At 39.5% G+C, this 66455-nt stretch overlaps 1 protein-coding gene across 2 annotated transcripts; it reads right to left on the reverse strand.

The window, feature by feature from the left end:
- Nucleotides 1-6208: 6208 nt before the first annotated feature.
- Nucleotides 6209-60725, reverse strand: NLRP3 (NLR family pyrin domain containing 3). 2 transcript variants are annotated; one of them, XM_049648345.1, is made up of 11 exons: nt 60077-60725; nt 58272-58333; nt 57565-57893; nt 52569-52667; nt 50096-51857; nt 47302-47472; nt 45169-45339; nt 39570-39740; nt 11267-11437; nt 10388-10558; nt 6209-6886 (listed from the first exon to the last, which is right to left on the reverse strand). In XM_049648345.1, exons 3-11 carry the CDS (start codon nt 57845-57847, stop codon nt 6787-6789), a joined length of 3099 nt encoding a protein of 1032 aa, XP_049504302.1. In that variant the 5' UTR covers nt 57848-57893; nt 58272-58333; nt 60077-60725; the 3' UTR covers nt 6209-6786. The 2 variants fall into 2 exon arrangements, with proteins under 2 accessions (XP_049504302.1, XP_049504301.1); XM_049648344.1 differs by lacking the exon at nt 60077-60725 and having other exon boundaries at nt 58272-60025.
- Nucleotides 60726-66455: the final 5730 nt, after the last annotated feature.

Raw genomic sequence — 66455 nt, forward strand, 5'->3', positions numbered from 1 at the left:
CCACACACAAAAATAAAACTGGATGAAAGACCTAAATGTGAGACAGGAAACCACCAAAACCCTAGAGAAGAAAGCAGGAAAAAATCTCTCTGACCTCAGCCGCAGCAATTTCTTACTTGACACATATCCAAAGGCAAGGGAATTAAAAGCAAAAATGAACTATTGGGACCTCATCAAGATAAAAATCTGCTGCATTGCAAAGGAAACAGTCAACAAACCTAAAAGGCAACCGACAGAATGGCAAAAGATATTTGCAAATGACATATCAGACAAAGGGCTAGTATCCAAAATCTATAAAGAACTCACCGAACTGCACACCCAAAAAACAATCCAGTGAAGAAATGGGCAGAAGACATGAATAGACACTTCTCTGAAGACATCCAGATGGCCAACAGGCACATGAAAAGATGCTCAATGTCACTCCTCATCAGGGAAATACAAATCAAAACCACACTCAACACCTCACACCAGTCAGAGTGGCTAAAATGAACAAATCAGGAAACCAGCAATGTTGGCGAGGATGTGGAGAAACATGAATCCTCTTGCACTGTTGGTGGGAATGCAAACTGGGGAAGCCGCTCTGGAAAACAGTGCGGAGGTTCCTCAAAAAATTAAAAATAGACCTACCCTATGACCCAGCAGTAGCACTGCTAGGAATTCACCCAAGGGATACAGGAGTGCTGATGCATAGGGGCACTTGTACCCCAATGTTTATAGTAGCACTTTCAACAATAGTCAAATTATGGAAAAAGCCTACATGTCCATCAACTGAGAATGGATAAAGAAGACGTGGTTTGTATATACAATGGAATACTACTTGCCAATGGGAAATAATGAAATCTGGCCTTTTGCAGCAACGTGGATGGAACTGGAGTGTATTATGCTAAGTGAAATAAGTCAGTCAGAGGAAGACAGATATCATGTGTTTTCACTCATATGAGTATCTTGAGAAACTTAACAGAACACCATGGGGGAAGGGAAGGGGGAAAAAAGTTACAGGGAGGGAGTGAGGCAAACCCTAAGAGACTCTTAAATACAGAGAACAAACTGAGGGTTGATGGGGAGTGGGGGAAGAAGGGAAAATGAGTGATGGGCATTGAGGAAGGCACCTGTTGGGATGAGCACTTGGTGTTGTACATAAGCTATGAACCACAGGAATCTATCCCAAAAATCAGAGGCACACTTTACACACTTTATGTTAGCTAATTTGATACTAAATTACATTAAATAATAATAATAAAATAAATAATGCCAAAGAAGTTAAGAACACTTTCGTCTTATTTTGAAACAGTAAATGTCACTATGAAATACTGACTTGTTTATTAATAATAATAAACCCAGTAGTAGTCTAGGACCTAGAGTCCCAATTGTAACCACTATGCTAAGAAGCCAAGAATTTGTAAAAGAAGCCAAGAATTTTACTGTAAAAGAAGCCAAGAATTATGAATCTTAGATTGATTCCCATTAAACCTTGGAGCATGACAAAGAATTCACAACCACTCCCAGTAGCAAAAACTATGTAATGAACAAACTAAGGAGAAAAATAAGTTGTAAAAGAATGAGAAAGATTCAGAACTGTTATTAGAAGGGGTTACCTTATATAGAAAATAAGCAGATCCACTAGGTGGAGCCACTAGGCAAAGTACTGAAACATTAAGACCTCTTAATCCAATTGTTTGGCACTAGATAAACAGTAAATATTTAAACCATACCTTGCTTAAATAGCAGTTTATTTATATTTATAAATAGCTATACATATAATTTTCACATTCCAGCAATGACATTACCAAATCAACCTTCTTAGCTGAAGCCAGGAATAGAGGTATGGTATATGGAAAGATCTATGAAAGACCTACTTCTCTGATGGTTTGGATCCCTGTGAATTGCACAGACCAACAACATTTTTGTGAATGTTTTATCCACAGAAACACGACAGCTTGGAAGCTTAAGGCGACAGATACAGAATGAAATGAGGGAACGCTGTCATGTAAGATCCTACAGGCAGGAAAAGGGCCAACAAAGCTATGTATCTGGAAATATACATTAACCTTCAAGAAAAGGAAAGAATAATCCCAAAGCTGGTTCAGAGTTGGACAAGGCTGCCATGGCCATCAGGCCCAGAAGGTACAGGCCCAGGGGTAGGATTGTGTCTTCCTCAGTTCCAGGGGCCAGACAAGGAGGGCAGAGCATAACCACAGAGGATTATTCTCAAGCCTTGAAATCTAATGAAATGTGTCCTGTCAGGTCACATACTTGCTTGGGACCAATGACTCCTATTTCCCTCCTGATTCTTCTCCCTTGGAATGGGGACATCTATCCTACATCTTCCCCACCACTGTATTTGGGAAGCACATGGTATGATGTCTGATTTTACACATTCAAGGCTGGAAAGGATGTATCTTCCCTCAAATCTCACCCAAATCTGATTTAGATGATATTTACCTGAAATTAGATGCTGGAATGAGTTAGGACTCTAGGGAACATTGAGAGACAGTGAATATATTTTACACGTGAAAAGAACATGAATTTGGGGAGAGAGTAGATTTATGAGTTGAATTGTGTTTCCCAGAATTCATATATTGAAACTCTAATGCCTCGCACCTCAGAATATGACCTTATTCGAAAAAGCATAATTGCAGTTGTAATTAAATAAGATGAGGACATACATAGGGTGGACCTCCTTCATTTCCACAAGCATTTCTTCAAAGTCTGGTCACTGGGAAGGGTCCACTGAATGCCAGTGATAGCCTCAATTCTGAGAGTGAATGGTGCTATTTTAACCTGACTATACATTTTGCTGTTATAGGCTATATTCATTTACTAGAGCTGCCACAGACTGTGGTTTAAATGATACAAATGTATCACCTCACAGTTGCGGAGGTTAGAAATATGCCAGCAGAGGTGGTTCCTTCAAAGGGCAATGAGGAAAAATCCATTCCATGCCTGTCTCCTAGCTTCTGGTTGTCTCCTGGAAATCCTTGGCATCACACAGCTTGTAGATCTCTGCCTTCACATGGTGTTTTCCCCATATGCATATCTGTGTCCAAATTCCACTCCTTTATATCAGGTCACATTAGTTATAAATTAGGACTCATCCTACTCCACTATATTTCTACCTTTACTAATTACATCTGCAATGGCCCTATTTCCAAATAAGGTCACACTCTGAGGTACTGGGGGTTAGGATTTTGACATGTGAATTGGAGTGGCCTGGGTGGGGTGAGGCAACACAGTAGGACCCATAGCAAAAGGAAAGCGAATGCCAGGGAAGCCTAATAAATTGGCCCCTACAACTAAATCCAGGGACTCAAACCCACCAAGGTCTTCAGAAGGGCTTGTAGAATGTTATCTCAGAAAGGAAGTAGGGGTCTTCATCATGGCCCCCACCCAGATGATCAAAGTCAGCTCCACAGGTCATTAGCTTTGTTGTCCTGGCAGATTGAGCCTGGGGCACGTCTGCAAGTGCCCTATGCACTGTCACAGAAGCTGCCAGGATGAAAGGCAGAGAGATAAGCAATCCACTGATGGGATATGCTGTCTGTCACATTGTATCCATGTGCAGCTGGTGAGCACAATGATGGCTGGAGTAAAACGTGGACCCCAGCCCGGCACAGGAGGGCTTAAGATAGGGCTAAAATTCTAACTTTGCAACAATACTCAAAAATTTTACTTTTTAAAATAATTTAACTTACCAACCTTTGTCATTTTAAGTCTATTTCAAGAAACATATTAAGCTTATATCTTACATATTTTGCTCTATTTTCTTCTAACTGGTTTATACACTTATTTTTCTCCCCAAAAGAAACAATATGCTTTTATTATAATTTCATTCTGTTAGTTTGTTGATCTGTGTCTATATGCTTGCGTGTCATGCAATGCAATTTGTTGTTTTCTTATCCAAATTTATTTATTTACATATATATAATAGTGTATAATGTGATGTTTTGAAATGAGTATACATTGTGAAATAATTACCACAATCAAGCTACTTAACATGTCCATCATTTCACATAGTCACCCTTTTACATTTTTGTGTATGTTCATGTGTGATGAGAACACTTAAGATCCACCTTCTTAGCAAATTTCAAGAATACGATATGGTATTGTTAACTATAGTCACATTACTGTACATTTAGCTCTACTTTTAAAATGTATCTTTACAGGAAACCATTAAAATCCTAGAGGAGAAAACCGGCAACAACCTCTTTGAGGCTGCAGCAACTTCTTACTTGACATGTCTCTGCAGGAAAAGGAAATAAAAGCAAAATGAATCATTGAGACCTCATCAAGATTAAAAAAAAAAAAAATCTGCACAGTGAAGGAAACAACCAACAAAACTAAAGTCAGCCTACAGAATGGGAGGAGATATTTGCAAATAACATATCAGATAAAGGGTTAGTACCCAAAATCTATTAAAAAACGTACTAAACTCAACACCCCCCCCCAAAAAAAAAAAAAAAAACAGAACCTAAAACTAAAACTAAAACAAATAATCTAGTTAAGAAATGAGCACCAAGACATGAATAGACATTTTTCCAATGAAGACATCCAGATGGCTAACAGACACGTGAAGAGACATTCAACATCACTCATCATCAGGGAAATGCAAATCTAAACCACAGTGAAGGGAAGACTGGGTTATTCAGTCAGCTGAGTGATTTCAGGTCAGGTCATGATCCCAGGGTCATGGGGTGAAGACCCACATTGAGCTCCATGGTCAGCGTGGAGCCTATTTGAGATTCTCTCTCTCTCCCTCTGCCTCTCCTCCCCCACTCACTGCCTTAAAAATAACAATAAATAATAATAATAATAATAATGATAGAACTCTCCTTTTTTAATAGAACTTCCTCATTTGGAGTTGATCTGGTGTTTCCTGATAATTAGATTCTGGGTATGCATTCTCAGCCATAATTACACACAAGTGACAATATTTCCTTCTCAAGTTATCTCACCCAAAAGCAGACATCCATTTGTACCCATCGATCTTTTTTTTAGGTGGTCAGGGTACTATCTAGTTCCTGTTCTTTATAAAGTTACTATTCTTCTTTCGCAATTGATTAGCCAACTGAGGAGAGATAACTCTCAGACTACAGAAATATCCTGCTCTGATTTAAACTTCTCTTTAGATTTTAGTATGCATTGCTGCTTCATACCTGATCCAATCTTTACTATGATGGTTGAGAATGATTTTTTTTTTTCCAATCGCAAGCTGTTGATGTTTATAGATTGATCTTCTATCCAGCAACTTTACTTATTTTTTAGTTCTGCTGGTGTGGAAAGCCTCATGGATATTTCCAAATTAATAGTCCTATTGTGGAATGTGTATTAATTCAGATCTTCCTCTGGGTCATTGAGGGGTAAATTCCTAACTCAGTTTTAAGTTCCTCGTGCCCATTTTTTTTCCTCTTTCAAGCTTAACTGTGCTTTAATTACATTTTACCCTGTGTGTCAAGACGTCTCTAGCAGGGAGACAGTCTGTAATAGTTCACTTCACCCAGATGCAAAAAACAAAAATCTAGACCAAAGTTACTAAAAAGGGCTGGTCTTAGGCAAAAAAAAAAAAAAAAAAAAAGAAAAAAGAAAAGAAAAAAAAGTTTCTAACAGAATATAAATCATATACTTCTTTCTTTATTGAGACAGTCTTACCAAGAAAAAAAAGTCACCTTATCTAAAAAGCATACTTAGGAATGAGATTGATTTACATTCTTGCGTAAGCTCCTTATATCAACAGTCCATAGGCCATAGTTTGAGTAGCAAAGTCTGGATAGTTCATTTGACAGATGAAGCAATGTTTCCATCCTGAACAATTCCGTGTGGTTCAAGAGTTACCCCATGTGTAGAGAAGCAATTAGTCAATATTTATTAATGATTTAATGCTATGCAAAGAGTGACAGATGAACTGCTCCTGAGATAAATCCAAGATAAGCTCTTATAATTGAAGGCAAAATGTATTTTCTACACAATACTTCTATTTAGGAGTACAGGCCCCATCTACTCTAATACTGTCCTGTATATGATTTTCAACTTCCTGTCCTACCAGAGCTGAAATTTCAACCATCAGAATGAGAGCAAGGTGATTTTTTTCCCCCATGCATTACAACTGAACCATTTGGTAAAGAGATTTTTTAAATCCATAAAGCAATTTAACTTATCTTTAAAGTAGAGAGATTTCTAGGTACCTTTAATTAAGGAAAAGAGAGCGTTTAAATCAATAAATACAAAAGGTTTTATATTTTTTGAAATTTCACCAGGTAAAATAAACATGAATTATTTTATTAGAAAATATACCTGTTACAAAAATTTTAAATAAATAAGTTGCTGCCACAAAATTGCAACATAATACATAGTTTACTTTTTCTGTTACCCTCAGTAAAGGGAAATAATGTAAGAGTGATGATATGGGTAAAAGTAAACAGAGCAAAGAGGAGTGAAAAAAGATATGAGGGAAAGGAGATTTAGAGAGAGTAAAAAGAGAAAAAGTGCTTTCTTAAATGAGTTAGTCATATGAGGTCACCAAGAGGAATATCTTCTTCGACTGAGTTTCTACAATAAGAACCACATCATTTGGATGATTTCATCGTCTTGGTGTCTTCAAGCCAGGGGTACAGGAGATGCTCATATTCTCGACACAAAGGCACCATCAGCAAGGTTTCGCTGTCCCACACTGGACCAGAAGAATCGTGGAGTGATGGTCTTAACCCTGGATGGAGGAGTGCTCCCTCCCACTTGTCTACACCAGGACAGCAGGGAGCCAAAACGCTGGCATCTGGCGGCCAGCTTCAACTGCTACCAAGAAGGCTCAAAGACAATGGTCAACTCAGGCTTTTCTTCTTGAAGTATTTCTAATGCACATTTTGTATCATAATTGAAATACATTCCACACAACCTGTAAAAAGCAAAAAAGAGCCTTGGGTTCTACTCTTCAAAGAACACTCTCAGAGTTGTTTTGTTTTGGTTTTTTTTTTTTGTTTGTTTGTTTGTTTTTGCCTAATAAATCTCATCTCCTTACTCCCCTTAACCTAACACACTTCTAAGGTCTCTGATGCTACACCTCATGCCAAATGTTGTTTCTGTTATATTTTTAACCTTCAAGTTTGGAAATGTTTCAACATATGTAAATTTAGAGAAAATAGTATAAGGAATCCCCATATGCTTATTACCCAGATTTGACAATTAATAACTCATGGCCAATCTTGTTTTATCTATTGCCCCCCTACTCCTCACATCAATGGATATTACAAACACAGCATTTCATACATCTATAAATATTTAACTATGTGACACTAAATGAAGCCTTTTTAAAACACAACCACAATGCCATTTTCACACTGTAAAAAGTTAACAATTGGGTGTCTCAGTGGGTTAAGCACCCAACTCTTGATTTTGGCTCAGGTCAGGATCTCACAGTTCATGAGTTTGAGCCCCGTGTCAGGCTCTGTGTTGACAGTGTGGAGCCTGCTTGGGATTCTCTCCCTCTCTCTGCCCCTCCCCTGCTCAAGCTCTCTCTTTCTCTCTCAAAATAAATAAACTTAAAAAAAAAATTTTTTACATTAACAATAATTTCTTATTATCAACATATGTCCAATCAGTGTTTAAATTTCCTCAACTGACTGATACACTTTTATATTATGTTTATTGAATCAGGAGCCATATGAAGCTCACACATTGCAGCCTCTAAAGTGTTCTTTGATACATTCTTCCCCCTTTTTATTTTTGTAAGTTTCCCTTGCAACTTAGCTAAGAAATCATACCATTTGTCCTGCATCATTTCTAACAACCTTGATTTGGTTGTGTTATGAACTGAATGTTTGTATTCTCCAAAATTCATACACAGAAGCCTTAATTCTCAATGTGATGGTATTTGGAAATAGGGCCATTGGGATATAATTAGGGTTAGATGAGGTCATGGGAGTGGGCCCTCATGATGGTATCACTGCCTTTATGATAAGAGATGCCCACACTCTGTTTCCCTGTTCCTGTCTTGCTCTCTTTCTGCCATATAGGGACACAGGAAGAAGGCAGCCCTCTGTAAGCCTGGAAGAAAGCTCTCACTAGAAGTGGAATTACTTGGCACTGTGATCTTAGATTTTCTGTATTCTAAAACTGTGAGAAATAAATGCCTGTTTGTTTAAGGCAGCCTGAGCTAATGAGATAGGTTGATTGGATCCATGGGCTTTTCAGCCTATTTGAAGCTTGTCCCTTACCTCCAGAGTGTCCTTCTGGGGTGGGTCAGGACTCCACATACAGTAATGTCCCTGGCTTCATCCTGACATATCCTACACTTTGTCCCTCTATTTATCTTAGCTCTGAGAATGTTGGCTTTCCTGCAGTAAACATGCTCCACTGTGTCTGCATAAGGATGCAATGCTGATCCAAACTTCTGTTTATTCAAACTTACATTCCAGTTGGTCCTTAGCCTTGAGGTCATGAACAAGAACAGAAGTCCTTGTTATAATATAATTTATATTACTTGGTAAGATATAGATAATAAATGAAAAAGAAAATGATATAGCATGTAAGTATTCTGCTGAAATGATATAGCGTGTATGTATGCTGCTGATTAATACTACAGAGGAAAATAAGAAAAAAAGGCAAAAACAAGAAGGATATGCTGATCTGTTCTTTTCATTAGGATGGTCAGAGACAGACACGTAGAAGACCTTTAGGCAGAGAATTTAAGGATACATGGAAACAAGACATGTGGATATCAAAGGGGAGAGAGTTCTAGGCAGAAGAAACAGCACATGAAAAGGTGACAGTATTTTTGCAAAACTGCAAAGATATCAGTGGAGCACAAAGAACAAGTATTAGGAGAAGATGAATTTGCAGAAGCAACAGGAGCCAGATCACATGAGGCCTTACACAATACTATGAGTTTGTGGATCTTGAAATGTGATAGGAAGTCACTAGACCATGTTGGTAGGAATGATATGATCACTGATTCATTTTTTTAATGTTTGTTTGTTTAGAGACAGAGAAAGAGAGCAAGCAAGCAGGGGAGGTGCAGAGAGAGGGAGGGGGAGAGAATCCCAAGCAGGTTCCACACTGTCAGCACAGAGCCTGAGGTGGGGCTTGATCAGAGCCTGAGGTGGGGCTTGATCCCACAAACCATGAGATCATGACCTGGGCCAAAATCAAGAGTCAGATGCTTAACTGACTGAGCCACCCAGGTGCCCCTGACTCATGTTTTAGTTGCACCCTCCATCTGCCATGGTAAGAATACTACATGCAGAGGAGCCTGGCAGAATGCCACCAGAACAATCCAGATAAGAGGAGACAATGGCTTGAACCAGGGTACAAGTCATGAAGTTGGCAAGAAGAGATCAACAAGCAGGTATGTTATGAAAGAAGAGCTATTAGGACATGCCAACATGTTGGACATGTGCATAAGAAAAAGGTGTCAAAGGTGACACAGGATTTCTTTTTTGGCCTGAGCAATTCACAATGAGTAAGCATTGGTGGAGATGGGGAAGAAGCAGGTGTTAGATGGGGTGGGGGGTATAATGCAGGTTTGAATTTGGACATGTAAAGTTTAGGTTTATTAGACAAATGGAAAGTCAGACTAGCATTTGGACATGGAATTCATACAGGTATAAATTGGGTGACACAGGACATATATGATAAAGCCAGAAGACTAGATGATGCAAACACAAGATAGAGTTTAGAGAAGAAAAATTAGCTCAATGATTGCATCCTGGGGATGCAGCATGTGCAGGTCAGGTTGATAAAGAGAATCCACAAAGGAGACTGAGCAGAAACAGCTCATGAAGTAGAAGAAAGTCCAGGGTGTTGCCTCTAAAGCAAAGTGAGGGAAATGTCTTCAGTGGAGACTGTGATTGTCCTGACTGACCAAGGTAGGAGACTCACTAGGGAGTTCTTACTCAAGAGGTAATGAGTGATATTACTAATAAGGAAACCCAACACAATGCAGATGAACTGATGTCTGTGGCATTTCTAATCTTGCTGATTCTGAAACTCTCTTTCCATTTGGAAGTCCTCAGAAACAAGACCTACAACACCCCACTGTGCAAAGACCTTGGCAATTACAGTGAACCATGGACTCCTCCAGTTCTGCAAAGTCCAGTCCCTTGCATAGCCATGTAATTCTATTTGGCAACTTTCATTGGGGCTTGGGTTTCTTTCAGGAAAATGAATGGAAACTCTTTTCACGCTGAACTGAAACTTGATTTTCAAAGTTAATGTCTGCATAAAGTCTGGATGAAGTTAAATATGTGGTTCATGACTCACATGACTTATAAAAAAAAAAAAAAACAAAAACAAAAAACTCAGTCTGAGTACAAATGAAGCCCTCCCAGGTTTTGATAACTGGTCAACCTGTCCTTTGTACTCTGAACCTCACCACGTGAATTCTGAAGAGCACACTTACTTCAGGCGTTTCAGGAGGCAGCCCTGCTGCCTCAGCACCTCACAGAGTAGCATGACCCCCAGATCACCAAGGTCATTGTTGCCTAGGCTAAGGTCCCGCAGGCTCTGGTTGGAGGTCAGAAGTGTGGAAAGGTCCCAGCAACAGTGTGAGGTGAGACTACAGTTGTCCAATCTGCAAGAAACAGGGTGATTTAAAGAAAATGTCCCCTTAGCCATCCCAGCAGGTGCCCCAGATCTCAGCCTGAAATGTTTCAAATGCACAAAAAACACAGGATTAACAAACTTAGAATAATCCTCTGTGCCTGTGGTTATTCTTCTTTCCTTTTCAGATGATAGTATTTTTTTTCCAGTCTACTGGATTGTGCAGATCAAATTAGGAATAGTAGTTTGTGAATTGAGTTTTCCCCAATTCTATGCCTCTTCCTAAATTTCCCACACAAGTGTCATATCTTTCTATTCTTTTGTGGTGAAATCCACAAATCCAAATCCAGTATTTACCTTTACAGCACTGAGAAGTAGAATTCTTCCCAGGTGCATGATCCTGTAACAAGCCAAACCTTAGGAGAACATCATTACTTCTCAGGTACAAATCATTCTATCATTACCCCCACACACACATACACACCTTAGCCACCATGCATCCACATCATTGTAATAAGCTAAGGGACTGGGGCACCTGGGTGGCTCAGTTGTTTAAGCTGCTCTTTGTTTCAGCTCAGGTCATGATCTCACAGTGTGTGAGTTCAAGTCCCACGTGGGGAGTTCAAGCTGCACTGGCAGTGCAAAGCCTGCTTGTGATCCTTTCTCTCCCTCTCTTTCTGCTTTTCTCTCACTCAAAAATAAATAAGCAAAAATTAAAAAAAAAAGCTAAGGGACTTACTCCAATATCTGAAGCTTGCAGCTGGGGTGCAAGAGGCCCTCACAGAGTAGCTTCACCCCCGTGTCTCCAAGAGCATTGCCCCTTAGGTAAAGGTGTGTGAGTTTCTGGTTAGTGCTGAGCACTGAAGACAGAGCTGGACAGCAACCTGATGTAAGTCCAGAATTCATCAACCTGGAGAAGGAAGAAGGAAAAGAGTCATCAGTGTTCAGACTTCCTTGAACATTGCACAGCTCTCTCACCAGAGGAATCTCTTCTTATCTAAAAAGCTACATCCTTCAACTTCAAGATGAGGAGTCAGCATCTTGGATACAATCTGAGGAGCACATGACTCCTTGTCTCTGGCCACATAAAAGAGACAAATAATAGTCTCAGCAGATGCTTGGCTGGGATCAGTAGAAGAGACAGAGCAAAAGCAAAGTAATCCAGATTCCTTCCACATCCTTCTTCCTTCTTATGCATATTCCCTCTGCCATGCATGCTCCCTACCACCACATCTTCAAGAAATGCATCCCAGGTTGTATGTCACTGATAATTCCTACCACATTGCACAGACTTGCTTTATTTGACTCTCACATTAACTGAGCAAGTTAGCAGTGCCTCAATAACTATTATGTATCTGTTACAGATCAGAAATCTTAGGTTTATCAAAGCATATGTTTCTGTTAAGGTCAAAGAGCAAGCGTTCAGTGGATGGGAGACCTGGACTTAAGCCTTCTAGTGCCATCTCACCTCTGTTGCCCCTTCTATCCATATTCTTCTTGCTTCTGCCTTGGAAGGAGTCTCTCAGAGAATAAAGCTCTAAATTTGCATTACACTTTGTGGGATTAAGATTTTTGGTGTACTACACTTGGGTCAAGTTGAACATATTCTATCACCAACAGAAGCATGAGGGCTTTGAAGTAGAGAGCTACATCACTCCAGCATAGAAGCTCAGAGGGTGGTATACAGTATACAGAAAGCCACATATGCTAGGGCCTCAACAAAACCTTGACTTAAGAACATCTCATGCAATCATATTCTCTCCTTCCACAATCCTTAACAATGACATGCCTTTAAGCTCCAAGATGTCTTAGAATCAGGAAAAATAGAAACATATAAAAGTAGCATGAGCAGGTGATCAAAAGAAAACAGAAGTACTTGTTTTCCCAGTCAAGGAAGAATCATAATTTAAAAAATAGAATAAGCAAGACAAAGAAGGGAATGAAGCCCAAAATGGAGGAGTAAAAACAAAACAAAACAAAACAAACAAACAAAAGGCAAGTTCTGAGGGGCTTCTAGTGAGTTAAGAATGGCCAGTTAAGAATAATTTTATCAGATGGACTCTATTTAACATGTACAAGGGATTTGCAGGATTATTGGCTGTTCTGAACTGAATGTTTGTGTCCTCTCAGAATCATATGTTGAAATCTTAATCCTCAATGTGATAGTATTAGAAAGTATGGCCTTTAAGGGGTAAATAGGTCTTGAGGGTATAGTCTTCATGATGGGATTAGCACCTTTGTAAAACAGACCCCAGAGAGTTCCCATGCCTCTACTGCCATGTGAGGACACACCAGGAAGGTGGCTGTCTGAAAGCCAGGAAGATAGCTCTTACCAGAAATCAGATGATCTACAAGCACCTTGATCTTGGGCTTCCAGCATCCAGAATTTGAACATAAATGTTTGTTGTTTGAGTCACCCAGAAAATGGTATTTTTGTTACAGTAGCCTGAACAGACTAAGACACTGGAAAAGATGAACAACATTCCAGAAGACTGAAGATAGTCATCCAAAAAGAAAGGAAAGACCATTTGAAAGTTACAAAATGGCAAGCTTTGCCATCTTCCCCAGAAAAGGATTAGAAAAGATTATGAAACAGATGTTTGAGGAGCAGTGCACCATGAAGTGACAACAGTTACAAGCACAGGATGATTTTGTTGAGAATGAGTCACATATGAATTGTCAAAATATTGATAATATTAATAACATTGAGACTGAGTGATGGGTACATGGAGTGCATAAAAAAATGTTTAGTCAATTGAACACCCAATTCTACCAACCAATCCACTTGATTCAACAGATGTAACCAACATTGTACATCTTGGTATCAAGCAATCCATTCAACTAAGTTCTACATTCACTGAGCACAGATATTTTGCCATGTACTATATTGTTAAATTATTGGGTTTTTTTTTAATTTTTTTAAAAACATTTATTTATTTTTCACAGAAAGAGAGAGAGACAAAGTGTAAGTGGGAGAAGTGCAGAGATGGAGACACAGAATCCAAAGTAAGCTCCAGGCTCTGAGCTGTCAGCACAGAGCCTGATTCAGGGCTCAAACCCACAAACTATGAGATCATGACCTGAGCCGAAGTCTGACACTCAACCAACTGAGCCACCCAGGTGCTCCTGTCTTTTTTTTTTTAATTTACTAATGATATGCCTTAGGTTATAAATATGTGTTCCAAAAAATATTGAAGTAAATTTAACATTTATTGAGGGTTTACTATATGTTTTGCCAAGACAATGACTTTAAATAGGATTATCACATTGAATTACTACAAAACCAAGATGCAGGTATTGTTTTTATCCTTATTTTTAAATGGAAAAGCTGAGTAACAGGGAAATTACTTGAAGAATAAGAAGAAGCTTCTTAGATGGACTGTGAGGGTGGGAGGGTATTTTGCATACAGGCAAAAGGAAGGCAGTAAGCAAGAGGAGGAAGGGTGAAAGAGGCCAGGTTCCTAAAACTAAAAACGAATTCAATATGACTCAAAATGGAGTGAAGGGTGTGTTAGGTGAAAGGGCAGAAACAGTGATCTAGAGCTGGTCACAGATAGTTTCATGTACCATGCAAAGAAACACAAACTTTGGAGGTTTTTGTTTTTGTTTTTGTTTTAAATAAATGACTCAATATTATCAAATCTGTATTTTAGAAAACTCCTCCGGTGTTTGTAAAAAGAAAAAAGAAGGTAGAAGGAACTGAAAGTAAAGAAAATCGAGGATTTTCCTGTGTTTATTGGCTGATCAGCCTCTGGAAAGTGCCACTGTTCAACAAGGCAGTAAAGAAAGGACAGGCAGGCAACAAAGGGATGAGGGTGGGGAGTAAGTTATAAAAATTAAAGAATTTTGCAAATGCTTACCTTGTGGCAGTTGTGTAATATTGGGAGTAGGGGGTGCAAAATGCAACAAGAGATAAAGTTCTAAAGTTCAAGATATTTGGCTATGCCTAACAAAATATAAAATGCCTACAAGTGTTCCCTCATTAATTACACTTATAGGTATCCATCGCAAAAGAAATATCTACACATACATGAAGTTATATAAACAAGTATTTTTTTCTGGGTGGCTAAGTCAGTGAAGCGTCCGACTTTGGCTCAGGTCATGTCTCACAGTTTGTGTGTTTGTGTGTTTGGGCCCCGTGGGGGCCTCTATGCTGACAGCTCAGAGCTTGGAGCCTGCTTAAGATTATGTGTCTCCCTCTCTCTCTGCCCCTCCCCTGCTCATGCTCTGTCTCTCTCTCTCTCAAAAATAAATTGAAAACATATTTTTAAAAATTTTTAAAAACAAATATGTTTTTCATAGTTACTTGTAATAGTAAAAAGGGACAAATTCATCCAAAAGTTCACTATTCAATAAGAACTTAAATAAATCACTATAATGAATATTATGTAATATTATGCCCAAATTTATAGATCTGTATATACCAGCATGGCAATAAATCCCTGATAAATTTAAGAAGAAATAATAAGAAAGCATTCATATTATGATTCTGGTTTTGACAGATAGTATTATGGGTTGAATTATGTTCCCCAAAACCTCATATGCTGGAGTCTGAACCCCCAGTACCTCAGAATGTGACCTTATTTTAAAGTAAGGTCATTGAAGATGCAATTGGTTAAGAAGAAGTCAAGAAAGTGAGCCCTATTTCAACCTGACTGGTACCTTCTATATCTATAACAGGGAAATTTGGATACAAAGACACACACCAACACAGAGACAATACCATGTAGAGATGAAAGCTAAGAGGTGATGCATTTGTAAGCCCAGGATGTGGAACATTGCCAGCAAACCAGCAGAAACTGAAAGAGATGTATGAAACTGATTCTTCATCACAGCCCTAGGAGGAACAAACTCTGCCAACATTGGGATCTTGGACTAGTAGCCTACACTGTTGGAAGACAATAGATTGTGGTTGGATCATTCACACCAACTACAGCAGAATACACATTCTTTTCACATGTACACAGAGCATTTTCTAAAATAGATCATATGTTAGGCCACAAAACAAGTCTTAACAAATTCAAAAAGACTGAAATAATGCCAAGTATCTTTTCTGACCACAATGGTATGAAAGTACAAATCAATAACAGGAGAACAACTGAAAATCCAAGAATACATGGAAATCAAATAACACTCTCCTGAACAGCCAACAGGTTTAAAAAATTTGCTGGAGAAATTAAAAAAAAACAAAAAAGAAAGAAAAACAAAAATGGAAACACAACATACCAAAACTTATAAAATATGGCAAAATCTGTTCTATTTCAAAAGTTTTTAGCTATAAATGAATATATCAAGAAAATTGAGTGATCCTAAAAAAATCTAACTTCACATATCAAGGAACTAGAATAAGAACAAACTAAACCCAAAGTTACAAAGAGGTGGGGCACCTGGGTGGCTCAGTTGGTTAGGCGACAGACTTCGGCTCAGGTCATGATCTCACAGTTTGTGAGTTCAAGCCCCGTGTTGGGCTCTGTGCTGACAGCTCAGAGTCTGGAGCCTGCTTCAGATTCTGTGTGTCTTCCCTTCTCTCTACCCCTCCTCTGCTCATGCTCTGTGTCTCAATAATAAATAAATGTTAAAAAAAATTTAAAAAAATTAAACTTCAAAGTTACCAAGAGGTATAAAATAAAAAGATTAGAGAGAAATAAAAAAAAATAGAAAACAGGAAAACAATAAAAAAAGATGAACAAAACAAGAGTTGGTCCTTTGAAAAGATAAACAAAATTGATAAACCTTTAGTTAGACAAACCAAGAAAAAATGAGAGAACCCAAATCAACAGCATTATAATTGAAAGAAGAGACATTACAACTGACACCACAGAAATATAAAGGAGCATTAGAGGCTACTATAAAAAAACTACACCCAATAAACTGGACAACTTAGAAGAAATGGAAAAATTCTTGAAACATCCAACTTACCAAAACTGAACCAAGAAGAAATAGAAAATCTGAACAGATCAGCTACTACTAAGGAGATTGAAATAGTAATCAAAAAACTCCCAACAAAAAAAGGCTTAGGACCAGATAGCAGCATTGATGAATTTTATCATCATTTAAAGAATTAGCAGCAATCCTTCTCAAACTTTCCCAATCAGAGAAACTCATTTTTGACGCTAGTATTACCCTGATACCAAACTACATAGGATACTACAAGAAAACCACAAGCCAATATTCTTCATGAATTTAGATGCAAAAATTCTCAACAAAATAAGAGTAAACTGAATTCAGCAGCACATTTAAAGGATTATTCACCATGTCAAGTGGAATTTATCCCTGGGATGACAGGATGGTTTCACATATGTAAATCAATAAATGTGATAAATTAGAGCAATAAAATGAGAGACAATTTGATTTTCTCAATAGAAGAAAAAACATTTAACAAAATTCAACATCCATTCAAGATTAAAAAAACTTTTGCCAAATTAGGCATATAAGAAATGTATCACAACATAATAAAGGCTATATATAACAAGCCCATAGCTAACAATATAGTCAATGGTGAAAAATTGAAACCCTTTCCACTGTGATCAGGGATAAGAAAAGAGTGCCCACTCTTTGCATTCTTATTCAACCTAATACTCAAAATCCTAGTCAGAACAAGCAGGCAACAAAAATAAATAGAAGGCATCAGAATTAGAAAGGAAAAGGTAGATTTTACTCTAGTTACATATGATGTGATTTTATATATATATATAAAACAAAAGATTCAACCAAAAAAAAAAAAATTAGACCTAATCAAAGTTGCAGGGTAGAAAATTTACATACAGAAAAAATAACCCAGAGGCCCGGGAAGATGGTGATGTAGGAGGATGCTGGGCTCACCACGTCCTGCTGATCACTGACTGAGATTCCACCCACATCTGCCGAATTTACCCAGAAAATCACCAGAAGACTAGCAGAACAGACTCTCTGGAGCCAAGCTTAGATGGGAGGCCCATGGAAGAGGGGCTCCTCCAGAAGCAGACCACCAACGGCAAAGCGAGCTGAGGCTGCCCCTCCCACCACTGTGCCCCTTGCAGATCCACCCCAGCTAATACGCCAGATCCCAGCTAAGCAGCACCACAAGACTGGCAGTGTGCAAGTAGCCCAGACAGAGGCCACACCACCCCACAGTGAGTCCTTCCCCTGGGAGAGTGGAAGATAAGGTACACACCAGTCTGACGGTGACCCTAGCGGTGAGCTGGGGGCAGACATCAGGTCTGACTATTGCCCCACCCACCAACCAACACAAGTTACTCCAGACAGCATGGGGGAAGAGCCCTGCAGTTCCTGCCACTCCAGGGACTATCCAAAAAGACGAAATGGAAGACTACTCCTCAAAAGAAATTCCAGGAACTAGCGACAGCTAACGAACTGATCAAAAACGATTTAAGCAATATAACAGAAAATGAGTTTAAAATAATAGTCATAAAATTAATCGCTGGGCTTGAAAAAAGTATAGAGAACAGCAGAGAATCTATTACTACAGAGATCAAGAGACTAAGAAACAGTCAGGAAGAGCTAAAAAATGCTATAAATGAGCTGCAAAATAAAACGGAGGTGACCACAGCTCGGATTGAAGAGGCAGAGGAGAGAATAGGTGAATTAGAAGATAAAACTATGGAAAAAGAAGAAGCTGAGAAAAAAGAGATAAAAAAATCCAGGAGTATGAGGGGAAAATTAGAGAACTAAGTAACATAATTAAACGAAATAATATATGCATAATTGAGATTCCAGCGGAGGAAAAGAGAGGGAAAGGTGTTGATGGTGTACTTGAAGAAATCATAGCTGAGAACTTCCCTGATCTGGGGAAGGAAAAAGGCATTGAAATCCAAGAGGCACAGAAAACTCCCTTCAGACATAACTTGAACTGAGCTTCTGCACGACATATGATAGTGAAACTGGCAAAATACAAGCATAAAGAGAGAATTCTGAAAGCAGCTAGGGATAAACATGCTCTAACATATAAAGGGAGACTGATAACACTCATGACGGATCTGTCTACTGAAATGTGGCAGGCCAGAAAAGAATGGCAGGAAATCTTCAATGTGATGAACAGAAAAAAATATGCAGCCAAGAATCCTTTATCCAGCAAGTCTGTCATTCAGAATAGAAGGACAGATAAAGGTCTTCCCAAACAAACAAAAACTGAAGGAATTCATCACCACTAAACCAGCCTTACAAGAGATCCTAAGGGGGATCCTGTGAGACAAAGTACCAGAGACATCACTGCACGCATGAAACCTGCAGACATCACAATGACTCTAAACCCATATCTTTCAATAATAACACTGAATGTAAATGGACTAAATGCGCCAACCAAAAGACATAGGGTATCAGAATGGATAAAAAAACAAGACCCATCTATTTGCTGTTCTACAAGAGACTCATTTTAGACCTGAGGACACCTTCAGATTCAAAGTGTGGGGATGGAGAACTATCTATCATGCTACTAAAAGTCAGAAGAAAGCTGGAGTGGCCATACTTATATCAGACAAACTAGACTTTAAATTAAAGGCTGTAACAAGAGATGAAGAAGGGCATTATAGAATAATTACAGGGTCTATCCATCAGGAAGAGCGAACAATTATAAATGTCTATGCACCGAATACAGGAGCCCCCAAATATATAAAACAATTGCTCATAAACATAAGCAACCTTATTGATAAGAATGTGGTCATTGCAGGCGATTTTGCTACTCCAATTACAACATTGAATAGACCATCTAGACAGAGGATCAATTAAGAAACAAGGGCCCTGAATGATACATTGGATCAGAAGGACATGTTAGATATATTTAGAGCTTTGCATCCCAAAGCAACAGAATATACTTTCTTCTCCCGTGCACATGGAACATTCTCCAGGATAGATCACATACTGGGTCACAAAACAGCCCTTCATAAGCATACAAGAATTGAGATCATACCATGCATACTTTCAGACCACAATGCTATGAAGCTTGAAATCAACCACAGGAAAAAGTCTGGAAAACCTCCAAAAGCATGGAGGTTAAAGAACACCCTACAAAAGAATGAGTGGGTCAACCAGGCAATTAGAGAAGAAATTAAGAAATATATGCAAACAAATGAAAATGAAAATACAACAATCCAAATACTTTGGGATGCAGTGAAGGCAGTCCTGAGAGGAAACTACATTGCAATCCAAGCCTATCTCCAGAAACAAGAAAAATCCCAAATACAAAATCTAACAGCATACCTACAAGAAATAGAAGCAGAACAACAAAGACACCCCAAACCCAGCAGAAGAAGAGAAATAATAAAGATTAGACCAGAAACAATGTAGAATTAAAAAAAAAAAAACTGTAGAGCAGATCAATGAAACCAAGAGTTGGTTTTTTGAAAAAATAAACAAATTTGATAAACTTCTAGCCAGACTTCTCAGAAAGAAAAGGGAGATGACCCAAATAGATAAAATCATGAATGAAAATGGAATTATTACAACCAATCCCTCAGAAATACAAGCAATTATCAGGGAATACTATGAAAAGTTATATACCAACAAACTGGACAACCTGTAAGAAATGGACAAATTCCTAAACACCCACACACTTCCAAAACTCAAACAGGAAGAAATAGAAACTTGAACAGACCCATAACCAGCAAAGAAATGGAATCAGTTATGAAAAATGTCCCAACAAATAAAAGTCTGGGACCAGATGGCTTCCCAGGGGAATTATACCAGACATTTAGAGCAGAGATAATACCTATCCTTCTCAAGCTATTCCAAAAAAATAGAAAGGGAAGGAAACCTTCCAGACTCATTCTATGAAGCCAGCATTACTTTGATTCCTAAACCAGACAGACACCCAGTAACAAAAGAGAACTACAGCCCAATATCCCTGATGAATATGAATGCAAAAATTCTCCATAAGATACTAGCAAATCGAATTCACAGCATATAAAAGGAATTATTCACCATGATCAAGTGGGATTCATTCCTGGGATGCAGGGCTGCCTTAACATTTGCAAATCAATCATTGTGATACATCACATTAATAACAGAAAAGATAAGAAACATATGATCCTGTCAATCAATGCAGAAAAAGCATTTGACAAAATTCAGCATCCTTTCTTAATAAAAACTCTCGAGAAAGTTGGGATAAAAGGAAAATACTTAAACATCATAAAAGCCATTTATGAAAATCCCACAGCTAATATGATCCTCCATGGGGAATAACTGAGAGGTTTCCCCCTGAGATCAGGAACATGACAGAGGTGTTTACTCTCACAGCTGTTGTTTAGCATAGTGTTGGAAGTTCTAGCATAAGTAGTCAGACAACAGAATTAAATCAAAGGCATCAAAATCAACAAAGATGAAGTCAAGCTTTCACTTTTTAGAGATGACATGATAGTATACATGGAAAACCTGATAGACTCCACGAAAAGTCTGCTAGAACTGATACATGAATTCAGCAAAGTCGCAGGATACAAAATCAATGTACAGAAATCAGTTGCATTCTTATACACTAATAATGAAGCAAGAGAAAGACAAATAAAGAAACTGATCCCATTCACAATTGCACCAAGAAGCATAAAATACCTAGGAATAAATCTAACCAAAGATGTAAAAGATCTGTATGCTGAAAACTATAGGAAGCGTAGGAAGGAAATTGAAGAAGACACAAAGAAATGGAAAAACATTCCCTGTTCATGGATTGGAAGAATAAATATTGTCAAGATGTCAATACTACCCAAAGCTATCTACACATTCAATGCAATCCCAATCAAAATTGCACCAGCATTCTTCTCGAAACTAGAACAAGCAATCCTAAAATTCATATGGAACCACAAAAGGCCCCGAATAGCCAAAGTAATTTTGAAGAAGAAGACCAAAGCAAGAGGCATCACAATCCCAGACTTGAGCCTCTACTACAAAGCTGTCATCATCAAGACAGCATGGTATTGGCACAAAAACAGACACATAGACCAATGGAATAGAATAGAAACCCCAGAACTAGACCCACACAAGTATTGCCAACTAATCTTTGACAAAGCAGGAAAGAATATCCAATGGAAAAAAGACAGTCTCTTTAACAAATGGTGCTGGGAGAAGTGGACAGCAACATGCAGAAGGATGAAACTAGACCACTTTCTTACACCATTCACACAAACAAACTCAAAATGGATGAAGGACCTGAATGTGAGACAGGAAACCATCAAAACCCTAGAGGGGAAAGCAGGAAAAAACCTCTCTGACCTCAGCCGCAGCAATTTCTTACTTGACACATCTCCAAAGGCAAGGGAATTAAAAGCAAAAATGAACTATTGGGACCTCATCAAGATAAAACCTTCTGCACTGCAAAGGAAACAACCAACAAACTAAAATGTGGAATGGGAAAAGATTTTTGCAAATGACATATCAGACAAAGTGCTAGAATCCAAAATCTATAAAGAGCTCACCAAACTCCACACCCGAAAAACAAATAATCCAGTGAAGAAATGGGCAGAAGACATGAATAGGCATTTCTCTAAAGAAGACATCCGGATGGCCAACAGGCACATGAAAAGATGCTCAACGTCACTCCTCATCACGGTAATACAAATCAAAAGCACACTCAGATATCACCTCACACAAGTCAGAGTGGCTAAAATGAACAAAACAGGAGACTATAGATGCTGGCGAGGATGTGGAAAAAGGGGAACCCTCTTGCACTGTTGGTGGGAATGCAAACTGGTGCAGCCAGTCTGGAAATCAGTGTTGCATTTCCTCAAAAAAATAAAAATAGATCTACCCTATGACCCAGCAGTAGCACTGATAGGAATTTACCCAAGCGATACAGAAGTACTGATGCATAGGGGCACTTGTACCCCAATGTTTATAACAGCACTCTCAACAATAGCTAAATTATGGAAAAAGCCTAAATGTCCATCAACTGAAGAATGGATAAAGAAATTGTGATTTATATACACAATGGAATACTACATGGCAATGAGAAAGAATGAAGTATGGCCTTTTGTAGCAACATGGGTGGAACTGGAGAGTGTTATGCTAAGTGATATGAGTCATACAGAGAAGGACAGATTCCATGTTTTCACTCCTATGTGGATCCTGAGAAATTTAACAGAAGACCACGGGGGAGGGGAAGGAAAAAAATGGTTAGAGAGGAAGGGAGCCAAAGAATAAGAGACTCTTAAAAACTGAGAACTGAAGGTTTATGGGGAGTGGGAGGGAGGGGTGGGTGGGTGATGGGTATTGAGGAGGGCACCTTTTGGGATGAGCACTGGGTGTTGTATGGAAACCAATTTGACAGTAAATTTCATAATTAAAAAAAAAGAAACTAAAAACAAAACAAAACAAAAGCCAAACAACAATAAAACAATAGAACAGATCAATGAAACCAGGAGCTGTTTCTCTGAAAACATTATTAAAACTGATAAAGCTATAGCCATACCTACCTTAAAAAAGGAAAAAAAAAAGAGAAAATACCCCTATAAATAAAATCACAAATGCAAGAGGAGAAATAGCAACACCACTGGAATAGAAACAATCATAAGAGAATATTATGAAAAACTATATGCCAACAAATTGGACAACCTGGAAGAATGTTTAAATTCCTACAAAAATATAAATTACCAAAGTTGAAACAAGAAATAGAAAACTTGAACAGACCCATAACCAGCAAAGAAAATCTATCAGTTGCCAAAAATCCCCCAACAAACGAAAGTCCTGAGTCAAGTGGCATCACAGAGGAATTCTACCAAACACTTAAAGACTTGATACCTATTCTTGACAAACTATTCCAAAAAATAGAAAAGGAAGACGAAACTCATTCTATAAGGCCAGCATTACCCTGATACCAACATCAGACAAAGGCTCACTAAAAAAGGCAATTATAGGTCAATATCCTTGATGAACATGGATGCAAAACTTCTCAATCAAATACTAGCAAACAGTATATAACAGTATATTTAAAAAATCATTTCAGGGAGTAGTTAAGTAGGGGGACTGTGATTCTCTTCCCTCAAACACAGCTATATTGAGGTCTGATTACTTAGAACACCCAGGAAATCAATCTGCAAAGGGGCAGAAGGATCTCTACAGTTGGTGGGAGACAGCATGGCAGGTGCAAGGATGTGATTTAGGGGAGAGAAAAATGGCAGTGCCACAGAGAGGATGGAAACTTCCATGGAGAGATGAAAGAAGAAAAAGAGAAAGGGGTGGAGAAAGTGCAGTATCGAGTTAGCACAAGAGGAAAACTTCTCTGGACCACAGACTGGGGATCAAAAAGTATTGAGTTCTCCAGTTCTTTTTTGAAAATAGCATTTGGAGCTCAAATCCTGAGGTTTTGGAAGTCCATGACTTTTTCTGGAATGGAGCTGAGGCTCGTGCTCCTGGGGTGGAAGAAGCTGGCCCCAGAGTGCATAGTGTGGTGTAGAGAACTCTGGGATGAACTGGGTGAGAAAAGTCCTCTTCCTTGACTACTTTTGGAAAAGAGTTTATTGCCTCCACAAGGACAAAAGACCCTTCAGATTCCAGCCAAAGGCCTTTCATCAGCAGGATGGAGCGACTGGAGTGGATCCGTGCTGTGTCAGGTCCTTTAAGACTTTAGGTTTTGAATCCCAGCTGCATACCCAAGAATAAAAGCAAGAGAGCTTTGGCACAGGGCAAGCTGACTTCCCTTGCTCTTCTATGATGGCTGTCTGGACAGTGGGGGTTGAGATCCCCACTCCAAGGTCAAGAGATTGGGGTGGTGCCACTTTCCCCCCAACACCAAAATAGTGGGGCTTCAGAGAGCAACACATGGACCGCCAATGGAAGCAGGACCTGCTTACACCAACCCTGCCCCTCTTTGCCTGGAAACTGCTTATTTACTGGGCAGGACTGATTCTGAGCCAACATGGCCAGCCTCTCCTCCAGACCAGCACAGCTGGCCACTATCCCCCACTCCCCAGGAACCAACAGACAACTCTTTGTTCTTTTTTCCTCCCTGTTCTCTTTTTCTTTTAGAATCAGGCTCATAGTTCCCTTTTTTCCCCACTTCCTTTTTTTTTTTTTTCTTTTTCTTTGATCAGGCTTTTTTATTCTTTTCTTTTTTATTCTGTTTTCTTTTCTCCTGCTTTTTTCTATTTTTTTTCATTTCTCTTCCTTTGAAATCAGTCTTTTGGTTGTTTGATTCTCTGTTGGGTTTCTTTTGTTTCTTTTCCTTTTCTCTATTTTTGGAATAAACCTTTCCCTCTTGCTTTTTACTCCCAGGGTTATTTTAACAAACAAATCAAAGCACACTTAGGTAAAGGACTTAACACTTCACCACTGCAAGCAAGGAAGAGATCTTCAGAGGACCTGCCAGTGGGATAGACCAGCCAAAACACAATAGCAGAGTGCACACAGCATACACCAGCAACAATTCCTGGAGTTCCAAGCCCTGGACAGTGTATAACCCATTTTTATATAGTAGTAATCTCAGGAGCAGGACACATAACATGCTTTTAAAACATGCAAAAAACAGAAATTTAGCCAAAATGACAAGACAGAGGAATTCTTCCCAAAGAAAGGTCAAGAAGAAATCACATCCAGCTTGTATCTTGCTCAAAACAGATATAAGCAATATAGATGAACAAGATTTAGAACAACAGTCATAAGGGGAGCCTGGGTGGCTCCGTTGATTAGGTGTCTGACTTCAGCTCAGGTCATGATCTCACAGTTCATGAGTTCAAGCCCACATCAAGCTCTGTGCTGACAGCTCAGAGCCTGGAACCTGCTTCAGATTCTGTTTCTCCCTCTTTCTCTGCCTTTCCCCTGCTCACACTCTGTCTCTTTCACTCTCTTTCAAAAATAAATAAAAATTAAAAAAAAAAAGAACAACAGTCATAAGATTCATACCTGGGCATAGAAGACACCAGAGAAATCCTTGATACAGAAATCGAAGGTCTAAGAATTAGTCAGGATGAATTTAAAAATGCTACAGCTGAGATGCAAAATAAACTAGATACAGTGACAGTGAGGATTAAAGAAGCAGAGGAGACAATAAGTGAAATAGAAGTTAAAATTAGGAAAAAATAATGAAGCTGGAAAAAAGAGGGAAAAGAAATTATTAGATCATGAGGGGAAAATTAGAGAACTAAGTGATTCTATGAAATGAAACAATACCTGTATCATAGGAGTCCCAGAAGAAGAATGAGAAAAGGGGTCAGAAGGTTTATTTGAACAAATAATAGCTGAGAACTTCCCTAATCTGGGGAAGGGAACAGGCATCCAAGTCCAAGAGGCACAGAGAACTTCCTTCAAAACCAACAAAAACAGGCCAACACCATGACATATCATAGTGAAAATTGCAAAATATAAGGATAAAGAGAGAATTCTGAAAGCAGGTAAGGATAATAAGTCCATAACCTACAAGGACAGACACATAAAGTTCGTAGCAGACCTGTCCACTGAAATTTGGCAGGCCAAAGGGGAATGGCAGGAAATATTCAATGTGCTGACTGGAAATTATGCTGCCAAGAATACTTTATCCAGTAAAGCTGTCATTCAGAATATAAGGATAGATAGCAACTTTCTGAGACAAAAACTAAAGGAGCTCCTGACAACTAAACCAGCCCTGCAGGAAATCCTAAGGGGGACTCTGAGAGAGGAAAAGAAAAAAACCAAAGCAGCAAATACTTCAAAGGACCAGAGACCATCACCAGAAACACCACAACTACAGATAATGCAATGGCACTAAATTCATATCTTTCAGTAATCACTCTGAATGTAAATATACTAAATTCTCCAATCAAAAGATATAGGTTATCAGAATGGGTTAAAAAAATATCCATCTTATGCTGCCCACAAGAGACTCATTTTAGACCTATAGTCACCTGCAGATTCAAAGTGAGGGAATGGAGAACCATCTAGTATGCTAATGGAGGTCAAAAGAAAGGGAGAGCAGCTACATTAATATCAGCCAAGCTACATTTTAAAAGAAAGACTGTAATGAGAGATGAAGAAGGACATTATATCATAATTAAGGGGTCTATCCATTAAGAAGAATAACATTTGTCAATATTTATGCCCCCAATGTGAAAGACAAATATATAAATCAATTAATCGCATACATAATAATACCCCAGTTACAACAATGGACAGATTATCTAAGCAGAAAATCAACAAGAAAATAATGACTTTGAATGACACACTGGACTGGATGGACTTCACAGATATATTCAGAAAATTTCATCCTAAGCAGCAGAATACACATTCTTTTCGAGTAAACATGGAACATTCTCCAGAATGCATCATACACTGGGTCACAAATCAGCCCTCAACAGGTACAAAAAGATTGAGATCATAGCATGCATATTTTCAGATCACAATGCTATGAAACTTGAAATCAACCCACAAGAAAAAGTGTTGGAAATACCTCAAATACATGGAGGAGGTTAAAGAACATCCTTAAAGAATGAATGGGTTAACCAGGAAATTAAAGAAGAAATTTAAAAAATACATGGAAGCAAGTGAAAATGAAACACAGTCCAAACACTTTGGGATGCAGCAAAGGCAAGTCCTAAGAGGAAAATACATTGCAATCTAGATACATCTCAAGAAACAAGAAAGCTCCCAAATACACAACCTAAACTTACACCTAAAGTAGCTAGAAAAGGAGCAATAAAGCCCAAAGCCAGCAGAAGAAGGGAAATAATAAAGATCAGAACAGAAATAAACAATATAGAGAAACAAACACACAAACAAAAAAAAAAAAACACAGTAGACTAGATCAATGGAACTAAAACTTGTTTTTTGTATTTGAAAGAATAAACAAAACCGATAACCCCCTAGCCAGACTTCTCAAAAAGAAAGAGTGGACCCAAATAGATAAAATCACGAATGAAAGAAGAGAGATTATGGGGCGCCTAGGTAGCTCAGTCAGTGAAGCATCCAACTTCAGCTCAAGTCATGATCTCAGAGTTCGTGGGTTCGAGCCCCATGTCAGGCTCTGTGCTGAAAGCTGGGAGTCTGGAGCCTGCTTCATATTCTGTGTCTCCCTCTCTCTCTGCCCTTCCCTCACTCATGCTTTGTATCTCTCAAAGATAAAGAAACATTTAAAAATAAAAAAAAAAAGAAAGAAAGAGAAGGGATCACAACCAACATCACAGAAAGACAATTATAAGAGAATACTATAAAAAATTATATGTCAAAAAACTGGACAATTGGGAAGAAATGTACAAGTTCCTAGACATTCACACACTACAAAACTCAACCAGGAAACAGAAAATTTGAACAGACCCATAACCAGCAAAGAAATTGAATTAGGTATCAAAAATCTCCCAGTAAATAAAAATCCTGGGCCACATGGTTTCCCAGGGGAATTTTACCAGACATTTAGAGTTATTACCTATTCCTCTCAAGATGTTCCAAAAAATAGAAATGGAAGAAAAGCTTTCAAACCCATTCTATTAAGCCAGAATTACCCTTATTCCAAAACCAAAGACCCCATTAAAAAGGAAAATTAAGGCCAATATCCCTGATGGACATGAATGCCAAAATTCTGAACAAGATAATAGCAAATCAAACTCAAGAGTACATTAAAAGAATTATTCATCATGATCAGACAGGATTTATTCCTGGGCAGCAGTGATGGTTTAATATGCACAAATCAATCAATGTGATATACCAAATAAATAAAAGAAAGGCTAAGAACCATATGATCTTTTCAATATATGTAGAAAAAGCATTTAACAAAATGTAACATCCATTCATAATAAAATTACTTAACAAAATAGGTTTGGAAGGAACATACTGCAACATAGTAAAGGCTATATATGAAAAACCCACAGCTAATATCATTCTCTATGGGGACACAGTGAGAACTTTTCCTCTACAGATGTGACAAAACAAGCATATCCACTCTCATCACTGTCATTTAACGTAGTACTGGAAATCCAGTACTATGCCAATTGTCTCAGCAATCAGACAACACAAAGAAATAAAAGGTATCCAAACCAGCAAGAAAGAAGTAAAACTGTCACTATTTGCAGATAACATGATATTCTATAAGAAACCTGAAAGACTCCACCAAAAAGTTGCTATAACTGATATATAAATTCAAAAAAGTCACATGATACAAGAAAAACGCACAGAATTTTTTTGAATTTCTATACACCAATAATGAATCAGCAGAAAAAGAAATTAAGCAATCGGCCCACTTACAATAGCACAAAAATAAATAAATAAATAAATAAATAAATAAATAAATAAATAAAACAATAAGATACCTAGGAATAAACCTAATCAAAGAGGTGAAAGACCTGTATTCTGAAAGTTATAAAACACTGATGAAATAAATTGAAGAGGATGAAAGAAATGGAAAGACATTCCATGCTCATGGATTGGAAGAGCAAATATAATTAAAATGTCTGTGCTACCCAAAGCAATTGACACATTTAACACAATCCCTATCAAAATACCACCAGATTTTTTCACAGAGCCAAAACAATCCTGAAGTTTGTATGGAACCACACACACACACACACACACACACACACACACAAATGCCAAAGCAAACTTGAAAAGAAAAGGAAAGCTATAGGCATCACAATACCAGATTTCAAGTTACATTACAAAGTTGTAGTGATCAAAACCATTTGGTACTAGCACAAAAAAGATAGATACATAAATCAATAGAACAGAATGGAAAACCTAGAAATGAGCCCACCACTATATGGTCAATTAATCTTTAAGAAAGCAGGAAAGAATATCCAAAGGGAAAAAGTCTCTTCAACAAACAGTGTTGGGAAAACTGGACAATAACATGCAAAAGAACACTGGTCCACTTCTTACTCCACACACAAAAACAAATTCAAAATGGATTAAAGACCTAAATATGAGACCTGAAATCATACAAATCCTAGAGAAGAGCATAGACACTAAATTCTTTGACATTGGCTGTAGCAACTTCTTTCTAGTTATGTCTTCTGAGTCAAGGTAAACAAAAGCAAAAATAAGCTATTGGGATTTCATCAAAATAAAAAGCTTTTGTACAGCAAAGGAAACAACCAACAAAATTAAAAGGCAACCTATGGAATAGGAGAAGATATTTGTAAATGACATATGTGTTTAAAGGATGAGTATCCAAAATACATTTAAAAACTTATAAAACTCAACACCCAATAAACAAAGAATCCAGTTAAGAAAAAGGCAGAAGACATGAATAGACATTTTACAAATAAGGCATATAGAAGGCTAACAGGCATGTGAAAAGATGGTCAACATCTATCATCATCAGGGCAATATAAAACCACGATGAGATACCACCTCACACCTGTCAGAATGGCTAAAAATAATAATTCAGGGAACAAGGGGTGTTAGCGAAGATGCAGAGAAAGGGGAACACTCCTGCATTGCTGGTGGGAATGCAAACTGTGAAGCCACTCTGAAAAACAGTATGGAGTTTTCTCAAAAAGTTAAAAATAGAACCACCCTATGATCCAGAAATTGCACTACTAGGTATTTTCCCATGAAATACAATATTGCTAATTCAAAGGCATACATGCATCCCAATGTTTATAGCAGCATTATCTACAATAACCAAATGATGGAAACAGTCTCTAAGTGTCTATTAGCTGATGAATGGGTAAAGAAGTGATATATATATAATGAAATACCATTCACCTGTCAAAAAGAATGAAATCTTGCCATTTGCAATGACCTGGATGGAGCTAAAGAGTATTATACTAAGTGAAATAAGTCAGTTAGAGAAAGACAAATACCACATGATTTCACTCATATGTGGAATTTAAGAACAAAACTAATAAGCAAAGGAAGAGAGAGAGAGAGAAAGAGAGAGAGAGAGTTAAACAAACCAAGAATCTGACTCCTAACTATAGAGAATAAACTGATGGATACCAGAGGGGAGGTGGGTAGGGGATGGGCTAAATATGTGATGGGTATTATGGAGTACATTTGTTGTGATGAGCACTGGGTGTTGTACGTAAGTGCCAAATCACTATATTGTACACCTGACACTAATATTATAGTGTATGTTAACTAACTGGAATTGAAATAAAACCTTTATTTATTTATTTATTTATTTATTTATTTAGAGGGAGGGACAGAGACAGAAGGAGATAGAGGAATCCCAAATAGGCTCCACACTGTCAGCACAGAGCCCAACACAAGGCTTGAACTCGCAAACTGTGAGATCATGACCTGAGCTGAAATCAAGAGTCCGACACTTAACTGACAGAACCACCCAGGCACCCCTAAATAAAATCGTTTTAAAAAGGTGATGGAGTAGGACGATCCTGAATTCATCTTGTCCCACAGACACAGCAACAGCTTCATCTATCACCCAAAACTCTGAAAACTGGCAGAAAAGACATTCCACAGAGAGGAGGCCACATGGAAATGGATAGCAGACATGGAGGCCTAGTTAAGAAGGAAATTCCTGGAAAATCTAACTACAAGTGAGAGGGATACTACAAACATGGAAAAAGAAGAGAAGCAGACTTCACACCAGTCACCCCAAGCATGGAAGACCCACACTGGGAAAACAAGTCACCACAAACTCTGGCTTTGAAAGTCAGTGTGACTTAACTCTGGGTATATTAAAAATCAGTTGACCAGAGGGCAAGGGTAAATTTAATCCATACCTTAGAATAGACAGAATAATAGGGGTGCTTGGCTGGCTCAGTTGAAAGAATGTGTGACTGTTGATCTCAGGTTTGTTAGTTCAAGCCCCACATTGGGTGTAGAGATTACTAAAAAAAAAATAAACTTAAATTAAAAAAAAATAGCCAGCATAATAAATAATTTTGCCCAAGCACAAAAGCAGCAGTTGAAAAGTGTCTTGGGAATACGTGACAGAAATTTATTTACTAATCTCAAAACATGTGTTGGAGGTGCAGGGGTCTTCAGAAGATTTCTCTGAGAACAAAAGTGCTAGTAGGCACCATTTCTCTTTTTTTTCCCAAGCCTAGATAGCTGGAAACGTGCAAGAGTCAGCATTAACATTATGGTGGATAGTATCCACCTATCTTGGTAATACTTCATGCCCTGCTGTGTTCTTCTGCAGACTCACCACATCCAAATCACCCACCTCAGTAAGTGTCCATCCAAAGTGGCTCCTGCCCCACCACAAACAGCAAGCAGCCCCAGCAAGTAGTCCCACTACTCCAAGGTGACTCCTGCCCTGGGAAGATAGGGAAATAACCCACACACACCAGCATGACCACAGTTTTAGCAACTAAACCTTTTAGCTGACTACACAGGAAGAATGCCCTGCCACTTCATAAACGTACATTTGTCGCAGAGAGGCTAAGTACAAACAGCTAATCTGACTGCAGACCTCACCTACCTATGAGACTATGGCAGCCTCAGAAGGCCCTTCAACAGAGCAAGAACCAAACTCTGCTCACTTCACCCACAGCAGCCACAAGATGGTGTGTGCAGCCCACGTAGGAGAACATCCCTGGAATGCCTGGTTCTGTTGACCAGGAACATTGCATCATAGGGAACCACAGGATCTCTTCTACACAAGGTCACTGCTTTCAAGACCAGGAGATATAGCCGACCTCCTTAATACATAGAAACAAACACAAAGAGTCAGACAAAATGAGGAGGAAGAGGAATATGTTCCAAATGAAAGAACAAGACAAAGTTACAGCAAAAGAGCTAAGTAAAACATAGATAAGCAATATGCCTGATAAAGAATTCAAAGTAATGGTCATAAAGATACTTACTGGACTTAAGAGTGGATGAACCTCAACAGAAAGATAGAAAATATAAAAAAGAACCAGCCAGGATAAAGAATCCAATACAATCCAATACAAATACAATAGATCCAATCCACTAAAAGATACACTAGAGGGAATCAACAGCAGATTTAAGGATATAGGGGAATGGATCAACCATCTAAAAGATAACGTAACAGAAAGCAAGCAAGCTGAACAGCAAGAAGAAAAAAGAATAAAATATTACAATAGGTTAAGAAAACTCAGTGACATTGTCAAGCATAACATTCACATCCTAGGGATCCCAGAAGGAGAAGAGACAGAACATATTTGAAGAAATAATAGTTGAAAAATTCCCTAATCTGGGGAAGGAAATAGATCCAGGTCCAGGAAGCCCAGAGAGTTCCTAACAAGATAAACCTAAAGAGGTTCACACAAGGACACATAATAATTTAAATGACAACAAAGTAATGATCAAAAGAATTCTAAAAATTTTCAGCAAAAGTATTGCAGGCCAGAAGGGACTGGTATGACATATTCAAAATGCTGGAAAGAAAAACTCTGCAACCAAGAATATTCTATCCAGCAAGATCATCATTCAGAATAGAGAGATACAATATTTCCCATATGAACAAAAGTTAAAGGAGTTCATCACTACTATACCAGCTTTACAAGAAATGTTAAAGGGGATGTCTTCAGTGGAAAGAAAACACATAATTAGCAGTAAGAACATTATAAAAGGAAAAAAATTCACCGGTGAAAGCAAACATTCAGTAATGGTAGTAGATTAATCATTTACAAAGCCAGTATGAAGGTTAAAACACAAAAGTAGTAAAATCAATTATATCTACAAACCTCAGTCAAGAGATACACAAAATTTAAAATAAGATATAAAATATGGCATCATGTACATACAACATGGGAGGGGAGTAAAAATGTAGTGCTTTTAGAATGTGTTCAAGCAACCATCAACTTAACATAGACTGTTATACCCATAAGATGCTATATATGAACCTCATGGTAACCACAAATCAAAAACCAAAATAAATACACACACACACATACACAAAAAGAAAAGAATCAAAGCACAACACTAAAGAATGCCATCAAACCACAAAGGAAGAGAGCAAGAGGACAAGAAAGGAACTACAAAAACTACCAGAATACAATTAACAAAATGGAAATAAATAATGCTTATCAATAATTACTTTAAATATAAATAGGCTATGTATTCCAATCAAACATATAGGCTGACTGAATGGATAAAAAAAAATAGACCCATCTATATGCTGCCTGAAACAACTCACTTCTGACCTAAAGACACACACAGACTGAAAGTGAAAAGATGAACATATACCATGCAAGTAGAAAAAGAAGAGAAAAAAAAAAAAACAGGGCTGCAATACTTATATCTGAAAAAACAAACTTGAAAACAAAGACTGTAACAAGAGACAAAGAAAGGCACTATGTAATGATAAAGGGAACAATTGAAAAGGAGGATATAACAATTATAAATATCTATGCACCGAACATAGGAACACCTAAAACATAAAGCAGTTATTAACAGACACAGAGGGAGAACATGACAGTAATACAATAATAAGGGATTTTAACACCCCAATTACATCAGTGGATAGATCATCCAGACAGAAAATCAAAAAGAAAATAGTGGCTTTGAACAACACATTGGCCAGATGACCTAACAGATATACATAGAACATTCCAATGAGAAATAGGAAAATACACATTCTTTTCAAGTGCATATAAAACGTTCTCCAGGAAAGATCACGTTAGGCCACAAGACAATTGTCAGTAACTTTAAGAAGTTTAAAGTGATATCAAGCATCTTTTCTGACCTCAACAATATAAAATTAGAAATCAATTACAAGAAAAAATCTGGAAAGATCACCAATACATGGAGGTTAAACAACATGCTACTAAACGATGAATGGCTCAACCAAGAAATCAAGGAGGAAGTTTAAAAAAAAAAACATGGAGACATATGGAAATGAAAATACAACAATCCAAAATTTTCGGGATGCAGCAAAAGCTTTTCTAAGAGAAAACTTAGTAGCAATAGAGGTCTACCTCAAGAAACAAGGAAAATTTCAAATAAACAACCTAACCTAACACGGGAAAGAGAAAAATAAAAAAGATGAACTAACAAAACCAAAAGCTAGTAGAAATAAGGAAATAATAAAGATTAGAGCATAGATGAATGAAATAGAGATTAAAGAAACAATGAAAAAGATCAATGAAATCAAGAGCTGGTTCTTTGAATTTACAAACAAAATTGATAAACCTTTAGCCAGACTCATCAAGAAAGAAAGAGGACTCAGAAAAGTAAAATAAGAAATGAATGAGGATAAATAACAACCAACCTCACAGAAGTACAAATGAGTATAAAAGAATATTATTTAAATGTATATGCCAACAAACTGGACATCTTAGGAAAAAAAATAGATAAATTACTAGAAACATAATTTTCCAAAACTGGATCAGGAAAAGATAGAAAATTTGAAGAGACCAATTAAAGAAATTGTATTGATAATCAAAAAACTACAGACAAACAAAATTCCAGGACCAGATGGCTTCACATAAATTCTACCAAACATTTAAAGAAAAGTAATACCTATCCCTCTCAACTATTCCCAATAGAAGAGGAAGGAAAATTTCCAAATTTATTCCATGAAGCCAGCATTACACTGATACCAAAACCAGTCAAAGACACAACAAAAAGAAAACTACAGGACAATATCCCTGATGAAAACAGATGAAAAAATTCTCAACAAAATATTCAACAATACTTAAAAAGTCATTCATCATGATCAAGGAGGATTTATTCCAGGGATGCAAAAGTAGCTCAATATTTGTAAACCAATGTGTAAATCACACAAACCAATTTGTAAATCAATGACCAATTGATTGGTTTGTAAATCACAAACCAATTTGTAAATCAATGTGATACATCACTTTAACAAGAGAAAGGATAAAAACCATATGACCATCTCAATACATGCAGAAAAATTATTTGACAAAATACAGCATCCATTCATAATAAAAACTCTTAACAAAGTGGCTTTAGAGGGAACATACCTCAACATAATAAAGGCCATTTGTGAATAAGCCACAACTAACATTATATTCAATGGTTAAAAACTGAGAAGTTTTCCTCTAAGATCAGGAACATGACAGGATGTCAACTCTCACCACTTTTATTCAACATAGCACTGGAAGTCCTAGCTGCAGCAATCAGATGACAACAACAACAAAAGGAACCCAGAGTAGTAAGGAAGAAGGAAACTCACTATTTGCCAATCACATGGTACTATATATAGAAAACCCTAAAGAATCCACCACAAAAACTATTAGAACTGATAAATGAATTCAGTAAAGTTGCAGGATACAAAATTAATATACAGAAATCTGTTGCATTTCTACATACTAATAATGAAGTAGAAGAAAAAAAACTAAGAAAACTATCCCATTTACAAATACCATATATTTCATTTATATGTGGAATCTAAAAAACAAAACAAATGAACAAGCCAACAACAACAACAACAGCAACAACAACAACAAAACAGAATCAAAAATACAAAAGAACAAAGTGGTGGTTCCCAGAGGGTAGGGGAGTGAGTGAAATAGGTAAAGGGGATTAAGAGGTACAAACTTCCAGTTATAAAATAAATTAGTTATGAAGATGAAAAGTACAGTATACGGAATATAGTCAATCAGATTGTAATAACGTTGTATGGTGACAGAGGGTAACTACACTTATCTTGGTGAGCATAGCATAATGTATAGAATTGCCAAATCTGTTTGTTGCACACCTAAAATTAATATAACATTGTATGTTTACTTCAATTAAAAAGCAAAAACAGTGGTTGCTAGGGATGAGCAAAAAGGAAGGATGAATAGGGCAAACACAGAGGATATGGGGGCAGTGAAACCACTTTCTGTGATACTATAGTAGTAGACACATGTCATTATACACTTGTCCAAACTCATATAATGTACATAACTAGGAGTGAATTCTGATGTAAACTGTGGACTTTGGGTGATTATGATGTGTCAGCCATTAGTTATAACAAATGTATCACTCTAATTATGTTGATAATAGGGGACACTATGTATGGTGGGGACAGAAGGTATGTGGGAAGTCTCAGTACCTTCCTTCAAACCCTGCTGTGAATCTAAAAGTGCTCTAAGATATAAAAATCTATTTTTAAAGGCTAATAAGCAATAAAGCAATATATAAGTTTAAGACCTGTTTTTCTGATCCATCTCTATACATGTTGTTTTTGAAACTAAGGGGCATATGAAAGTTCCCAGTGAGTGTAAAAACATCAGTAAAAAAACGAAAAAGAAAACTAGTGGTGAAATCCCCAGACCACAGGAAGCAAAGTCAATGCAGGACCCAAAGAAGAGGAAGCTATAAAATTAGCAGGAAAGACTGAGTAGCACCCCAAAAACAAGAGATAAGAGTTTCAGGAAGAAGATGAGTGGAATTAAAGGCAACAGATGTTAACTAAAATAAAAACTGGGAAAGATGTACAAGTTACAGCCAGGACCGCAGAGGGCCACCAGAGAGTCTATGCTCTGGGCCTCTTCCCTTCTGTTCTTTTCCTGGAGTATTTCTTCTCCCCTGGCTTCTGCATGGCTCACACTTTCACTTCATGTAGTACCTGATCCAATGGCACCTGATCTGAAGGTGGGCAAGAAAGTAGCCCTCATCGTGATTGCAGTTTTTATTATACTATTTACGTGTGTTGTATATTGTCTGACTGTCTAGAGTCTAGTGTCTGTAGCCCCCATAAGAATGTCTGTAAAAACAGACTCTTTATCTCTTACTCACTGCCACTGTCAGCACCTACAAGTGACCAGAAACAAAGTAGCCAAAAGATATCTGTTGAACAAACCAAGAGCAGCAGAAGCCAAATTGCTGAGGTAGACTAATAAGGAGAGGATATGGAGGCATTCAATAAAGGCCTCTTCAAGGAAAGAGATACGGTGATATGTGAGGTTGGGCTGATGTGACAGGTAGGAGACATCAGAGTGTTATGAACATATAGAGGTTTTAATTATGGATTAATGGATTATTCCTCAGTAAAGAACCTTCTTGCTCTATTTTGCCTTGGTGCTGATCTGATTGGTATTTACATCAGTAATGTGAATGAAGACATTTACAATTCGCTTGTTGTAGGTAGAGGTAACATGGACAGAATCACAATTCAAAGATGCCTAAACAATCAGTCAAAACAAAGACAAGATGGAATTTAGCAGAGGTAAATGTGAGGTCCACACAGGTCAGAGAGAGCAGGATGTAGAAGCCCTCTAGAAAGTGCAGCAGCAACACATCATGAGACAGTGTTTACTGGAGTTAAGGGAGCAGACAGTGGGTTCCACAGCCATCCAGCTGGGTGTCCCAAGGCAAAGGTCCTAAGCACTCTTAGTCTCACTTTCTCCTATTTAAATTGGAGACACTGATACCTACCTACTTGGCATAATTTTTATGAGGCCGCTGAGATAACCTATGTTAAGATCATGGAAGAGCAATGATACATGTTTAAGTACGTGATTATCAGTAAATATTTTTTGTGCCATTATAAGAAATATGTTTGGTCTTTGTCCCCATTTCCTGGCACAGAGCTTCTAAAACTCTTGAAATATCCTAAATGTGTTTTTTTTAATCCCCCTAAGTGGAAATTAAAGAATTTCCTATCTGTCTATTTTGCTATTCAAAGAAACCCCTTTTTAAAAATTTTTATTTGTTGTTTTGAGAGAGAGAGAGAGAGAGAGAGAGCAGGGACTGGGGAGGGGCAGACAGAGAGGGAGAGAGAGAATCCCAAGAAGGCTTCCCACTGTCAGTGCAAAACCCAACACAGGGCTTGAACTCACAAACTGTGAGATCATGACCTAGCCAAAATCAAGAGTTGGAGGCTTAAGTGACTGAGCCACCCAGGCAACCCTCAGAGAAGCCCTTTTTGATCACATCTGAGTTTATACTAATGAGACGACTAAAGGGAGGCCATAGGTGGCCTTAGGATGGGGTGGGTCACCAGAATGACAAAGTGATTAGAGAATTGGAACTTTCAGCCCTACCCACCAACCTCAAGGAAGGAGAAAGGAGGAAGGCTGGAGATTAAACTCTATAAAATGTCTTGGAAAATAAGATTTAGAGCCTTCTGGGCTGGTGAATGCATCCATGTACCAGGAGGGTAGACTGTCCCAACCACATGGGGACAGAAGTTCCTGTGTTCCAGACCCTTCTGGACCTCACCATATGTGACTCTTCGTCTGGCTGTTTATTTGTATTTTTCATAATATCTTTCATCATTAATGTAAATGTAAGTTTTGTTTCTCTGGCTTCTGTGAACTATTCTAGAAAATTTTCAAACCTGAGGAGGGGATCATGGAAACCACCAATTCATAGCTGAGTCAGAAGGAAGTGCAAGTAACCTGTGCCCACTACTTGCAATCGGTATCTAGCATTGCCAGTGTGTGGAACATGTATGACTGAGCCCTGAAGGGGTGGGGGTCTGCACTAACTCTGAGTATATAGTGTCAAAATGGAATTGACTTATAAGACACCCAGTTGGTGTCTGCAGATATTTGGTTACCAGAATTTCACATTATTATTTACACATGTGAACTTGTGATCTGATATGACTGCCAAAAACAAGGAAATAACAAGTTCCCCCTGAGACAGTACAGTACCCTGCCATGGGAGGTGAAAATTCCACCATACATCATTAAGAGTATCAGGTTCGGATCTGGGCAATGTACTTCAAATAGAAACAATAACAGAACAGCTCTTACCTAGGACAGCATGACTACATAGGTAAAGATGTGAAGCCACATCCTACCTGAGCATTTAGAGTCATCCAGGCAAGAGATGAGAAGACCTAGAGTGTGAGTATTGTCTCTGGGGAATTGAGATCCGCATCTCTCAGCAGAACCCAGTGGAGTTGCGGGGGGGAGGGGGGGAGGTGGTGCAGAACAGGGAACAATGCACAGAAACCAAAGAAGGTGCTGCATAGAAATAAGAACTCTCTGCTCTGCAGTGGCCACATTGTGCAGCAATGACTGGTGTGCTTGGAAGTGTTCACACACAAAACCGGTGACTATCCATGTGAATGTCTTAGAAAAAAGTGTTTCACTCGGTGGAGAATTGGGCTGCACAATCCCTAAGGTTTCTTTCAACTCTAAGAATTTCCAATTCTGTAGTCATAAATACCTTACTAGCAGAAGGTAGTATCTAGTCTGTCTCCTCCATTCTCTACCCTCAACTCCATCGTATAGTCTTTTATACCGCAACCCCCATCCACATTTTACAAACATACATCCATGGAGAGAACATGCTTTTCTGCTGAGATACCCATGAAGACTTACCCCAGTTTCTGCAGCTTACATTGTGGATGCTTTGCTTTTTCACATAGAATTCCAACTCCTGAGTCTCCCAGCGCATTTTCCCCCAAGTAGAGTCTGGTCAGGGACTGGCTGGTGCTCAAGACGGATGCCAGGTCCTCACAACATGCTGATGTGAGACAGCAACTGACCAACCTTCCATAAAGATGGCAGAATGTCATAAACCTTCTCTTACCTCTGTGAGCAAGGATGCACGTGATCTGATGCTACCTCTACTCCCATCCATACATGGGAAAAGTGGGCCTAAACTCTATGCTAACTTTTTATTTCATTTTATTTGGTGTAATAGAAAGTACCATCCAAGCCCATGCCAACTCCACATCTTTTCAGCTCCCTATACTTACTTTTATTGTGTTAAAATATACATGCGACATAAAATTTACTCTCTTTAAGTGCACAATTCAGTAGCATTTAAGTACATGCACATTGTTGTGTGACCATGACCACCATCCATCTCCAGAAGTTTTTCATCTTTCCAAACAGAAACTTGGTATCCACTAAACACAAATTCCCTGTTCCTCCCTCCCCCAGCCCCTGGGACCCACTATTTGTATTCCTGCCTCTATGAATCTGACTATTTTAGGTACTTCCTATAAGCCAGATCATATATATTTGCACTTTTTAATCTGGATCATTTTAATGAGTATAATGTCCTCAAGATTCATTTAAATTCCTTTTAAGGCTGTATGCATGCATATACCACATTCCTCCACCCCAAATGCCACCCCAACCCCACCCTATACCACATTTTTTAATCCATTCATCCATGGGTATTGAGATGTTTCCACCTTCCAGCTATTGTGAATAATGCTGCTATAGACACATGTGTACTGATACATGTTTGGGTGCCTGATTTCAGCTCTTTCCTATATATAGCCAGAAGTGAAAATGCTGGATCATATAGTGATTCTATGTCCAATTTTTTGAGGAACTGACGTACTGTTTTCCAAACCAGCTGTACCAGTTTACATTCCCATCAGCAATGTGTGATGGTTCCTAATTCCCCATATCCTCACCAACACCTGTTTTTCGTTTTGTTTTATTTTTTTAATTGTATTTTAGAGAGAGAGAGAGAGAAAGCAGGAGTGGAGACGAAAAGAGAGGGAGAGAGAGAGAGAATCTTAAGCAGGTTCCATACTCAGCGTGGAACCGACCCAGGGCTCCATCCCATGGCCCTGGAATCCTGAATGGAGCTGAAATCAAGAGGTGGACATTCAATGGACTGAGCCACCCAGGCTCATGCTCATTACTTTTTTTTTTTTTTTTTGCCATTAAAATGGGTATAACTTGGCCTTACCATTTTGAAGTGTTTTCTCTTCTTCAAAATTCAAGTCTCCCAGAATCATTTAGTGAGAGCTGCATAAAATATCAAGTGTCTGCCACTCTTGTGTTAGCACCTCTTTTCCTATTTAGTGTGGAGACTAAGGGCTTGTCATAAAGTCCCAAAACCCTTCTGGAACAATGCATTATGGGGGTTTTATTTTCTCAGCTAGACTATAAATACCTTAAAGGCAAGCATGATATATTTGATTATTTAACTTCCTTTCTAAGGTTTGGTATGTGGCTCTTCCCACAGGAAACACTAACTGACTGAATTATTGATAAACACTGGGAAATCTTCTGAGCAGTGAAGGTCATTCTCATGCTAAAATCTCCCATCTCTGGGTTGCAGAGTTCTAAATTCTGCATCCCAAAGCAGGAGAATATACTTTCTTCTCAAGTGCACATGGAACCTTCTCCAAGATAGATCACATACTGGGTCACATTTTATAAATAAGTATAAAAGAATTGAGACCATACCATGCATACTTTCAGACCACAATGCTATGAAGCTTGAAATCAACCACAGGAAAAAGTCTCAAAAACCTCCAAAGGCATGGAGGTTGAAGAACACCCTACTAAAGAATGAGTGGGTCAACCAGGCAATTAGAGAAGAAATTTAAAAATACATGGAAACAAATGAAAATAAAAATACAACAATCCAAATGCTTTGGAATGCAGCGAAGGCAGTCCTGAGAGGAAAATACATTGCAATCCAGGCCTATCTCAAGAAACAAGAAAAATCCCAAATACAAAATCTAACAGCACACCTAAAGGAAATAGAAGCAGAACAGCAAAGACACCCCAAATCCAGCAGAAGAAGAGAAATAATAAATATCAGAACAGAAATAAACAATATAGAATCTTAAAAAACTATTGAGCAGATCAATGAAAGCAAGAGTTGTTTTTTTGAAAAAATAAACAAAATTGATAAATCTCTAGCCAGGCTTCTCAGAAAGAAAAGGGATATGACCCAAATAGATAAAATCATGAATGAAAAGGAAATTATTACACCCAATCCCTCAGAAATACAAGCAATTATCAGGGAATACTATGAAAAGTTATATGCTAACAAACTGGACAACCTGGAGGAAATGAACAAATTCCTAAGCACACACACATTTCCAAAACTCAAACAGGAAGAAATAGAAACTTGAACAGACACATAACCAGTGAAGAAATGGAATCAGTTATCAAAAATGTCCCAACAAATAAGAGTCCAGGACCAGATGGCTTCCCAGGGGAATTCTACCACACATTTAAAGCAGAGATAATACCTATCCTTCTCAAGCTGTTCCAAAAAAATAGAAAGGGAAGGAAAACTTCCAGACTCATTCTATGAAGCCAGCATTACTTTGATTCCTAAACCAGATAGAGACCCAGAAAAAAAAAGACAACTACAGCCCAATATCCCTGATGAATATGGATGCAAAAATTCTCCATAAGATACTAGCAAATCGAATTCAACAGCATATAAAAAGAATTATACACCATGATCAAATGAGATTCATTCCTGGGATGCAGGGCTAGTGCAACATTTGCAAATCAATCAATGTGATACATCACATTAATAAAAGAAAAGATAAGAACCATATGATCCTGTCAATCGATGCAGAAAAAGCTTTTGACAAAATTCAGCATCTTTCTTAATCAAAACCCTTGAGATAGTCGGGATAGAAGGAACGTACTTAAACATCATAAAAGTCATTTATGAAAAGCCCACAGCTAATATCATCCTCCATGGGGAAAAACTGAGAGCTTTTTCCCTGAGATCAGGAACACGACAGGGATGCCCACTCTCACTGCTGTTGTTTAACATAGTGTTGGAAGTTCTAGCATCAGCAATCAGACAACAAAAGGAAATCAAAGGCATCCACATTGGCAAAGATGAAGTCAAGCTTTCACTTTTTGCAGATGACATGATAGTATACATGGAAAACCCGATAGACTCCACCAAAAATCTGCTAGAACTGATACATGAATTTAGCAAAGTCGCAGGATACAAAATCAATGTACAGAAATCAGTTGCATTCTTATACACTAATAATGAAGCAACAGAAAGACAAATAAAGAAACTGATCCCATTCACAATTGCACCAAGAAGCATAAAATACCTAGGAATAAACCTAACCAAAGATGTAAAAGATCTGTATGCTGAAAACTATAGAAAACTTAGGAAGGAAATTGAAGAAGATACAAAGAAAAGGAAAAACATCCCGTGCTCATGGATTGGAAGAATAAATAATGTCAAAATGTCAATACTACCCAAAGCTATTTACACATTTAATGCAATCCCAATCAAAATTGCACCAGCATTTTTCTCGAAGCTAGAACAAGGAATCCTACAATTTGCATGGAACCACAAAAGGCCCTGAATAGCCACAGTAATTTTGAAGAAGAAGACCAAAGCAGAAGGCATCACAATCCCAGACTTTAGCCTCTACTACAAAGCTGTAATCATCAAGACAGCATGGTATTGGCACAAAAACAGACACATAGACCAATGGAATAGAATAGAGACCCCAGAATTGGACCCACACAAGTATGGTCAACTAATCTTTGACAAAGCAGGAAAGAATATCCAACAGAAAAAAACAGTCTCTTTAAACTTTTTTTTTTAATTTTTTCAACGTTTTTTATTTATTTTTGGGACAGAGAGAGACAGAGCATGAATGGGGGAGGGGCAGAGAGAGAGGGAGACACAGAATCGGAAACAGGCTCCAGGCTCCGAGCCATCAGCCCAGAGCCTGACGCGGGGCTCGAACTCACGGACCGCGAGATCGTGACCTGGCTGAAGTCGGACGCTTAACCGACTGCGCCACCCAGGCGCCCCAAAAACAGTCTCTTTAACAAATGGTGCTGGGAGAAGTGGACAGCAACATGCAGAAGGATGAAACTAGACCACTTTCTTACACCATACACAAAAATAAACTCAAAATGGATGAAGGACCTGAATGTGAGACAGGAAACCATCAAAACCTTAGAGGAGAAAGCAGGAAAAAAACCTCTCTGACCTCAGCTGCAGCAATTCTTACTTGACACATCTCCAAAGGCAAGGGAATTAAAAGCAAAAATGAACTATTGGGACCTCATGAAGGTAAAAACCTTCTGCACTGCAAAGGAAACAATCAACAAAACTAAAAGGCAACCAATGGAATGGGAAAAGATATTTGCAAATGACATATTGGACAAAGGGCTAGCATCCAAAATCTATAAAGAGCTCACCGAACTCCACACCCAAAAAACAAATAATCCAATGAAGAAATGGGCAGAAAACATGAATAGACACTTCTCTGAAGAAGACATCCAGATGGCCAACAGGCACATGAAAAGATGCTCAATGTCACTCCTCATCAGGGAAATACAAATCAAAACCACACTCAGATATCACCTGACGCTAGTCAAAGTGGCTAAAATAACAAAACAGGAGACTATAGATGCTGGCGAGGATGTGGAGAAATGGGAACCTTCTTGCACTGTTGGTGGGAATGCAAACTGGTGCAGTTGCTCTGGAAAACAGTGTGGAGGTTCCTCAGAAAATTAAAAATAGACCTACCCTATGACCCAGCAGTAGCACTGCTAGGAATTCACCCAAGGGATACAGGAGTGCTGATGCCTAGGGGGACTTGTACCCCAATGTTTATAGCAGCACTCTCAACAATAGCCAAATTATGGAAAGAGCCTAAATGTCCATCAACTGATGAATGGATAAAGAAATTGTGGTTTATATACACAATGGAATACTATGTGGCAATGAGAAATAATGAAATATGGCCTTTTGTAACGACGTGGATGGAACTGGAGAGTGTTATGCTAAGTGAAATAAGTCATACAGAGAAAGATAGATACCAAATGTTTTCACTCTTATGTGGATCCTGAGAAACTTAACAGATGACCATGGGGGAGGCAAAGGAAAAAAAAAAAAGAGGTTAGAGAGGGAGGGAGCCAAACCATAAGAGACTTTTAAAATCTGAGAACAAACTGAGGGATTGATGGGGGTGGGAGGGAGGGGAGGGTGGGTGATGGATATTGAGTAGGGCACCTGTTGGGATGAGCACTGGGTGTTGTATGGAAACCAATTTGACAATAAATTTCATATTTAAAAAAATAATAAAATAAAATAAAATAAATAAAATAAAATAAAATAAAATAAAATAAAATAAAATAAAATAAAATCGCCCATCTTGGCTCATTGAAGCCACAGCTCCTGCTTTCCTCACGAAGGAAAATATCTCAGACTCACCAGAGCTTCTTCAGATTGCAGAATACATGCCTCAGTCCCACACAAAGAAGTCTGATTCCAAAATCTCCCAAGCTGTTGTGGCTCAGATCCAATTCTACCAGCTTCTGATTGCTGCTTAGGACCGAGGAGATGTTGAAGCAGCACTGATAGGAAAGGCAACACCGCCCCAACCTTCATGCCAAGTACAGAAGCAGAAAGCATCAGAACACAGGCTGCTTATCTCGTCACTGCCTTCCAGTCTAAGCTTGTTTTCAGCACCAAACAGGGGCACTTGTGGTCTCATGTCACAAAGGGAAAATCTTAACCAAACTTATGTAAAGTGTCATCCTATCAGAACTCCTGCACACAGCCTGAGACTTACTGTGAAAATCCCTCACGTGGGCACTACTCTAGGGCTTTACCCATCTACTTCTCTTTGCTAATCTTGTCCCCATTGTTCTGTTTGATGATTAAATCCCAGCCTTCCACCTACACTGAAATAGCAGGAAGCTCTAATTCTTGACTTGTTTTACAACCACACACACACACACACACACACACACACACACACACACACCGCTATCACCATCACCACCGACAACAACTATGTGTCCCTGTCAGAGGAGCAAGAATAACATTCTCCTTTCCAGGACAGTAGTTCATCATCCTAGAACCTGCTAATCTTCCTTTCTGCCCCCATTTCCACACCAACTAGAAGTAAATGTATGACTAAATCACTGTGGTAAAATAAATCATTATCACCCATGTCTCCTGGTTTGTGTCTCACTCTCTGGAATCACACAGGGACACCCACCAGGGAGGTGGGGAGAATGGCGTGGGATAGATATAGAGAGACAGGTAAAGAGCCAAAAACAGACCTTGAAGGCAAGAAGGGGATTTGTAATTTATCAAAATAGCAGAGAGAAGCAAAAGAATGGCATGATCAAAGTAGAATTTTCTAAATAACCCTCTGACTTCTATATAGAGACTAGAATTGTAGGTGGTGAAAGTGAATGTGGGGAGACCAGTCAATATTCATTAAGTATGTATTTTTGAGCACTAATGTTTGCTGAGACACTTATCCTGACATTTCAGGGACAATGGAAAGATAAACATGAATCCTGACCCATGAAGCTGATGGTCTTGGAGGCCATTACAAAATCCAGGCAAGTAATCATGGTTGCTGGACCTGGGCTAGTGGTTTGTATAGGAGGTAAAATTGATAAGTTTGGTGTTGGGGTGGGTATGGTGATCAAGAGAGGGATTTATGAAAATACCCTGGAGTGGTAGACTCTAACGCTGGCTGTGTAGCCCATCCAAAATGCAGATGTGTTATGGAAGAGAGTTTGGGTGATGGCTCAGACACCTGTGTGCTCCTCTTGAGGCATGTAAGTCTGACTCACAGTTTGGGCTCAGAGCAACCACTCTTTATTAAGAAAGCTAAAGGAGAGTCCCTGTGACATTTCAATGTATACAAAATGTTTTGATGGGGTCCAGCCTAGGTAGCCGTTATACATGATGAAATTCTCTGATTCTCATCTAAGAGGATGGCTGGTGAGAAAATGGAAGACCTTGAAGGTCAGGCACTTTTTGCCACATCACCAACAAATGACTTAATTTCATTTCTCCTTCATTCTTCCCCATTTGAAACTTCCTGAACAACTGGCCTCCAATTCATTCTGCCTTCCCACCTCTTATAGGCTGAATTGTGTCCACCATTCCTTCCAAAAATTATACGTGAAGTCTTAATCCTAGGATTTCAGAATTGTGACTCTATTTGGTGATCAGGCTTTAAAGAGTTAAAAGTGGTCATTAAATTGACCCCCATCCAATGCAACTGGTGTCTTTGAGGATATCAGACATGAATACAGGGACCGTGTGAAGACACAGGGAGAAGACCACCATCTGTAAGCCAATGAGGGAAGCCTCAGAAGAAACCAGCCCTGCTGACATCTTCATCTTGGACTTCTGGTACTGTGAAAAAATGAATTTCTGTTGTTTAAGCCTCTGGGTTTGTGTTACTTTGTTATAGCAGCCCTAGAAAACTAATAAACCACTTATCTGGACCCTGAGGTCTTCCTCCAGTTCTCCCTAAATCTCATTCACACACACACACACACACACACACACACACACACACATGCAGGTTCTTACCACAATCTCTGAACATTACAGCCAGGACGCTGGAGCATCTCACATAACACCATCATCCCTGGGTCCCCCAGAGCATTGTCACTGAGGTTCAGTTCCGTGAGGTTCCAGCTAGTGCTTAGGACTGAGAAGAGACCCTGCCAAAGGCTAACAGTGAGATGGCAGTTCACCAACCTAGAAATTGTAAGGAAGGAAGAAAGAGAGAAAGGAAAATCAGGAGTGGCTTGGCACCAGACCAAGACTTCCCAAGCATTATAAAATGACTTACAGAGGTTGCCTGGATGGCTCAGTCAGTTAAGCATCTGACTCTTGATTTCAGCTAAAGTTATGATCTCATAGTTCATGGGATTGAGCCCTGAATATAGCTCTGTGCTGACAGTGTGGAGCCTACTTGGGATTCTCTTTCCCTCCTTCTGTCTCTGCCCCTCCCCTGCTCTCTCTCTCTCAAAATAAATAAATAAACTTAGAGAAAAAAAAAAGAAATGACTCACAGAAACAAAGATTGCATACTGAGGAATAACAAAGGCTAGGGGGCCCTGGTACGACTGTCCTACACACCTTATTATGGAAATGGCTTGAGCCTGTGACTGGCTGCCTTTGTGCACCCCCTATCCCCTCTGTCAGATGTCCTTCTCCTCCCCTCTCATTGGTCAGCTGTCCTGCCCAAGGCCATGGACACTCTGGAAGTGATTCAGAGCCTAGTTCTGACACTGGTTACATAACAGCATCTGTGATGCTCTCAAAAACCCCTAGGCCAGGCCTCTCCATAGGAATAAGTCAGAATCTCTGAGATGGGACCAAGCATATCAATGTTTTTAAGACTTCCAGTGCTTCCAATGTGTAGCTCATGTTGAAATGCAGATTCTGACTTTGTGGGTCTAGGACTGGGCTTGCAATTCTGCACTTCTAACAAGCATGAGGTGGATGCCCATGCTGCTGGCTTCAGAAGGTTCCAGAACTCACAAAGCAAGCTCCTACCTTCTGAAGAACATAACTGTCATCTAGCAAGATGGGTGTCAGGCTTTTTATCAGGACTTTTAGTCTAAGTCTCTGCAAGCCTTCTCCATGGCTGTGTAAGCATGGTCAGATCTCTTCTCAGACTGGTTTTTAGGGCCCTAATGAGCAGGTATGCCTCCTTTCCTCACTTCCTGTCTCTTTCTCCCTCCCTCCCACCCCCCTGCAGCTATTCTGAACTATTTCCCACCATAGAGACATATCCTGCTTCCCCAACTCCTGCCTTATGAACCCACTATCCCCTCTGTTTGAGCTGCCTTTGCCCATGCTTGGCTCCTCATGATCCATCCTTCAGAGTCCAGCTGCTCAAGGGCTCCCCACGGTGGGCTTCTGGTGCATCCTGCAGGTGTTCTTGCCATAGCTGATTCCTCCCTATAGTCCATTCTTGTGTCCCAACTGTCCCCACAACCAAACCTTACATCACTGTGAGCAGGGCCTGGGTCTCAGTGACACTGAAGCCCCAGTGGGTGGTCCTTGATGACCAAATGATAAATAAATATCATCCTGGAAGTGCTGCCAAGAGGGACAGAGGGAGATGAAAATTCATTGCTCCTAGTAGAAGGGCCAGCCCCCTATCTCTTTAATTTTGTCTCATGTCGAGTGTTTTTTTGGGGGGGGGATTGTTTTTTTTGTTTGTTTTTGTTTTGTTTTGTTTTGTTTTTGCAGGTTAAACTCAAGCACATGCAGAGCATCTACCTTCCCACCGTAGCTGTGGCGCTGTCCAAGCAGGGATTTCAGAGGTCAGGGAACTGAACTGCTTTGCTGTACAGACACAGAAACTGGCTTCCAATCCCCTACAAAGTCGGTGAACAGACCTTGAAGAGGGTGCTCTTGAAGAGGAAGACCTTGGTGACTTCCTTGTTATAAACACAGTGTGAAAGCTTAAAAATACCTTCTCCTTTCCAGCCCTATTTCCTTCAGTTTCTCTCATTATATTTGTTCCAATGAAGTCATGTCAGTCCCCCATAGTCTCCTACATACACTGCTCCTCAGACCATATTTATACTTTGTTACACAGACACCACTGCCAAAATCCCTTTACCTTCTCCTACACTCACTCACATCCTACAGATCATTCATGGCAAGCTCCAACCTCACTCCTCTGAGAAACTTCTCCCTCCAGCACCGAAGGCCCTCTAACCTCTCTGTTCCTGGGACAGTCACTGTGATTGTTTTGCTGCTTGGGAATTGACTGGATACTATGCACTAGAGCCCCAAGTAGATTACAAGCAATTTGAGTTCACAACACTTGCATTCAACTCTCTTCCCCACGTAATACCTTGCACTGAGTTCACATCCACCAAACGTTTATTTTGTTGTTGGTGGTGGTGGTGTTGGCTTTTTTCTCATCCGTTTGTCCACTTACCTTTCCTCTACTAGTCAATCTCTGCCGCTGAAGGAGTCTGGTAGAAATGGGTGGTGGTGGCATTATTATGTAGCTGTTGCAACCACATTTTTTAAATGCTTATTTACTTATTTTGAGAGAGCACGCACACTAGCAGGGGAGGGTCAGAGAGAGAGGAAGAGACAGAATCCCAACCAGGATCCATGCTGTCAGTGCAGAGCCCGATGTGGGGCTCGATCTCATGAACTATGTCATCATGACCCGAGCTAAAATCAAGAGGCTGATGCTTAACTGACTGACCCACCCAGGTGCCTCTGTTGCAACCACATTTTAAAGACAATTGAGAAGTGGGAAGAGAGAAAGTGCCCAGAGAAAGGTGACTAGAAAGTGAAGGCAACACTACCATTCTACCACCTGCCTGAAGCCAAATTGTCTTACCGGTGAGTATAGGCAGCATGATGATCTAGGAGGACACAGTGGTCCACCTCACAGTGTTGCACTTCCTCCTCCTCTTCCTCCTCCTCTTCCTTTGGAGAGTTATGAAGCAACCTCAGGGAAAGTGATTCCACACCTTGACAGTTCTCAATACAAAAAGAAGAAACTACATGGTCCATTCTGGTAGAGAGATTGATGTCAATTTGGGGGAAATGGCCCATGGCCTTTTGCACAAAGTCCTCCTCTTGCATCTCATATAGACAGTAGAACAACTCCAACTGGCTGGGCTGGATCTGCAGATTCTTGGCCTTGGCTTTCTTTTCAATCCATTTTAGCAGCTCCAGCCTGATTTGCTGAGAGATCTTGCAACTCAGTTTTTTCTCCAAGTAGGAGGTTCTCTCCTGGTTTACAAGGCCAAAGAGGAAACGGACAACGAAAATCAGATACCCCTTTTCAAACTTGCCATAGTTTTCCAGAAGGACTGTCACATCTCGGTTGGGAAGCTTGGAGCCACTCAACAGCAAGCTCCCTGTGTCTCCCTGTCCCTCCTCTTCCAGCAAGTAGTACATGGCAGCAAAGAATTCCTGGAAGGTCATGTGGATGAAGCTGTAGAATTTCTCGCAGTCCACTTCCTTCTGGAATAGGTTGATCCTCAAGAAAGCAGATACATCTGCCTTCTGAAGGCCATGATTCCTAAGGTCGCACTCCTCAAACAGGATTTTCTGGTTCCAGATTCCATCTGCGGCCAAGGAACAGAGACCCCGGAGGTTAGTAGAGACATCGTGGTTCTGGTTCCCTCTGCGGGATTGCAACAAAGTGGAGAGGAAGAAGATGTACACTGCAGTGGTGGTCTTGGATGTCTGGGCAAGACTCTTGCCACTGTCCATCTGCTGCTTCAACCCAGTGCACACAATCCAGCAGACCAAGGGGATAAAGCACATGGTGAAGAGGATCTCATTCTCCTGAATCAGCCTGAAGGCCTCCCTGGCTTGCTGCTCATCTGAGAAATACTTGAAAAAGTATTCCTTTCTTTTGGCCTCTGAGAAACCCAGGATCTCCACATGACGGGGCCGGTCAAGCAAATGCTGTAGTTTCTCCAGAGCCACAGGTCTCGTGGTGATAAGTAAAGAGGCCTCGGGAAGCAGCCTCTTTCTGATGAGGCTGCTCAGGAGAATGTCTCCCCTCTCTACCTTCTGCCAGTTTGTACAGAGCGCCTCTGTGTGCTCATCAAAGGCACCCTGAAGTTCATCGAAGCCATCCATGAGGAAGAGAATCCGAGAAGGCTTGCTCACAATCTTGCATATGGGTGGGTTTGGATCTGGGCAGCAGCTGACAATCAGGTCTCCCAGGCTCCTCCGTGTCCCGAGACTCACTTCCCGACAGTGGATATAAAACAAATAGTCAAACCTGTCCTGGTAAATTTTCTCTGATGCCCAGTCCAACATGATCTTCCTTGCCAGTATTGTTTTCCCAATGCCTGCTGCTCCCTGGAATACCACCGTGTGAACAGGCTCAGAGTGTTGGTCGTCAGGCTCAAACAGTAATTCCACATTCAGGGAGCTCACAGGGCTGTCCAGCATCTTGGCTGAAGTCCTGCCAATGGCCAGGAGCTCATGTTCCCTCTCTTGCTGGTTCTTGTGTTCCTTGACAAGACGCAGCCTGGTATAGCGTTTGTTGAGGTTCACGCTCTCACCCAGACGAGCATTCCTATCTTTGATACACTGGAATCTGCTCCTCACATGTTTTTTGTACTTCTTACAGTAATCTGAGGCAAAACAGAAAGGTAGACTTTGGGAGAAGCCCAAGCACACGAGAGCTCTCAACAAGGGTCTCTGGTCCATAGGGAGTGATGACCAGAGCTAAGAAATGGAAAGTGCAGGTTCTCTTCACTGCACAGGTACAGACGGTCCCAGAAAATCTAGGATGTCAAAATCTTCCTATACACAGCTGAGCAGAAGAACAGCAAGGTGCCACAGGCACTGTCACCTACTAGAAAATCCTTTTCTACAATGTTTATTTATTTATTTTTGAGAGAGAGTGCAGGGAAGGGGCAGAGAGAGAGAGAGAGAGAGGGAGAGAGAGAGAGACTCCCAAGCAGGCTCTTCACAGTCAGCTCAGAGCCTGCTGCAGGGCTGGAACTTATGAACCATGAGATCATGACCTAACCCAAAATCAACTTTACCAACTGAGCCACCCAGGTGCCCCCAGAAAGTCATTTATTTTTCTTCTATCTTATTCCTTTAGGCCGGCATCCCATACTTTTTAAAACCTGAAACACTCAATCGCCTCCCCTTAGTGACTTCCCTTGGGACTGCAAGGAGCCATGTGAACACTGATCTGTTTCTTCAGCTCTAATGGATTTCCTGAAATGGGCCTCTGTATCCCCAAGGAGCAGGAACATATAGGATGAACAAGCTTCCCAGCCTCCAAAGCAGGATTTCCAAACCCAATGGGAAGCACTATTCCCATTGCTTACCCTTCTTTTTTTTACAAATAGAGATTCTGGATAGGTACCCGAATAAACCCATCCACTCTTCTTCAAGGCTTTCTTCCCGGTATACCACATGTGCATTATCTGAAAACAAAAGGAAAAAGAAATACAAATTTAAAAGCCAGGACTCCTGACTAAGGTGACATAATTCAGACCCAGTACCCAACAGCTGGCACAGCTCAAAGTCCCCTGTTCCAGATCTCTCCCAAACAAAAACAGAGCTCAGAGCTGCAAATGACAGGTGTGCAGCTGGACATCCACTTCGTGGCATTCATGCACTTTTAAATGTCTAAATATCCCCAAGATGGCTATGGACCAGCAGGATTATCCTTCCCTGCCCCCAAATGTCTGAAATTAGTCATACCCACATTCTTAGTCTCCCAAAGTAAGAATTACCAATCTAGTTTGTCTAACTCAGTGGTTCACTATCCCAGCTGACTTGAGATTCACTTAGGAAGCTTTAAAAATATTGACTCTGAGGTGCACCTGGTAGCCTAAGTTGGTTGAGTGTCAGACTCTTCATTTTGGCTCAGGTAATGATCTCATGGTTTAGAAGTTCCAGTCCCATGTCAGGTTCTGTGCTGACTCCTGGAAGCTGCTTAGGATTCTCTCTCTCCTGCTCTCTCTTCCCTGCCCCTGATTGCTCCCTCTCTCTATCTCAAAATAAATAAAAACATATTTTAAAATACTGATTCTTGGACTCCACCCGCAGTGATTATTTTTCAATTTATCTGAGGTAGGGTCCAGCACCATTGTGTATAATAATAGATAAATAAATATAAAATAAAAGTTATATATATATATATATATATACATATATATTTCTTTTTTTAAATATAATTTATTGTCAGTGGGGCGCCTGGGTGGCTCAGTCGGTTAAACTTCCAACTTCGGCTCAGGTCATGATCTCACAATTCATGGGTTCAAGCTCTGTGCTTGACAGCTCCGAGCCTGAAGCCTGCTTCAAATTCTGTGACTCCTTCTCTCTCTGTCCCTCCCCTGCTCATGTGCTCTCTCGCTCTCTCTCAAAACTAAATAAACAGATTATATATATATATTGTCAAGTTAGCTAACATTCATTGTATATAGTGTGCTCCTGGTTTGGGGGTTAGATTCCCATGATTCATCACTTACACACAACACCCAGTGCTGATCCCAACAAATGCCCTCCTCAGTGTCCATCACCCATTTTCCCCTCTCCCCCATCCACCCCCATCAACTCTCAGTTTGTTCTCTGTATTTAAGAGTCTTTTATGTGTTTTCCCCCTCTCTGTTTGAAACTAATTTTTCCCTTTCCCTTCCCCCATGGTCTTGTGTTAAGTTTTTCAAGATCCACATATGAGTGAAAACATATGTTATCTGTCTTTCTCTGACTTATTTCACTCAAGATAATACCCTCCAGTTCCATCCATGTTGTCATAAATGGCAGGATTTCATTCTTTCTCATTGTCAAGTAGTATTCCATTGTATATATAAACCACATCTTCTTTATCCATTCATCAGTTGATGGACATTTGGGCTTTTCCCATAATTTGGCTATTGTTGAAAGTGCTTCTATAAACATTGGGGTACATGCACCACTTTGAATCATCACTCCTGTATCCTTTGGATAAATTCCTAGTAGTGCTATTGTTAGGTTATAGGGTAGTTCTAGTTTTTTTTGAGGAACCTCCACACTGTTTTCCAGATCAGCTGCATCAGTTTGCATTTCCCCACCAACAGTGAAAGAAGGTCCCCATTTCTCCACATCCTCACCAGCATCTGTTGTTTTCTAAGTTGTTAATTTTAGCCACTGTGACAAGTGTGGGGTGATATCTCAGTGTGATTTTGATTTGTATTTCCCTGATGATGAGTGATGAGCATATTTTCATGTGTTTGTTTGCCATCTGAATGTCTTCTTTGGAAAAGTGTCTACTCAAGTCTTATGCCCATTTCTTCACTGGATTATTTGTTTTTTGGGTGTTGAGTTTGGTAAGTTCTTTATATAGTTTGGATAAAAACCCTTTATCTGATATGTTATTTGCAAATATCTTCTCCTATTCTGTCAATTGCCTTTTAGTTTTCTTGATTGTTTCCTTTGCAGTGCAGAAGCTTTTTATCTTGATGAAGTCCCAATAGCTCATTTTTGCTTTTAATTCCCTTGCTTTTGGAGATGTGTTGAGCAAAAATTGCTGTGGCTGAGGTCAAAGAGGTTGTTGCCTGATTTCTCCTCTAGGGTTTTGATGCTTTCCTGTCTCACACTTAGGTCTTTCATTTATTTTGAGTTTATTTTTGTGAATGGTGTAAGAAAATGGTCCAGTTTCATTCTTCTGTTTGTAGCACCAATATATTTCGAAAGCTCCAACATGCATCTACAGTTGAGAATCATAGATCTAAACAGTCACTAAATTACACATCCCAAATAAGCATTTCACCAGAGAAATTAAAGTACAATAGAACAAGTGCTAAGCAACCAGGGGAAATATTTGAGAAATAATTTTAGATGAGCAGGAACCCAAGAGCAACATAAAAGATTCCTGGTAAGGGGGCATCTGGGTGGCTCAGCTGGTTTACTGTCCAACTTCAGCTCAGGTCATAATCTCATGGTTCATGAATTCAAGCCTCACGTTGGGCTCTGTGCTGACAGCTCAGAGCCTATAGCCTGCTTCCGATTCTGTGTCTCCCTGTCTCTCTGCCCCTCCCATGCTGCACTCTGTCTCTCTCTCTCTCTCAAAAATAAATAACCATTAAAAAAATTTTTTTAAAGATTCCAGGTAGGTGTCTACTTATTCTGAATGCAAATGCTATTGATAACTCGGTCACAAAACAAAATCTAAACATTAACTCAAACCAAAACCATGACTTAATTCTTAATCTAAAACCTAACCCTACAATCTTCTCCCCCTCAACAAAAACAAAAACAAAAACAGACTTCTAACCCTAGTTATAATTCTTCCATCTCAGAGCCCAGTTACAGAAGCCAAGATAGCATAGTAGTTAAGAGCCAGGATCCAGCCCAAGGCACACTTGGCACTGAATCCAGGTCTTGGATCTGACTGAAACAGAGTCTCAGGCAACCAGAATCTCTTTCAGACTCACTTCAAGTTGTTGGCCAATCTCCAGAATGATCTTCTATTTGCAAAACTGAAACTCTATAACCATTAAACAATTTACCATTCCCCACTGCCTGCAGCTCCTAGCAACCACTTTCTGTCTCTATAAATTTAACCACTGTAGTAGCTCTTATAAATGGAATCATACTGTGTTTGTCTTTTTGTGTCTGGAGTGTCTTATTTAGTAATGAAACTGAAAGTTCATTTGAAAGTGCCAGCCTCATGGCGCCTGGCTGGCTCAGTTGGTAGAGCATGCAACTCTTGATCTAGGGGTTGTGAGTTCAAGACCTATGTTGGGTGTAGAGCCTACAAATAAAATTTTTAAAAAATGCCAGCCTCATGGAGTTCTTACAAGGAATTACCAAAATCCATAAAAACTGCTTAAGCGAACCACTTCTGCCACTATGATTATTACACCTTAATTTGATTAATTAGTATATAAGTAAGGACACAATTTTAATTATATTATTATATGCATTTTTTATAACATCCTGCTGCTGTGCATCCCCACCTCATGCCCCCATTATCATGTTTCTCTCCCTCATTATGTCCATATCACTGACCCATTTGCCATACTTCTCCTGATCTGCTGATTCATTTTTATTCCTCCTTTCTATTAGCTCAACATCATCATCCTGTGATCTTCTAGGTTCCTTTGAGCCCTTTCTTGTACCCTTCCCTTGTTCAAAACATCAAGCCAGAAAGAAAAACTCTACCCCCAACATGTCCACAGTTCCTAGGGGGTAAATGGGCCATGAGTTTGATTTTTAAAGGAGCTAGAAGGAAACCAAACTGCTTTCCTCCAATGTCTCATGGCAGTATCATGAGAGGAAGAAAGAGGATAAAGCCAAGATGATAAATGGAATTATTAAAAAACAAAGGTTAACTTTATTGCATCAAAAGATATCATCAACAGAGTGAAAAGGCAATCCATGGAATGGAAGAAAATATTTGCAAATCATATATTTGATAAATAGTTAATATCCAGGACATAAAAAGAGTCCTCACAAGTCAACAACAGCAACAACAAATACCCCAATTAAAATATGGGAAAAGGGAGTTGAATAGACATTTCTCCAAAGATAAACAAATGGCTAAAAACCACATGAAAAGTCATTCAGTATCAGTAGCTAATCAGGAAATGCAACTCAAAACTGCAATAAGATATCATCTCACAGCCATTAGAATAGCTACTATCAAAACAAAAATAAAATAAGTTTTGGGGATGAGGAAAAATTGGAACCCTTGTACACTGTTGATGTGAGTGCAAAATGGTGCAGCCACTGTGGAAAACATTATGGGAGTTCCTCAAAGAATTGGACCTAGAATTACCATATCATCCAATAATTCCACTTCTGAACATACACCCAAAGGAACTGAAAGCAGGGTCTCAAAGAAACTTGTACCCACATGTTCCTACCAGCATTAGTCACAAGAATCAAAAGCTAGAAGCAATCTGGATGTCCACTGATGGATGAATAGGTGAACAAAATGTGGTATACATATACCAGGGGATATTATTACACCTTAAAAAGGAATGAAATCATGTCATGTGTGACAACATGGATGAAGCTCAAGGACTTTATCTTAAATAAAATAAGCCACATACAAACAAATACTTTATGATTCAATTTATAAGAGGTACCAAGAGTAGTCAGATTCATAGAGACAGAAAGTGGTGGCTCAAGAGGCTGAGGGGAAGGGAATGGAGAATTGTTATTTAATGGGTACAGAGTTTTGTAAGATGAAAAAAAGTTCTGGAGATTGATTGCACAACATGACTCTGCTTAACACTACTGAACCATATGTTTAGAAATGGTAAGAGGGTAAATTTTATGTTATGTGTATTTTATCACAATTTTTAAAAATGTTGTCTTCCTTCCACTCACCCCACTGTGGCTCATCCCTCTTAGCTTTTTCATAAAGGTCTCTCCTGTTGATTGCAGCAAAAATCCACACTGCCATGGCCCATGCCTTCTCCTCACCATTGAAGTCAATCATCAAAGTAGCTAGATCCATGTGGTCTGCCTTCTCTGTCTGACTCCGAGGGAGTGGGCTGAACCCCTTTTGAGAAGGGTAGTCTTCTAAGTGCATCTTGAATTTCTTAAAGTCTGTGTCCCCCAAATCCTCCAGGTAACGGGCCAACTTGCAGCGGACACTTGCCATGTTCATCCGTGGCTCTGGTCAGGGTCTTTGGGCATAGGTCCACACTGGGAAGCTGGAACAGTAGAAACAGACAGGTAAGGAGAGTCATTTTTAAATTCTGCCCTCTTTAGAGAGAATTAAACTATGAAAAATCCAGAATACAAAACAAAAACTATAACCCAACTGTGAGTTGCCATCTTTAATTTTAGGAAGTGAACCAGGGGCACCTGGGTGGCTCAGTCAGTTAAGTGCCCAACTTTGGATTTCAGCTCAGGTCATGATCTAGGGGTCATGGGACTGAGCCCCACATCGGGTTCCATGCTGAGCCTGGAGCCTGCTTGGGTTTCTCTCTCTCCCTGTCTCTGCCCCTCCCCTGCTCATTCGCATTCTCTTTCTCTCTCAAAATAAATAAATAAACATCAAAAAGAAAAAAAGTGAACCAAATACCTACCAGAATGTTCTCCTGTTAGCTTGACTCAGGAGTGTGTCCTGAGCCATGGAAGAAAGGTGTCCCTGTGGACAGAAACAGTAATTAAACCCACAAATGCAACTGCATTAACAGCCTTATATATGCCCAAACCAACTGCTCTGTGATGTCACTTCCAAATGTCACCGAGAGAATTTTGTTCTCACCAATTACTGGGCTATGGCCTACAATAAACTCTTCATTACTCCTCACCTTCACTTTCCTCATCTATAAAATGACAGAGTGGAAAATATGGCTCTTAAGTTCCTTCTAATTGAAAGGCTCTGGTTCCCCGTTTTTGCTTTGACCCAGGAAATGAGTAACTATGATGGTAACAGAGCAGCACATGGCTGGACAGAGAAAGAACACAGAAACAGGCAGAGAAGGGGATGGTCTTCTAGTGCACGTCTATTGATCCACTGATTTATAGAAACAAATGAAATGAAACTTAGGTACTGCGGGGGTGGGGTGGGTGGAATAAACACATAACATCTCTTTAAGGTCTCCTTGCAAAATTCACAATTATAATTGTTAGAACTGACATTTATTGAGAGTCTCTTGTGGGCTAAGGCCCTGCACTAATCCTTTTTCTTATCTAACTCTCACAAAGTTGTATGACATGAGTATATTTTTAAGCCCGTTTTGTGGAAGAGGAACTTAGTCTTTTTTTTTTTTTTTTTTTTTTTTTTTTTTTAGGAACTCAGTCTTAGAAACTAGGGGGTTTGTCCAAGGTTTCACAGAAAGAAAAAAAAAATTGGTTCAAAGCCAGGATTTAGATCAGGGTCACTGATTTCTCACATCCCTAACACTGCACTGTTCACAGAGTGGAAAGGTGTGTAACTATCTCTTCCATCACTTAACTAAGTTTGTCAGTCAGATCCAAAACAAAAAAGATCAAAGACTGTAAAATAGATGGTTAAAAAGCAAAAAACATTTTCCCAGCATTTGCCACACACAGCCGTGTATTACAGAGCTCACTCAGCTCAGTTTCCCTACGTAAATTTAGGGTTCCACAAAGAGCAGAGGTCAGCTGCTACAACTTTTTCTCTTCCACCTTTCCCAGACTTTGGATAGATGAACGCGCTCATTGTGTTTGGGATTGGTCCCTTCACAATGAATTTGGAAAAGCGCAGCATCAACCTAAAGGCATAAATGATGCTGATGGGAGGGAGAGAGCCTGTGGAGCTATGGAACACTTTAAATTAGAATTTAGAATGACCACAGATTAGTGTGCAAGACACAGAGACATGCTCACCTCTCTCTGTATCTCACTCCTGGCTCCATGCACCTGCCAAGTCTATTCCTTATGCATTTGAGGGGTGGTGAGCCGCCTCCAGATGGATCCATCCCTGGTCCCCCTCCACCAATATTCTCATCCACACCCAGAATGTCTGTACCTGTCCTCGGTGCCTCCCTTTCCCTAACCCTAGTGCACACTATCCCAACCTTTATCTCCTGTGTCCCTGCTGTCTAGGATGTTCATTTCCTCATACACATCCTCTCCATCCAACCTCTGGGGGACTGCTCGGCAAATCCCCCAGAGTCGTGGGTCTAAGCTGTGTCTGCTGTCCTGGCCCTCACCCTTGCCCCTAGGCACACACTTGCACAAACACATAAAGCCCAATAATGAGAAACATCAGAGTACATTCCAAATCCTCGTTGAAGGACAAACTTTCAAGCTGGCCTAATAATCCCTAGTGCATTAACCAAGAAAAATCTGGCCCTCGACATCCCCTCCCCATTTCTCCCCAGTCCCTTGCATCCACACAGTGTCACAGAGCTGGACTCACCCAGATGCAGGCCTCAGAAACAGCCCAAGAGGAAACTTGATGAATTTATAGTGGCCACAGCCCAGCATGGGCAGGAAGGATGTGGCCTAGCACGGAGTGAACAAGCTTGCATCACAGACAAAGTTAGAGACTAATGTTTACTCATATTGCTGGATTTTCCAAACCAAACGAGTGTTCTTATCTCTGGTTGCTGCCAGAGATGTCTGCACTCTTCTGAGTGTCCCACTGGGGAGGGGAGTTGGGGGAAACTAAGCTGGTGCTCAGTGGATGTTCCCTCTGGCTCTCACAGCTGCTGTTTGAGTGTTGTGATGACAAATAGGAGGGTAGAATGGAGGATCCACCGGAGCTGGCAAGTGGAGAATCAGGAGCAGGACTGGCCCATCACACTATAGATCCTTGCTCTCTCAAGCCACTACATGGAGGCAGTCGGCAGGCAGAGTAGGGTCTGCTCATCACCAGCTGGTCTGTTTTAACCACTTTCTTGAAGTGAGAATACATCTGTGAAGGGGCGCCTGGGTGGCTCAATCGGTTGAGTGTCCGACTTCAGCTCAATTCATGATCTCATGGTTCTGAGTTCGAGCCTTGCATTGGGCTCTCTGCTGTCAGAACAGAGCCCACTTCAGATCCTCTGTCCTTCTTTCTCTGCCCCTCTTCCACTCATTCTCTCTCTCTCCCTCAAAAATAAACATTAAAAAAAGGACTAAAACCAATGTTGCCCTGTATATTAACTAACTAGAATTTGAATAAAAATTTAAAAAGAAAAAAAAAACACACCTGTGAAACTATCATTGCCATCAAATCCACCTGTTTATCACCCCCCAAACTTCCCTCCCACTCCTTTATTATTGTTCTTGTTGCTGCTGCTGTTGTTGTTATTTTATTGTTAATATTTTGTGTCTATAGGAAGAAGACTTCATACAAAATCTACCCTTTAAATAAATATTTAAATGAATAAATAACAATTGGTAAATAAATATTTAATAAATATTTAATAAACACAACACAGAATGATTAACTGTAGGCACTGTGCTGTACAGCAGATCTCCAGGACTTAGTCATCCTGCATAACAGAAATTTTACACCCTTGACTAATACCTCTCCACTTTCCCTCTCCCCAGACCCTGGCAACTACCATTCCACTCTCTGTTTCTATGATTTTGACTATTCTAGATTCCACATATGAGTGATGTCATACAGTATTTGTCTTTCTCTGTCTGACTTATGTCACCTTGCATAATGTCTTTGAGGTCCATCCACGTTATGAATGGCAGGATTTCCATTATTTTTTTAATGTTTATTTATTTTGAGAGAGGAAGAGAAAGAGAGAATCCCAAGCAGTTTCCACAATGTCAGCACAGAGCCTGACGCAGGGCTCAATCTCACAAGCCGTGAGATCATGACCTGAGCCGAAATCAAGAGTCAGATGTTTAACTGACTGAGCCACCCAGGTGCCCCCAGGATTTCCTATTTTCTTGTGGCTGAATAATATCCATCATGTGATATAGATAGATAGATGATAGATAGATAGATGATAGATACATAGACAGGTAACAGATAATAAAAGATAATAGATATAGATATATACATAAAGATATAGATATATACATAAAGATATATCATCATAATAGATGATGATAGATAATAGATGATGATGATAGCTAGATAATACATAATAAATGATGATAGCTAGATGATAGATAATAGATAACAGATGATGATGGATAGATGATAGATGATAGATTGATAGATAGATAGATAGATAGAGTATATCTTTTTTCTCATTATTTATTTATTTATTTATTTATTTATTTTAATATGAAATTTATTATCAAATTGGTTTCCATACAACACCCAATGCCCATCCCAACAGGTGTCCTCCTCAATACCCCTCACCCACCTAGATAGAGTATATCTTTATCCATTCTTCCATTTATGGTCACTTAGGGTGTTTCCATATCTCAACTATCATGGGTGATGCTGCCATGGGCAGTGTGATCTCTTCAAGATCCTGGTTTCAATTCCTCTGGATAGGCACTCTACTCCCTGACTCACTTAGGCACTTGTTCTCCTAACACTTATGGAGCACCTGGTGCATACCAGGCAATAACACAAAGTTGAAAAGCACCTTGCCTTACCCAAGAGGACCTTGGAGGATAAACACCCAGACCACCTTCTCCAGTACTTGCAGTGGCTGCAGAACCAGTGACAATGACATGGGTCTAACAGAGCATAAAGAATGAGAGGTGCTCAGCACCCCAGGCAAGTTCAGGGACCCAGGTGCAAGAAGGACAAGAGTCCAAATCCAGAGGAGAGCCACTGGCCAATGACTTTGTCTCTCTGTGCCTCAGTTTCTTCACCTGTAAAATGAGGGAAACAATGGCACTGATTGTAGAGGGTTTTTATAAGGATTGTAAGGATTGAACAAATGAATAAATGTGAGGCCTCTTGAACAGAACCTGATTTGGAGAAGCTGGTGTCAGTGGTTAACACCTGTTACTACCGTTGTTATAATTGTGTGCAGAATGCTCTGAGACAGGAAAGAGTGGTATCTATTACTATATCCTGCAAGGGAAGAATGGCAGACCTGAGCCTCAAGCTCTGCCTGTCATTAGGGGCATCAAGGGCTTCAGACACTCAGGCTACACAGATCAATCATGCTCAAACAGATAAGGCTGAACCAGGTACAGGAGTGTGTGTGTGTGTGTGTGTGTGTGTGCGCGCGCGCGTGTGTGTGTGTATGAATGAGCTTTTCCTTTTTTTTAATTTTTTTTAACATTTATTTATTTTTTGAGAGACAGCATGAGTGGGGGAGGAGCAGAGAGACAGAAGGAGACACAGAATCTGAAGCAGGCTGCAGGCTTTGAGCTGTCAGCACAGAGCCCAATGTGGGGCTTGAACTCATGAACTACGAGATCATGTCCTGAGTCTTAGATGCTTAACCGACTGAGCCACCCAGGTGCCCCTCCTTTTTCCTTTAATTCTTTCTGTACTATTTGAATTATATTTTGTTGCCATAAACATTACTCATGAGTAAGAAATAAATAAGCTAAATACTACTTCATAATACATCTAAAAGAAGCCTTCACATTTATTATTTTAATGTTTATTTACTTATTTATTTTGAGAGAGAGAGAGAGAGAGAGAGAGAGAGAAAGCGTCAGCAGGGGAGAGGGGCAGAGGGAGAGAGAGCATCCCAAGCATGCTCTGTGCCCAGTGCAGGGGTTTGACCCAAGGCTCAATGTGGGATTGGACTATGGGCTCAATCCCACAACCATGAAATCACAACCTGAGTCAATATCAAGAGTCAGATGCTTAACGGACTGAGCCACCCAGAAGCCCCAGGAAACCTTCACATTTAAATGATTATCAGAACCTGCCTGTGAAAGAGGCAGACAAGTTAAATATAGTTTTACAGATAAAGGAATAGTAACAGGGTGGATTTAGGCATTTTTAAAGATACAGCCAAGGTGGGATTGACATTGAACTTGAGATTTCTGACTTCTAGGACAAGAACATTTTTTTTTTGTTTTGAATCACTGGATTCTACTCCTGAAATCATCATTGCACTATATGCTAACTAACTTGTATGTAAATTTAAAAATAAATTAATTAAATAAGTAAATAAATAAAATTTAAAAATAACGCAGAAAGAAAAAAAAACATTTTTCATTTTAGGGTGATGAAAACAGCTAATTGTGAATATTTCCCTCCTTGAATAATTATGTACTTTTCATGCTTTCCTATCAGTGTTTTATGTATCTGTATATGTATATATGTAGGTATATATATATAGATAGATATAGATAGATATAGATATAGATAGATATAGATATAGATATATACATAAAGATATAGATATATAAAGATTTTTTCTGACATAACAAATGGTTAGGCTATATTGAATTGTAGTTTATTCTTTAGATCTGTTGACTGAGGATTTTTTCCTTTGTTTTATTCACATAAATTGAGTGAGTGAATCAGGTTAATTTACATACGGTAAAAACGCATGCTTTCTTCTTGTAAAAGGCTGTGAGGGCTGACAGGCATGTGTGGTCCCATCACCACCACCATAGCGGTCACTGAGAACACTTCCAACATCTGCCATCCTTCTTGTGCCACTTCTTAATCAACTGTGTCCCCACCCACAGATGCTGGCATCCCCTGGCCTGCTTTCTATAGCTAAAGCTGAGCCTTTTCAACAGCGTCACATAAACAGAACCCCAGGGCACGCAGCCTTCTGTATCCAGGTCCTTCCACGCACTGGAACACATGTGAGATTCGCTTCTGTTGCTGTGTCCTCTTTCCCTTTTACTGATGGGATGTATTCCATGCTGTGCACAAACCACCCTGTGTTTGTTCTTTTCCCACACAAAGCACATGTGGGTCGTTTCCAGTTTGGGCAATTGTTAATAAAACCACTAAAACATTCACATACAGGTTTTTGTGTATGTTTTCATTTCTTTTGAGTATCTAGGAGTGGAATGGCTGGGTTGTGTGACAAGACTGTGTCCAACCTCATAAGAAACTTCAAAACTGTCTTCCAAAGAGGTTATGCCACTAGCAATGCATGAGGGTTCCAGTTCCTTTGCCTCCCTCCCAGCACTTGCCAGAATCAGTTGCATTTTACTTCTTTAAGCCATTGTAACAGGTGTGTAATGCACTAAGGAAATTAACAAAGAGGTATTTTGAAAATCCATGCCGTTGAACCACTTACAATGATTTAAGGACATTAGTCACCAAGAGGCTCAAGAAGAACAGATATGATTTCCAGACTTCACCACTCTGACTCTCAGTTCATGCTGTACCTCTGAGCTGGCCCACGCTCTTTGCTGTGAGGCTCAAAAACACAACACCTGAAAGAGAAATGCAAAGTACATTGTTCAACTATCATTCCAGAATTTTGGAAAGATACTTTAATCATAAATTAAAACTAGACAAGAAAAATATCACTGTGCTCTGAGCATTATTCTGCATTCTGAAAAAAATTCTCATCCCCAGTTTCACTTCTACATGGATGATGAGAGAGCACTTTGCTTTCCTGGAAGAGATATTGTCTTAGTCTGCAGCGACTGTGCTACTTTTCATTTGTCAGCTCTCCACTGATCATTCTAGTGGCCACTAGCCACCTGTGTCTACTGAAATTCAAAAGTTTTCCCCACTTTCCTGAGCATGTTTTTTTTTAAGTTTTATTTACAGTTAGTTAATGTACTGTGTTCTATTACTTTCAGGTGTACAATACAGTGATTCAACACCTACATACAACACCTGGTGCTCATCACAAGTGCACTCCTTAACCCATCACCTAGTTACCCCATCCCCCACCCACCTCCCCTCTGGTGACCATCAGTGTGTTCTCTACAGTTAAGAGTCTGTTTCTTGATCTCTCTCTCTCTCATTTTTTTTCCTTTGCTAGTTTGTTTTATTCTTAAATTCCACAAAGGAGTGAAATCATATGGTATTTTTCTCTAACTTATTTCGCTGAGCATAATACTCTACCTCCATCCACGTCTTTGCAAATTGCAAGATTTTATTCTTTTTTATGACTGAATGATATTCCATTGTATATACATACCACCTTTTTTATCCATTCATCAGTTGATAAATATTTGGGCTGTTTCCATAATTTGGCTATTGTTGATAGCATTACTATAAATATCGGGGTGCCCTTTCAAATCAGCATTTTTGTATCCTTTGGGTAAATACCTAGTAGTGCTATTGCTAGGTCATAGGGTAGTTTTATTTTTAACTTTTTGAGGAACCTCCATACTGTTCCCCAGAGTGGCTGCAACAGTTTGCATTCCCATCAACAGTGCAACAGGTTCCCCTTTCTCCACACCCTCGCCAACACCTATTGTCTCCTCTGTTGTTAATTTTTGCCATTCTGACAGGTGTGAGGTGGTATCTCATTGTAGTTTTGACTTGTATTTCCCTAATGATGAGTGATGTTGAGCACTTTTTCTTTTCTTTTCTTTTCTTTTCTTTTTTTATTCTCAAGTTAGCTAACATACAGCGTAGCCTTGGCTTCAGTAGTAGATTCCAGTGAATCATGACTTCCATATAATACTCAGTGCTCATCCCAACACGTGCCCTTCTTACTGCCATTGCCCATTTAGCCTATCCCCCCACTCACCTCCCTTCCAGCAACCATTAGTTTCTTTTTTGTATTTAAGAGTCTCTTATAGTTAGCCTCTCTGCTTTTATCTTATTTTTCCCCTCCCTTCCCCTATATTCATCTGTAGAGTTTCTCAAATTGCTCATATGAGTGCAATCACATATCTGTCTTTCTCTGACTGATTTTGCTTAGCATAATACCCTCGAGTTCCATCCACATTGTCGCAAATGGCAAGGTTTCATTCTTTTTCATCCCTGAGTAGTAGTC

The sequence above is a fragment of the Panthera uncia genome (genome assembly GCF_023721935.1).
Source record: "Panthera uncia isolate 11264 chromosome A1 unlocalized genomic scaffold, Puncia_PCG_1.0 HiC_scaffold_17, whole genome shotgun sequence".
NCBI lineage: Eukaryota > Metazoa > Chordata > Mammalia > Carnivora > Felidae > Panthera > Panthera uncia.

What these genes read in the sequence shown, in the direction of transcription:
- NLRP3 (XM_049648345.1), bottom strand. Translation starts at nt 57,847, where the DNA reads ATGAACATGGCAAGTGTCCGCTGCAAGTTGGCCCGTTACCTGGAGGAT. An exon ending in TGTAAGCTGCAGAAACTGGG is followed by an intron (nt 11,438 to 39,569) that starts GTAAGTCTTCAT and finishes TTCCTTCTCCAG; the next exon opens with GTTGATGAATTCTGGACTTA. An exon ending in TGCAAGCTTCAGATATTGGA is followed by an intron (nt 10,559 to 11,266) that starts GTAAGTCCCTTA and finishes TGTTTCTTGCAG; the next exon opens with ATTGGACAACTGTAGTCTCA.